At 39.3% G+C, this 72,089-nt stretch overlaps 3 pseudogenes; all 3 read left to right on the top strand.

Annotated features, from left to right (window-relative positions):
* Nucleotides 1-24,959: 24,959 nt before the first annotated feature.
* On the top strand, nucleotides 24,960-26,949 carry LOC103694098 (sorbitol dehydrogenase pseudogene; annotated as a pseudogene).
* Nucleotides 26,950-27,122: 173 nt separating this feature from the next.
* Nucleotides 27,123-52,181, top strand: Set-ps14 (Set nuclear proto-oncogene, pseudogene 14; annotated as a pseudogene).
* A 14,484-nt stretch (nucleotides 52,182-66,665) lies between these two features.
* Nucleotides 66,666-67,946, top strand: Zc3h15l1 (zinc finger CCCH-type containing 15 like 1; annotated as a pseudogene).
* Nucleotides 67,947-72,089: the final 4,143 nt, after the last annotated feature.

The following is a 72,089-nucleotide window of genomic DNA, read 5'->3' as shown; positions in this document are numbered from 1 at the left end:
GCATCATATACTAACAGTTCTCATCCTCCCATAATGATTACATTCTTTTGTCCCATTTTTTTAAATTTCTCAGATCATCTCATTTGAATCTGATATTAATGCATTCAACATTTTAATATTTGTGTACATTTATTTTAATTAATGAAAATACCTACTAATGCAAGAAGCATCTCTGATCTACCTCAAATGCATTTCAATATCATAAATTCTAAAGGTGTTTGTTAGCATAAAATATCATTTATACATACTTTCTCTAATATTCATGTTTGCATAAAGAAGTCATAGCATGCAGAATTATATTAAACTTACATCAAATCAGATGAATAAACTTCACCCACATAAAACACCTACCTTAAATCAATGTTGACTTCCTGTGGTGATATTCTACTTTCTTTTAAAATAGGTCTTTTTAATTGGAATTTAGTGTTTATAGCAAATAAGAATTGACTACTCCTCTATATTCAGTGACTTTATATACCATAAACCTTTAATATTTGATTTATTTTATTTATTTATATGTATTTTAAAGTGAGAAAATACATTTTTACTCTGAAATAAAAACTGAGGCAGGACCTGGTGATTTGCCTTATCTGTACAAGACTTTGAGTTTGAATTCTGGCACCACAGAAAACAAAGCAAAGGAGGAGCACTTTATAAAGCTATGGGACTTCAGGCTCCAAGTAGATAATAAATCTCACTGGAAATTTCTTGGCAAGAGGCACTATAAAAAAATCCCCTTGTGAGTACACTTCCTTATAATCTTCTTGTGAAGATAAAATCAAATAATAAACTTTAGCAAGTGTTGTGGAGAATGCATTGGGGCTAAAAGAGTTTAAAACAAACAAATAAACTAAAAACATTTCTTTAAAAAAACCTTAGAAAATTGTCATGGCTCATGAGGAAAACTTAACAATTATTATGTTACCAAGATCTGGCTATCTTTTACTTATACTTTTCTCCAAATATTATTCTTAAAATCCCTGCTGTGCTAATCATATAGCAATCTTACATCTTTGTAAGAATCAAAGACGCCAACCCATTCCTATATGATTTTTAAGAAACTAAAAAGCTGTTGTCTTTTAATATTTCTTTCATAATATCCTAGTATATTATAGACTTTTTACTTGATCTAACTTTGATGATATTAAAATTCTTCATTTCATAATGAAGTGCAATGGATAGTACATCCGACTTGTAAAAGTTAAAAACACTGTATCGTTTTTGTACATTAATGTTTCAATCATCCATTGAATTAGTCAATATTAAGTGCCCAGTATGTGTCAACTGTTCTTTTTAATATACTTCAAACTGAAAAGCAACATCCTCCAAATTCCTTTTATGAAACACATTCTAATACAGGGAATAGTTGTGTTTATTCTCACTGAATTGAAAGATCAAGTTCTAGAATATTTATTTTATTATATTTAAAATGATAAAACAAATCAAAACAATTTTGAGGAATAACTTCATATAACCCTTTCTGATCTAAAATTCTCAGTCCTCTTGCTTCTACCTCCCAATTTCTGAGATTACTTGGTTGTGTCACGCTTGTGTCAGAAGGCTTGTAACATGGATCCAAGATGTTTATGCATATAAATCCTAAAGCCTTTTGATAATGGACTCTGTGTGTGTGTGTGTGTGTGTGTGTGTGTGTCTCTGTGTGTGTGTGTGTGTGTTGTGTACTTGTACATGCATGCACATACCAATTGGTTATTCAATAGAAAATGGTCATCTCTGAAAACACACATATAAATAACATACAGATTGAGCAGACTGTATTTATATATTTAAGAATATATATATTTATATATATAACAAAAACTAATGTATTTATATATATAACAAAAACTAATGAGGTCATGAATTTGAAAGAGGGCAAGGAGGAGTTTATGGGAGGTCTCAGAGGGAGAAAAGTGAAGGGAGAAATTATGTAGCTATATTATAATCTCAAAAGTAAAAGAAATAATAATATTTTTAAGCTTTCTCTTTAAGGTTAGAATGTATCATCTGCCAGCTGGATGGCTAAGGGATGGATACACATGGCCTAGCCAAAAGTGTTACTACTTGCAATATGGTAACTAGCCAGTGTTGAATTAATTATTGCTGAATTAATGGATAACATGTAATCAATCTTCCTGCTTCATCAGAATCACAAAGCACAAAAGGACTAGCTTTTCATTCTAAGTGGCCCCAGAGATTAGTGCAGGGCCACAGTCCAGCTTCAGTGGGCCCTAGGTCCACCAAAAGCCTTGAGACTGTGTCTTCAATATCTCACAGGTCATAATGTGTCAGGTTAGAAATTTTGATTTCTAAGGTCCAGTGGTCATTGCATGACCAGATATCTGTATTCTTGCAGTCTCAGAAGTTGGTTTGTGTCTACTGTTGCAACCACAGCTCCCGGTGAGTACACAGATGTCAGGAAGTCTCACATTTGTTATTCTGTCCCTAGCGTGCTCACAAAATCCAAGGGATTGCAAAGGTTTTTACCTCTAAAACTCCATTTGACAACCATACCAAGCACCAGTCCCCATAGCTGGACTTCGTGCAGTGTCACCCTGGAAAGAGTGACAGAAAATAAAACAACCAAATAGACAGAAAGAAGGTCAAATCTGAAAGACAAATTTACTCCAATCAATGTAAAAAACTTAAACAAACAAACAAAACGAAAACTCAAGAAATATGGCACAACTATGTCCATGACCAATCCCCTAATAACCAACTCCTATATAATAGAATCCTAAACTACAGAGATAGATGAAATGTCCACAAAAAAAAATTCAGGCTTACATCTTAAAAGAATTAATGACCATATAGAAGGTTCAAACAAGCAGATGAACAAATTAATAAAATCTATTCAAGACTTCCATAATACAGTCTCCAACGTGAATGTAATAGTAAATTGGAGATAAAAGTCTAAAATATGAGAATGGAGGAGAGGGAGAGAGAGAAGTCGAAGCAGGATAATATGGCGGGTGATGTTAAGATTCCATGCTGTAGGGGTTGGGGATTTGGCTCAGTGGTAGAGCACTTGCCTAGCAAGCGCAAGGCCCTGGGTTCAGTCCACAGCTCCGAAAAAAAAAAAAAAAAAAAAAACTGAACAAGATTCCATGCTGTACCTTTACAGGTTGTTACAAATGTTCTTAAGGAATGGATGGTACTGGGCTTTCTATGTTTAGGTGGGCAACTATATCTTACCAATTGGGTCAAAGATTATTGTGTTGTGCATTCTTTTATGTGACGATTTGAATGTAGCAAAGTGTGTGGCGGCAGGAGAAACTGGACTGCCGAGGAGTTGGGAATGTGTTTCCGCCAAGATATCTAGCAGATATCTTGGGGCACTGTTGTGCTGGACCTAGGGGGATAAAAGACAAAAATACTTTTTTTACTTTTTATATTTTTACGACAACAGATGGCAAGCTAGTGTGATGGGCAAGAATCCACTAGTAATCCTAAGAGTTGAGAGAAAGTTTTTATTTTCTAAGTAAGAGAAGGCCAGCACCATGTTAAGTCATGTGATATCTCAAGCAGGGGAATTTAACAAAGAAACAGGGAAGTAGCCTGGGCTGGCAGGCTGTAGGTCCCAGGCTGTGTGGTAAGTAATGGCAGCTCAAAGAGTTAGAGATTAAAAGCTGCTTTTTAAAGAAAGTTGTTTAGAAGTCTTTCAGGATACTCATATTCTTTTTAATGTGGGCTCCACGGGAATTTTGGGTTGAAATCCTAGTTAGACAAGATACTTCTTAATTACAGGTATTATTAAAAGGTGATTAGGTTTGTTTTTAGAAAGAAGAGAATAAAGAGATTACCTGAATCAGGTGGGGATTTTCATCCACGGTTCGGAACTTAGATAGGGAAAAATTAGTCACTACCTCCAAGTAAAGAGTTGTGATGAGGTCCCCCACCCGCGGATCCCGGCCCGCAGCAGCTCTCTGCTCCCAGACCCGGTGAGAGAGAGACCCAACCGCCTGGTCAGGTGGGCACTCCTGAGGCTGCAGAGCAGAAGAGACCACCAACACTGCTCACCCCTGCCCACATCCCTGGCCCAAGAGGAAACTGTATAAGGCCTCTGGGCTCCCGTGGGGGAGGGCCCAGGAGCGGCAGGACCCCTGCCAGAGATACCGCCGGAACCTGAAAGAAACAGACCGGATAAACAGTTCTCTGCACCCAAATCACGTGGGAGGGAGAGCTAAACCTTCAGAGAGGCGGACAAGCCTGGGAAACCAGAAGAGACTGCTCCCTGCACACACATCTCGGACGCCAGAGGAAAAAGCCAAAGACCATCTGGAACCCTGGTGCACTGAAGCTCCCGGAAGGGGCGGCACAGGTCTTCCTGGTTGCTGCCGCTGCAGAGAGCCCGTGGGCAGCACCCCACAAGCGAACTTGAGCCTCGGGACCACAGGTAAGACCAACTTTTCTGCTGCAAGAAAGCTGAACTCAAGACACAGGCCCACAGGAACAGCTGAAGACCTGTAGAGAGGAAAAACCACACGCCCGAAAGCAGAACACTCTGTCCCCATAACTGACTGAAAGAGAGGAAAACAGGTCTACAGCACTCCTGACACACAGGCTTATAGGACAGTCTAGCCACTGTCAGAAACAGCAGAACAAAGTAACACTAGAGATAATCTGATGGCGAGAGGCAAGCGCAGGAACCCAAGCAACAGAAACCAAGACTACATGCCATCATCGGAGCCCAATTCTCCCACCAAAACAAACATGGAATATCCAAACACACCAGAAAAGCAAGATCTAGTTTCAAAATCATATTTGATCATGATGCTGGAGGACTTCAAGAAAGACATGAACACACTTAGGGAAGCACAGGAAAACATTAATAAACAAGTAAAAGCCTACACAGAGGAATCGCAAAAATCCCTGAAAGAATTCCAGGAAAACACAATCAAACAGTTGAAGGAATTAAAAATGGAAATAGAAGCAATCAAGAAAGAACACATGGAAACAACCCTGGATATAGAAAAACAAAAGAAGAGACAAGGAGCTGTAGATACAAGCTTCACCAACAGAATACAAGAGATGGAAGAGAGAATCTCAGGAGCAGAAGATTCCATAGAAATCATTGACTCAACTGTCAAAGATAATGTAAAGCAGAAAAAGCTACTGGTCCAAAACATACAGGAAATCCAGGACTCAATGAGAAGATCAAACCTAAGGATAATAGGTATAGAAGAGAGTGAAGACTCCCAGCTCAAAGGACCAGTAAATATCTTCAACAAAATCATAGAAGAAAACTTCCCTAACCTAAAAAAAGAGATACCCATAGACATACAAGAAGCCTACAGAACTCCAAATAGATTGGACCAGAAAAGAAACACCTCCCGTCACATAATTGTCAAAACACCAAACGCACAAAATAAAGAAAGAATATTAAAAGCAGTAAGGGAAAAAGGTCAAGTAACATATAAAGGGAGACCTATCAGAATCACACCAGACTTCTCGCCAGAAACTATGAAGGCCAGAAGATCCTGGACTGATGTCATACAGACCCTAAGAGAACACAAATGCCAGCCCAGGTTACTGTATCCAGCAAAACTCTCAATTAACATTGATGGAGAAACCAAGATATTCCATGACAAAACCAAATTTACACAATATCTTTCTACAAATCCAGCACTACAAAGGATAATAAATGGTAAAGCCCAACATAAGGAGGCAAGCTATACCCTAGAAGAAGCAAGAAACTAATCGTCTTGGCAACAAAACAAAGAGAATGAAAGCACACAAACATAACCTCACATCCAAATATGAATATAACGGGAAGCAATAATCACTATTCCTTAATATCTCTCAATATCAATGGCCTCAACTCCCCAATAAAAAGACATAGATTAACAAACTGGATACACAACGAGGACCCTGCATTCTGCTGCCTACAGGAAACACACCTCAGAGACAAAGACAGACACTACCTCAGAGTGAAAGGCTGGAAAACAACTTTCCAAGCAAATGGTCAGAAGAAGCAAGCTGGAGTAGCCATTCTAATATCAAATAAAATCAATTTCCAACTAAAAGTCATCAAAAAAGATAAGGAAGGACACTTCATATTCATCAAAGGAAAAATCAACCAAGATGAACTCTCAATCCTAAATATCTATGCCCCAAATACAAGGGCACCTACATACATAAAAGAAACCTTACTAAAGCTCAAAACACACATTGCACCTCACACAATAATAGTGGGAGATTTCAACACCCCACTCTCATCAATGGACAGATCATGGAAACAGAAATTAAACAGTGATGTAGACAGACTAAGAGAAGTCATGAGCCAAATGGACTTAACGGATATTTATAGAACATTCTATCCTAAAGCAAAAGGATATACCTTCTTCTCAGCTCCTCATGGTACTTTCTCCAAAATTGACCATATAATTGGTCAAAAAACGGGCCTCAACAGGTACAGAAAGATAGAAATAATCCCATGCGTGCTATCGGAACACCACGGCCTAAAACTGGTCTTCAATAACAATAAGGGAAGAATGCCCACATATACGTGGAAATTGAACAATGCTCTACTCAATGATAACCTGGTCAAGGAAGAAATAAAGAAAGAAATTAAAAACTTTTTAGAATTTAATGAAAATGAAGATACAACATACTCAAACTTATGGGACACAATGAAAGCTGTGCTAAGAGGAAAACTCATAGCGCTGAGTGCCTGCAGAAAGAAACAGGAAAGAGCATATGTCAGCAGCTTGACAGCACACCTAAAAGCTCTAGAACAAAAAGAAGCAAATACACCCAGGAGGAGTAGAAGGCAGGAAATAATCAAACTCAGAGCTGAAATCAACCAAGTAGAAACAAAAAGGACCATAGAAAGAATCAACAGAACCAAAAGTTGGTTCTTTGAGAAAATCAACAAGATAGATAAACCCTTAGCCAGACTAACGAGAGGACACAGAGAGTGTGTCCAAATTAACAAAATCAGAAATGAAAAGGGAGACATAACTACAGATTCGGAGGAAATTCAAAAAATCATCAGATCTTACTATAAAAACCTATATTCAACAAAATTTGAAAATCTTCAGGAAATGGACAATTTCCTAGACAGATACCAGGTATCGAAGTTAAATCAGGAACAGATAAACCAGTTAAACAACGCCATAACTCCTAAGGAAATAGAAGCAGTCATTAAAGGTCTCCCAACCAAAAAGAGCCCAGGTCCAGATGGGTTTAGTGCAGAATTCTATCAAACCTTCATAGAAGACCTCATACCAATATTATCCAAACTATTCCACAAAATTGAAACAGATGGAGCACTACCGAATTCCTTCTACGAAGCCACAATTACTCTTATACCTAAACCACACAAAGACACAACAAAGAAAGAGAACTTCAGACCAATTTCCCTTATGAATATCGACGCAAAAATACTCAATAAAATTCTGGCAAAACGAATTCAAGAGCACATCAAAACAATCATCCATCATGATCAAGTAGGCTTCATCCCAGGCATGCAGGGATGGTTTAATATACGGAAAACCATCAACGTGATCCATTATATAAACAAACTGAAAGAACAGAACCACATGATCATTTCATTAGATGCTGAGAAAGCATTTGACAAAATTCAACACCCCTTCATGATAAAAGTCCTGGAAAGAATAGGAATTCAAGGCCCATACCTAAACATAGTAAAAGCCATATACAGCAAACCAGTTGCTAACATTAAACTAAATGGAGAGAAACTTGAAGCAATCCCACTAAAATCAGGGACTAGACAAGGCTGCCCACTCTCTCCCTACTTATTCAATATAGTTCTTGAAGTTCTAGCCAGAGCAATCAGACAACAAAAGGAGATCAAGGGGATACAGATCGGAAAAGAAGAGGTCAAAATATCACTATTTGCAGATGATATGATAGTATATTTAAGTGATCCCAAAAGATCCACCAGAGAACTACTAAAGCTGATAGACAACTTCAGCAAAGTGGCTGGGTATAAAATTAACTCAAATAAATCAGTTGCCTTCCTCTATACAAAAGAGAAACAAGCCGAGAAAGAAATTAGGGAAACGACACCCTTCATAATAGACCCAAATAATATAAAGTACCTCGGTGTGACTTTAACAAAGCAAGTAAAAGATCTGTACAATAAGAACTTCAAGACACTGAGGAAAGAAATTGAAGAAGACCTCAGAGGATGGAAAGATCTCCCATGCTCATGGATTGGCAGGATTAATATAGTAAAAATGGCCATTTTACCGAAAGCAATCTACAGATTCACTGCACTCCCCATCAAAATACCAATCCAATTCTTCAAAGAGTTAGACAGAACAATTTGCAAATTCATCTGGAATAACAAAAAGCTAAAGCTATCCTCACCAATAAAAGGACTTCAGGGGGAATCACTATCCCTGAACTCAAGCAGTATTACGGAGGAATAGTGATAAAAACTGCATGGTATTGGTACACAGACAGACAGATAGACCAACGGAATAGAATTGAAGGCCCAGAAATGAACCCACACACCTATGGTCACTTGATTTTTGACAAAGGAGCCAAAACTATCCAATGGAAAAAAGATAGCATTTTCAGCAAATGGTGCTGGTTCAACTGGAGGGCAACATGTAGAAGAATGCAGATCGATCCATGCTTATCACCCTGTACAAAGCTTAAGTCCAAGTGGATCAAGGACCTCCACATCAAACCAGACACACTCAAACTAATAGAAGAAAAACTAGGGAAGCATCTGGAACACATGGGCACTGGAAAAAATTTCCTGAACAAAACACCAATGGCTTATGCTCTAAGATCAAGAATCGACAAATGGGATCTCATAAAACTGCAAAGCTTCTGTAAGGCAAAGGACACTGTGGTTAGGACAAAACGGCAACCAACAGATTGGGAAAAGATCTTTACCAATCCTACAACAGATAGAGGCCTTATATCCAAAATATACAAAGAACTCAAGAAGTTAGACCGCAGGGAAACAAATAACCCTATTAAAAAATGGGGTTCAGAGCTAAACAAAGAATTCACAGCTGAGGAATGCCGAATGGCTGAGAAACACCTAAAGAAATGTTCAACATCTTTAGTCATAAGGGAAATGCAAATCAAAACAACCCTGAGATTTCACCTCACACCAGTGCGATTGGCTAAGATCAAAAACTCAGGTGACAGCAGATGCTGGCGAGGATGTGGAGAAAGAGGAACACTCCTCCATTGTTGGTGGGATTGCAGACTGGTAAAACCATTCTGGAAATCAGTCTGGAGGTTCCTCAGAAAATTGGACATTGAACTGCCTGAGGATCCAGCTATACCTCTCTTGGGCATATACCCAAAAGATGCCTCAACATATAAAAGAGACACGTGCTCCACTATGTTCATCGCAGCCTTATTTATAATAGCCAGAAAATGGAAAGAACCCAGATGCCCTTCAACAGAGGAATGGATACAGAAAATGTGGTACATCTACACAATGGAATATTACTCAGCTCTCAAAAACAACGAGTTTATGAAATTCGTAGGCAAATGGTTGGAACTGGAAAATATCATCCTGAGTGAGCTAACCCAATCACAGAAAGACATACATGGTATGCACTCATTGATAAGTGGCTATTAGCCCAAATGCTTGAATTACCCTAGATCCCTAGAACAAACGAAACTCAAGACGGATGATCAAAATGTGAATGCTTCACTCCTTCTTTAAATGAGGAAAAAGAATACCCTTGGCAGGGAAGGGAGAGGCAAAGATTAAAACAGAGACTGAACGAACACCCATTCAGAGCCTGCCCCACATGTGGCCCATACATATACAGCCACCCAATTAGACAAGATGGATGAAGCAAAGAAGTGCAGACCGACAGGAGCCGGATGTAGATCGCTCCTGAGAGACACAGCCAAAATACAGCAAATACAGAGGCGAATGCCAGCAGCAAACCACTGAACTGAGAATAGGTCCCCTATTGAAGGAATCAGAGAAAGAACTGGAAGAGCTTGAAGGGACTCGAGACCCCAAAAGTACAACAATGCCAAGCAACCAGAGCTTCCAGGGACTAAGCCACTACCTAAAGACTATACATGGACTGACCCTGGACTCTGACCCCATAGGTAGCAATGAATATCCTAGTAAGAGCACCAGTGGAAGGGGAAGCCCTGGGTCCTGCTAAGACTGAACCCCCAGTGAACTAGTCTATGGGGGGAGGGCGGCAATGGGGGGAGGGTTGGGAGGGGAACACCCATAAGGAAGGGGAGGGGGGAGGGGGATGTTTGCCCGGAAACCGGGAAAGGGAATAACACTCGAAATGTATATAAGAAATACTCAAGTTAATAAAAAAAAATAAATAAAAAAAAAAAAAAGAATTGAAAAAAAAAAAAAAAAGAGTTGTGATGAATGTCTGTAACACCAGGTAGAGTGAATGCAGACATATATTATAGAAGTTATTAAGGTTAAAGAAAAATCTGTGACTCCGGATAGAGGGCTTAACAGATGGATATATTTTGGATTAAAATCCTGGTTTGATATGTTGTTTATTGATATTAGAATTGATAGAAGGTATTTGGTTTGTTTTATGAATTACCCTGCTAAAGGCCATATGGCTCGTTGATGCTGGCTAGCAAGTGGTTATTTTTTATATCTACCACAACAGGAAGCCCAGATTCTCTTAACATGGGATCCACAGAAATTTTTGGTTAATTTCCTGATATCGCAGAGTACAAAAGCCTATCAGGCTCATTGTTTAGCTTACTTCCTTTTTAAAAAATTGTTTAATCGCTTCTTCCTGGTTGCTGCCACCGCGCAGAGCTAGTAGGCAGCAACCCACGAGCAAACTTGAGCCTCGGGACCACAGGTAAGACCAACTTTTCTGCTGCAAGAGAACTGCCTGGTGAACTCAGGACACACAGAGGCAAAATTCCTCTAGGACCGGGCACTTCCTGTGTTTACCGGGAGTCCCAAACTCTCGGATCCCGGCCCGCAGCAGCTCTCTGCTCCCAAACCCCGTGGGAGAGAGACCTCACCTCCTGGTCAGGTGGGCACTCGTGAGGCTGCAGAGCGGAAGAGACCACCAACACTGCCCACCCCTGCCCACATCCCTGGCCCAAGAGGAAACTGTATACGGCCTCTGGGTTCCCGTGGGGGAGGGCCCAGGAGCGGCAGGACCCCTGCGCCTGAGACACCGCCGGAACCTGAAGGGACGGACCGGATAAACAGTTCTCTGCACCCAAATCCCGTGGGAGAGAGAGCTAAATCTACAGAGAGGCAGACAAGCCTGGGAAACCAGAAGAGACTGCACTATGCACACATCTCTGACGCCAGAGGAAAACACCAAACGCCATCTGGAACCCTGGTACACAGAGGCTCCCGGAAACGGCAGCGCAGATCTTCCTGGTTGCTGCCGCGGCGGAGAGCTCGTAGGCAGCACCCCACGAGCAAACGTGAGCCTCGGGACAACAGGTGAGGCCAAATTTTCTGCTGCAAGTGACCTGCCTGGTGAACACCAGACACAGGCCCACAAAACAGCTGAAGGACTGTAGATAGGAAAAACTACACGCCTGAAAGCAGAACACTCTGTTCCCATAACTGGCTGAAAGAAAACAGGAAAACAGGTCTACAGCACTCCTGACACACAGGCTTATAGGACAGTCTAGCCACTGTCAGAAATAGCAGAACAAAGTAACACTAGAGATAATCTGATGGCGAGAGGCAAGCACAGGAACCCAAGCAACAGAAACCAAGACTACATGGCATCATCGGAGCCCAATTCTCCCATCAAAACAAACACGGAATATCCAAACACACCAGAAAAGCAAGATCTAGTTTCAAAATCATTTTTGATCATGATGCTGGAGGACTTCAAGAAAGACGTGAAGAACTCCCTTAGAGAACAAGTAGAAGCCTATAGAGAGGAATTGCAAAAATGCCTGAAAGAATTCCAGGAAAACATAAATAAACAAGTAGAAGCCCATAGAGAGGAGACACAAAAATCCCTGAAAGAATTCTAGGAAAACATAAATAAACAAGTAGAAGCCCATAGAAAGGAGACACAAAAATCCCTGAAAGAATTCCAGGAAAACACAATCAAACAGTTGAAGGAATTAAAAATGGAAATAGAAGCAATCAAGAAAGAACACATGGAAACAACCCTGGATATAGAAAAACAAAAGAAGAGACAAGGAGCTGTAGATACAAGCTTCACCAACAGAATACAAGAGATGGAAGAGAGAATCTCAGGAGCAGAAGATTCCATAGAAAGCATTGACTCAACTGTCAAAGATAATGTAAAGCGGAAAAAGCTACTGGTCTAAAACATACAAGAAATCCAGGACTCAATGAGAAGATCAAACCTAAGGATAATAGGTATAGAAGAGAGTAAAGACTCCCAGCTCAAAGGACCAGTAAATATCTTCAACAAAATCATAGAAGAAAACTTCCCTAACCTAAAAAAAGAGATACCCATAGGCATACAAGAAGCCTACAGAACTCCAAATAGATTGGACCAGAAAAGAAACACCTCCCGTCACATAATTGTCAAAACACCAAACGCACAAAATAAAGAAAGAATATTAAAAGCAGTAAGGGAAAAAGGTCAAGTAACATATAAAGGCAGACCTATCAGAATCACACCAGACTTCTCGCCAGAAACTATGAAGGCCAGAAGATCCTGGACTGATGTCATACAGACCCTAAGAGAACACAAATGCCAGCCCAGGTTACTGTATCCAGCAAAACTCTCAATTAACATTGATGGAGAAACCAAGATATTCCATGACAAAACCAAATTTACACAATATCTTTCTACAAATCCAGCACTACAAAGGATAATAAATGGTAAAGCCCAACATAAGGAGGCAAGCTATACCCTAGAAGAAGCAAGAAACTAATCGTCTTGGCAACACAAGCACACAAACATAAACTCACATCCAAATATGAATATAACGGGAAGCAATAATCACTATTCCTTAATATCTCTCAATATCAATGGCCTCAACTCCCCAATAAAAAGACATAGATTAACAAACTGGATACACAACGAGGACCCTGCATTCTGCTGCCTACAGGAAACACACCTCAGAGACAAAGACAGACACTACCTCAGAGTGAAAGGCTGGAAAACAACTTTCCAAGCACATGGTCAGAAGAAGCAAGCTGGAGTAGCCATTCTAATATCAAATAAAATCAATTTCCAACTAAAAGTCATCAAAAAAGATAAGGAAGGACACTTCATATTCATCAAAGGAAAAATCTACCAAGATGAACTCTCAATCCTAAATATCTATGCCCCAAATACAAGGGCACCTACATATGTAAAAGAAACCTTACTAAAGTTCAAAGCACACATTGCACCTCACACAATAATAGTGGGAGATTTCAACACACCACTTTCATCAATGGACAGATCATGGAAACAGAAATTAAACAGTGACGTCGACAGACTAAGAGAAGTCATGAGCCAAATGGACTTAACGGATATTTATAGAACATTCTATCTTAAAGCAAAAGGATATACCTTCTTCTCAGCTCCTCATGGTACTTTCTCCAAAATTGACCATATTATTGGTCAAAAAACGGGCCTCAACAGGTACAGAAAGATAGAAATAATCCCATGCGTACTATCGGACCACCACGGCCTAAAACTGGTCTTCAATAACAATAAAGGAAGAATGCCACGTGGAAATTGGACAATGCTCTACTCAATGATAACCTGGTCAAGGAAGAAATAAAGAAAGAAATTAAAAACTTTTTAGAATTTAATGAAAATGAAGATACAACATACTCAAACTTATGGGACACAATGAAAGCTGTGCTAAGAGGAATACTCATAGCGCTGAGTGCCTGCAGAAAGAAACAGGAAAGAGCATATGTCAGCAGCTTGACACCACACCTAAAAGCTCTAGAACAAAAAGAAGCAAATACACCCAGGAGGAGTAGAAGGCAGGAAATAATCAAACTCAGAGCTGAAATCAACCAAGTAGAAACAAAAAGGACAATAGAAAGAATCAATACAACCAAAAGTTGGTTCTTTGAGAAAATCAACAAGATAGATAAACCCTTAGCCAGACTAACGAGAGGACACAGAGAGTGCGTCCAAATTAACAAAATCAAAAATGAAAAGGGAGACATAACTACAGATTCAGAGGAAATTCAAAAAATCATCAGATCTTACTATAAAAAACCTATATTAAACAAAACTTGAAAATCTTCAGGAAATGGACAATTTCCTAGACAGATACCAGGTATCGAAGTTAAATCAGGAACAGATAAACCAGTTAAACAACCCCATAACTCCTAAGGAAATAGAAGCAGTCATTAAAGGTCCCCCAACCAAAAAGAGCCCAGGTCCAGACGGGTTTAGTGCAGAATTCTATCAAACCTTCATAGAAGACCTCATACCAATATTATCCAAACTATTCCACAAAATTGAAACAGATGGAGCACTACCGAATTCCTTCTATGAAGCCACAATTACTTTTATACCTAAACCACACAAAGACACAACAAAGAAAGAGAACTTCAGACCAATTTCCCTTATGAATATCGACGCAAAAATACTCAATAAAATTCTGGCAAACCGAATTCAAGAGCACATCAAAACAATCATCCACCATGATCAAGTAGGCTTCATCCCAGGCATGCAGGGATGGTTTAATATACGGAAAACCATCAACGCGATCCATTATATAAACAAACTGAAAGAACAGAACCACATGATCATTTCATTAGATGCTGAGAAAGCATTTGACAAAATTCAACACCCCTTCATGATAAAAGTCCTGGAAAGAATAGGAATTCAAGGCCCATACCTAAACATAGTAAAAGCCATATACAGCAAACCAGTTGCTAACATTAAACTAAAGGGAGAGAAACTTGAAGCAATCCCACTAAAATCAGGGACTAGACAAGGCTGCCCACTCTCTCCCTACTTATTCAATATAGTTCTTGAAGTTCTAGCCAGAGCAATCAGACAACAAAAGGAGATCAAGGGGATACAGATCGGAAAAGAAGAGGTCAAAATATCACTATTTGCAGATGATATGATAGTATATTTAAGTGATCCCAAAAGATCCACCAGAGAACTACTAAAGCTGATAGACAACTTCAGCAAAGTGGCTGGGTATAAAATTAACTCAAATAAATCAGTTGCCTTCCTCTATACAAAAGAGAAACAAGCCGAGAAAGAAATTAGGGAAACGACACCCTTCATAATAGACCCAAATAATATAAAGTACCTCGGTGTGACTTTAACAAAGCAAGTAAAAGATCTGTACAATAAGAACTTCAAGACACTGAGGAAAGAAATTGAAGAAGACCTCAGAGGATGGAAAGATCTCCCATGCTCATGGATTGGCAGGATTAATATAGTAAAAATGGCCATTTTACCGAAAGCAATCTACAGATTCACTGCACTCCCCATCAAAATACCAATCCAATTCTTCAAAGAGTTAGACAGAACAATTTGCAAATTCATCTGGAATAACAAAAAGCTAAAGCTATCCTCACCAATAAAAGGACTTCAGGGGGAATCACTATCCCTGAACTCAAGCAGTATTACGGAGGAATAGTGATAAAAACTGCATGGTATTGGTACACAGACAGACAGATAGACCAATGGAATAGAATTGAAGGCCCAGAAATGAACCCACACACCTATGGTCACTTGATTTTTGACAAAGGAGCCAAAACTATCCAATGGAAAAAAGATAGCATTTTCAGCAAATGGTGCTGGTTCAACTGGAGGGCAACATGTAGAAGAATGCAGATCGATCCATGCTTATCACCCTGTACAAAGCTTAAGTCCAAGTGGATCAAGGACCTCCACATCAAACCAGACACACTCAAACTAATAGAAGAAAAACTAGGGAAGCATCTGGAACACATGGGCACTGGAAAAAATTTCCTGAACAAAACACCAATGGCTTATGCTCTAAGATCAAGAATCGACAAATGGGATCTCATAAAACTGCAAAGCTTCTGTAAGGCAAAGGACACTGTGGTTAGGACAAAACGACAACCAACAGATTGGGAAAAGATCTTTACCAATCCTACAACAGATAGAGGCCTTATATCCAAAATATACAAAGAACTCAAGAAGTTAGACCGCAGGGAAACAAATAACCCTATTAAAAAATGGGGTTCAGAGCTAAACAAAGAATTCACAGCTGAGGAATGCCGAATGGCTGAGAAACACCTAAAGAAATGTTCAACATCTTTAGTCATAAGGGAAATGCAAATCAAAACAACCCTGAGATTTCACCTCACACCAGTGCGATTGGCTAAGATCAAAAACTCAGGTGACAGCAGATGCTGGCGAGGATGTGGAGAAAGAGGAACACTCCTCCATTGTTGGTGGGATTGCAGACTGGTAAAACCATTCTGGAAATCAGTCTGGAGGTTCCTCAGAAAATTGGACATTGAACTGCCTGAGGATCCAGCTATACCTCTCTTGGGCATATACCCAAAAGATGCCTCAACATATAAAAGAGACACATGCTCCACTATGTTCATCGCAGCCTTATTTATAACAGCCAGAAACTGGAAGGTACCAGATGCCCTTCAACAGAGGAATGGATACAGAAAATGTGGTACATCTACACAATGGAATATTACTCAGCTCTCAAAAACAACGAGTTTATGAAATTCGTAGGCAAATGGTTGGAACTGGAAAATATCATCCTGAGTGAGCTAACCCAATCACAGAAAGACATACATGGTATGCACTCATTGATAAGTGGCTATTAGCACAAATGCTTGAGTTACCCTAGATCCCTAGAACAAATGAAACTCAAGACGGATGATCAAAATGTGAATGCTTCACTCCTTCTTTAAATGAGGAAAAAGAATACCCTTGGCAGGGAAGGGAGAGGCAAAGATTAAAACAGAGACTGAAGGAACACCCATTCAGAGCCTGCCCCACAGGTGGCCCATACATATACAGCCACCCAATTAGACAAGATGGATGAAGCAAAGAAGTGCAGACTGACAGGAGCCGGATGTAGATCGCTCCTGAGAGACCCAGCCAGAATACAGCAAATACAGAGGCGAATGCCAGCAGCAAACCACTGAACTGAGAATAGGTCCCCCGTTGAAAGAATCAGAGAAAGAACTGGAAAAGCTTGAAGGGGCTCGAGACCCCATATGTACAACAATGTCAAGCAACCAGAGCTTCCAGGGACTAAGCCACTACCTAAAGACTATACATGGACTGACCCTGGACTCTGACACCATAGGTAGCAATGAATATCCTAGTAAGAGCACCAGTGGAAGGGGAAGCCCTGGGTCCTGCTAAGACTGAACCCCCAGTGAACTAGACTATGGGGGGAGGGCGGCAATGGGGGAGGGTTGGGAGGGGAACACCCATAAGGAAGGAGAGGGGGGAGGGGGATGTTTGCCCGGAAACCGGGAAAGGGAATAATACTTGAAATGTATATAAGAAATACTCAAGTTAATTTAAAAAAAGTTTAAAAAAAAATAAATAAACAAGAAGAAGCCCATAGAGAGGAATCACAAAAATCCCTGAAAGAATTCCAGGAAATCATAAATAAACAAGAAGAAGCCCATAGAGAGGAGTCACAAAAATCCCTGAAAGAATTCGAGGAAAACACAATCAAACAGTTGAAGGAATTAAAAATGGAAATAGAAGCAATCAAGAAAGAACACATGGAAACAACCCTGGATATAGAAAAACAAAAGAAGAGACAAGGAGCTGTAGATACAAGTTTCACCAACAGAATACAAGAGATGGAAGAGAGAATCTCAGAAGCAGAAGATTCCATAGAAATCATTAACTCAACTGTCAAAGATAATGTAAAGCGGAAAAAGCTACTGGTCCAAAACATGCAGGAAATCCAGGACTCAATGAGAAGATCAAACCTAAGGATAATAGGTATAGAAGAGAGTGAAGACTCCCAGCTCAAAGGACCAGTAAATATCTTCAACAAAATCATAGAAGAAAACTTCCCTAACCTAAAGAAAGAGATACCTATAGGCATACAAGAAGCCTACAGAACTCCAAATAGATTGGACCAGAAAGGAAACACCTCCTGTCACATAATAGTCAAAACACCAAACACACAAAATAAAGAAAGAATATTAAAAGCAGTAAGGGAAAAGGGTCAAGTAACATATAAAGGCAGACCTATCAGAATTACACGAGACTTTTTGCCAGAAACTATGAAAGCCAGAAGATCCTGGACAGATGTCATACAGACCCTAAGAGAACACAAATGCCAGCCCAGGTTACTGTATCCTGCAAAACTCTCAATTAACATAGATGGAGAAACCAAGATATTCGATGACAAAACGAAATTTACACAATATCTTTCCACAAATCCAGCACTACAAAGGATAATAAATGGTAAAGCCCAACATAAGGAGGCAAACTATACCCTAGAAGAAGCAAGAAACTAATCGTCGCGGCAACAAAACAAAGAGAAGAAAAGCACACAAACATAACCTCACATCCAAATATGAATATAACAGGAAGCAATAATCACGATTCCTTAATATCTCTCAACATCAATGGCCTCAACTCCCCAATAAAAAGACATAGATTAACAAACTGGATACGCAATGAGGACCCTGCATTCTGCTGCTTAGAGGAAACACTACCTCAGAGTGAAAGGCTGGAAAACAACTTTCCAAGCACATGGTCAGAAGAAGCAAGCTGGAGTAGCCATTCTAATATCAAATAAAATCAATTTCCAACTAAAAGTCATCAAAAAAGATAAGGAAGGACACTTCATATTCATCAAAGGAAAAATCCACCAAGATGAACTCTCAATCCTAAATATCTATGCCCCAAATACAAGGGCACCTACATACATAAAAGAAACCTTACTAAAGCTCAACACACACATTGCACCTCACACAATAATAGTAGGAGATTTCAACACCCCACTCTCATCAGTGGACAGATCATGGAAACAGAAATTAAACAGAGACGTAGACAGACTAAGAGAAGTCATGAGCCAAATGGACTTAACAGATATTTATAGAACATTCTATCCTAAAGCAAAAGGATATACCTTCTTCTCACCACCTCATGGTACTTTCTCCAAAATTGACCATATAATTGGTGAAAAAACGGGCCTCAACAGGTACAGAAAGATAGAAATAATCCCATACGTGCTATCAGAACACCAGGGCCTAAAACTGGTCTTCAATAACAATAAGGGAAGAATGCCCACATATACGTGGAAATTGAACAATGCTCTACTCAATGATAACTTGGTCAAGGAAGAAATAAAGAAAGAAATTAAAGACTTTTTAGAATTTAATGAAAATGAAGGTACAACATACCCAAACTTATGGGAGACAATGAAAGCTGTGCTAAGAGGAAAACTCACAGCGCTGAGTGCCTGCAGAAACAGGAAAGAGCATATGTCAGCAGCTTGACAGCACACCTAAAATCTATAGAACAAAAAGAAGCAAATACACACAGGAGGAGTAGAAGGCAGGAAATAATCAAACTCAGAGCTGAAATCAACCAAGTAGAAACAAAAAGGACCATAGAAAGAATCAACAGAACCAAAAGTTGGTTCTTTGAGAAAGTCAACAAGATAGATAAACCCTTAGCCAGGCTAATGAGAGGACACAGAGAGTGTATCCAAATTAACAAAATCAGAAATGAAAAGGGAGACATAACTACAGAATCAGAGGAAATTCAAAAAATCATCAGATCTTACTACAAAAGCCTATATTCAACAAAACTTGAAAATCTGCAGGAAATGGACAATTTCCTAGACAGATACCAGGTACCAAAGTTAAATCAGGAACAGAAGTAAACTAGTTAAACAACCCCATAACTCCTAAGGAAATAGAAGCAGACATTAAAGGTCTCCCAACCAAAAAGAGCCCAGGTCCAGACGGGCTTAAGGCAGAATTCTATCAGACCTTCATAGAAGACCTCGTACCAATATTATACAAACTATTCCACAAAATTGAAACAGATGGAGCACTACCGAATTCCTTCTATGAAGCCACAATTACTCGTATACCTAAACCACACAAAGACCCAACAAAGAAAGAGAACTTCAGAACAATTTCCCTTATGAATATCAAAGCAAAAATACTCAATCAAATTCTGGCAAACTGAATCCAAGAGCACATCAAAACAATCATCCACCATGACCAAGTAGGCTTCATCCCAGGCATGCAGGGATGGTTTGATATACGGAAAACCATCGACGTGATCCATTATATAAACAAACTGAAAGAACAAAACCACATGATCATTTCATTAGACGCTGAGAAAGCATTTGACAAAATTCAACACCCCTTCATGATAAAAGTCCTGGAAAGAATAGGAATTCAAGGCCCATACCTGAACATAGTAAAAGCCATATACTGCAAACCACCTGCTAACATTAAACTAAATGGAGAGAAACTTGAAGCAATCCCACTAAAATCAGGGACTAGACAAGGCTGCCCACTCTCTCCCTACTTATTCAATATAGTTCTTGAAGTTCTAACCAGAGCAATCAGACAACAAAAGGAGATCAAGGGGATACAGATTGGAAAAGAAGAAGTCAAAATATCACTTTGCAGATGATATGAAAGTATATTTAAGTGATCCCAAAAGTTCTACCAGAGAACTACTAAAGTTGATAAACAACTTTGGCAAAGTGGCTGGGTATAAAATTAACTCAAATAAATCAGTATCCTTCCTCTACACAAAAGAGAAACAAGCCAAGAAAGAAATTAGGGAAACGACACCCTTCATAATAGACCCAAATAACATAAAGTACTTCGGTGTGACTTTAACCAAACAAGTAAAAGATCTGTACAATAAGAACTTCAAGCCTCTGAAGAAAGAAATTGAAGAAGACCTCAGAAGATGGAAAGATCTCCCATGCTCATGGATTGGCAGGATTAATATAGTAAAAATGGCCATTTTACCAAAAGCAATCTACAGATTCAATGCAATCCCCATCAAAATACCAATCCAATTCTTCAAAGAGTTAGACAGAACAATTTGCAAATTCATCTGGAATAGCAAAAAACCCAGGATAGCTAAAACTATCCTCAACAATAAAAGGACTTCAGGGGGAATCACTATCCCTGAACTCAAGCAGTATTACAAGGCAATAGTGATAAAAACTGCAGGGTATTGGTACAAAGACAGACAGATAGACCAATGGAACAGAATTGAAGACCCAGAAATGAACCCACACACCTATGGGCACTTGTTTTTTGACAAAGGAGCCAAAACCATCCAATGGAAAAAATAGCATTTTCAGCAAATGGTGCTGGTTCAACTGGAGGTCAACATGTAGAAGAATGAAGATCGATCCATGCTTATCACCCTGTACAAAGCTTGAGTCCAAGTGGATCAAGGACCTCCACTTCAAACCAGATACACCCAAACTAATAGAAGAAAACCTTGGGCAGCATCTCGGACACATGGGCACTGGAGAAAATTTCCTGAACAAAACACCAATGGCTTATGCTCTAAGATCAAGAATCGACAAATGGGATCTCATAAAACTGCAAAGCTTCTGTAAGGCAAAGGACACTGTGGTTAGGACAAAAACAGCAACCAACAGATTGGGAAAAGATCTTTACCAATCCTACAACAGGTAGAGGCCTTATATTCAAAATGTACAAAGAACTCAAGAAGTTAGACCACAGGGAGACAAATAATCCTATTAAAAAATGGGGTTCAGAGCTAAACAAAGAATTCACAGCTGAGGAATGCAGAATGGCTGAGAAACACCTAAAGACATGTTCAAGATCTTTAGTCATAAGGGAAATGCAAATCAAAACAACCCTGAGATTTCACCTCACAACAGTCAGAATGGCTAAGACCAAAACTTCAGGTGACAACAAATGCTTGTGAGGATGTGGAGAAAGAGGAACACTCCTCCATTGTTGGTGGGATTGCAGACTGGCACAATCAGTCTGGAGGTTCCTCAGAAAATTGGACATTGAGGATCCAGCTATACCTCTCTTGGGCATATACCCAAAAGATGCCCCAACATATAAAAAAGACACGTGCTCCACTATGTTCATAGCAGCCTTATTTATAATAGCCAGAAGCTGGAAAGAACCCAGATGCCCTTCAACAGAGGAATGGATACAGAAAATGTGGTACATCTACACAATGGAATATTACTCAGCTATCAAAAACAATGCTTTTTGGAAATTCATAGGCAAATGGATGGAACTGGAAAATATCATACTGAGTGAGCTAACTCAATCACAGAAAAACACACACAGTATGCACTCATTGATAAGTGGATATTAGCCCAAATGCTTGAATTACCCTAGATGCATAGAACACATGAAACTCAAGACGGATGATCAAAATGTGAGTGCTTCACTCCTTCTTTAAAAGGGCAACAAGAATACCCTTGGCAGGGAATAGATAGGCAAAGATTAAAACAGACACAGAAGGAACACCCATTCAGAGCCTGCCCCACATGTGGCCCATGCATATACAGCCATCCAATTAGACAAGATGGATGAAGCAAAGAAGTACAGGCTGACCGGAGCCGGATGTAGATCTCTCCTGAGAGACACAGCCAGAATACAGCAAATACAGAGGCGAATGCCAGCAGCAAACCACTGAACTAAGAATGAGACCCCCGATGAAGGAATCAGAGAAAGAACTGGAAGAGCTTGAAGGGGCTCAAGACCCCATATAAACAACAATGCCAAGCAACCAGAGCTTCCAGGGACTAAGCCACTACCTAAAGTTTATACATGGACTGACCCTGGACTCTGACCTCATAGGTAGCAATGAATATTCTAGTAAGATCACCAGTGGAAGGGGAAGCCCTTGGTCCTGCTAAGACTGAGCCCCCAGTGAACGTGATTGTTGGGGGGAGGGCAGCAATGGGGGGAGGATGGGAAGGGGAACACCCATAAAGAGGGGTTAGGGGGATGTTGGCCCGGAAACCGGGAAAGGGAATAACACTCGAAATGTAAATAAGAAATACTCAAGTTAATTAAAAAAAGAAAAAAGAAAAAAAGAACACACAACACAATAGTCTTTGACCCAATTGGTAAGATATAATTGCCCACTTAAACATACAAAGCCCAGTACCATCCATCCCTTAAGAACATTGATAACAACCCTAAAATACACAGAGCAGAATCTTAACATCACCTGCCATGGCTTCTCCCCTCTCTCCTGTCTTCCCTTCTCTTCTCTTCCTCCTCCTTCAAACTTCTCTACTGCCCATCCTTCCTTCTCCTCCAATGACAGGCTTCCTTCTATCCTGTACCTGCCCCTCACCTGTACTTTACATAATCAATGGAGAGGTGGTTCTGCTGAAGTCACCTGAGTTCTGAGTCCTTGACTAGGCAGCTGTCCTTGGGGCAGTGGAATTAGCATCAAAATACAGTAACTTTAGGGCAAACTGCAACAAGCGGCTTTGAGGGAAATTTATTGCTCTAAGTACCTACATTAAAATTACAGCACAAACAAACAAAATAATGATACAATTCAAGAATTTGAAAAAAAAAAAAAAAACAACAAACCAAACCCAAATCCAGTAGATAACAAGAAACACTAAAAATCAGAGCAGAAATTACTGAAATGGTGGTTCTAAGAGGCAAATTCAATAAACTAAAAGTCTACATAAAAACAAGTGGAAATATCTCATGTTTGAACTGAAGAACATATTGAAAAGAGAATTATACGAATTCTAGGTTTAGAAATATAAAATTAAAAGAGTAAGCCCCAAAAGCCACAAACTCAGGGCTAAACCCTGCTGCCAGGAATAACAGGCCATAAAGATAAAGAAAAGGAATACAAAAACCAGCTCAGGCTATCGAGGACTGACCCAAAAACCATCCAAAGACATCCCCCCAGCTTACTCAGAGTCATACTTTAACCAGATGTCCTCCAGACCCTGATAAGCCCCTACTTGTGCTTTTCAGCCATTGTGTCCTGCAGAGAGCATTCCAGGAAACCGGGCAGCCCAAGCCTAACCAGAGGTGTTTCAAATACAAATGCTCCATCAATTTTGACAAACTTTTAAAAATAATGAGGACCTGAAGACCCTACCCTTCTCCTGATTTAGTAGCTCTGTTCCAGGAACCAGGGGGTCATAAAACCTTCTCGCATTCCCCTTATCTCCTGGAGCCATAAAACAATCTTGTAACTTGTGGTGCATTCCCCTTTGACATCCCCCATCCCCTGGTGCTCACAGCCTCTACCTTTAAATGCTCTTTTTCCCAGCCTCTCGGGGCCTCTGTCTCCTGAGTGGGATACGTGTCGGCCCAGAGATCTCTGTAATAGGTCTCCGTAATAAACCTCGCCTTTGCTTATTACATCCAAAATGGTCTCTCTGTGTCTGGGGTCCGCGATTTCCCAAGACTTGAGTAAGGGTCTCTCTGCGTGAGATCTTTCAATATCTGAGAAGAAAAACACCTTTTTCTTTGTTTGTTTATATACAACAAATGAAACCTAAAGAAAACAGGAAACAATATTTTAGGTGGAGAGAAGAATGAGCGTACAGAAACTGGAAATAAATAGTAAGCCATAATCACTAAAACATAACAAAAAATGACACCAAAAGTCAGCAATATAGTGACCACCATTAACATATGCATTCCAACAATAAACTTAAATAGCAATGCCTTAAATTATCCAATCAAATGGCAAAGGGTGACTTGAATGGATCAAGAAACAAAATTCATAGCTAGGTAGTAACACCTGTCTTTAATACTAACACTCAGGAGACAGAGGCAGGTGGATCTCTGAGTTCAAGACCACCCAGATGCAGAGAGTTCTAAGACATCCAGAATTACACAGAGATACCTTGTTTCAAAAACAAAACAAAACAAAACAACAAAAAATAGCAATAAACAAAAAGAAAGAAGGAGGAGGAGCAAACAAATAACAAAGTAAAAGAAACAAACTTCATCTGTTATCTATAAGAAACACATCTTGGTTAGGGGATATTGGAACATGTGTTTAATCCCAGCACTCAGAAAGCAGAGTCAGGAGGATTTCAATGAGTCTGAGGCTAGCAAGGTCTACATAGTAAGCTCCAAGATGCCAGAAGTATAGAGAGAAAACAACAAGTGAGGGGAGGGAGGGAGGGAGGAAAGAGGAAAGAAAGAAGGGAGGGAGGGTGGGCAAGCTAAGAGACACATCTTAGCTCTAAAAATGACTTTGCCTTAGAGCAAAAAATTGCAAATGTTCTGCAATCAAATGGAACCAGGAAATATGAAAGTGTCACTACCCTGCTGTCTATATTATAGAATAAAATAAAACCAAGTGGGAGAGGCAAGGTAACAGTTAACCAAAAAGACATTACTATCCTAAATATACATGCACCAAACTTTGGGGTACCCAATTGCATTTTTTTAAATCTATTACTGAATTTATAAACACAGATTAACATCACCCCATTAATACTAGATGATTCCATACTCCACTTCTTCAATAGACATGTTAACTAGAAAAAAATAGAAACCTCAGAATTAATTGACATCATACATCAAATAAACTTAACCAATGCCTTCAGAATATTCCACCACAAAACAAGGAATACACATTTTGTACAATAGCACACAGATTTTCTAAAATAGATCACACCCTGGGACACAAAACAAATGTTTACAAATTAAAAAATGTTGAAATAATTCTATATATTTTAGCTGATGAAACTGCAATGAAACTTAAATATCCACAACAAACAACGCTCTAGTTAAGTTTATAAACTCATGAAAATCAAGCAACTCCTTACTAAGAAAGAATTGATTGAAGAAAAAGTCAAGAAAGAATTTTTTTTAATTCTGGAAATAAAAATATAACACAACCTAATCTCTAAAACATATTAAATTCAGCCCTATGGGGGAAACTTATTGCTCTAAGTAACCACCTTAAAATTAGAAAGAGCACGAGAACCATCGGCTCTCCGCTGGGTCCAGCCCATATCTCAAAGCAAGAGCTCCAGCTAAGGGCGAGAACCTGTCCGCGGTGGTGCACGGACCTGGAGACATTTGCCTGAAGAACTACTCAATCCCTGAGCTGGGCCCAAATGACGTGTTACTAAAAATGCATTCGGTGGGGATATGCAGCTCAGATGTTCACTACTGGGAGTATGGCTGAATTGAGGATTTTGTTGTGAAAAAGTCAATAGTGCTTGGGCATTAAGCTGCTCGAACAGTCACAAAAGTAGGAGCGTCGATAAAACATCTAAAACCAGGAGATCGGATTGCCATCGAGCCTGGCATTTCCCGAGAAATGATGAATACTGCAAGATTGGTTGATACAAGCTGACGCCATCCTTCTTCTGTGCCACACCCCTGATGATGGGAACCTCTGTCACTTCAACAAGCACAGTGCTGACTTCTGCTACAAGCTTCCTGATTGTGTCACCTTTGAAGAAGGGTCCCTGATCGAGCCTTTATCTGTGGGGATCTATGCCTGCCAGTGAGGTTCAGTTTCCCTGGGGAACAAGGTCCTTGTGTGCAGAGTTGGGCCAGTTGGGGTAGTCATTTTGCTTGTGGCCAAAGCAATGGATGCTGCTCCAGTGGTGATGACTGACCTATGTCTCTCGGTTGACCAAAGCCAAGGAAGTTGGAGCCGACTTTACCATCCAGATTTTCAAAGAGACCTCTCAGGAAATTGCCAGTAGGGTGGAAAGTCTGCTGGAGAGCAATCCAGAGGTGACCAATGAATGCAGAGGAGTGGAGTCCTCCATCCAGACCGGCATCCAAGACTCCACTCCGTTCAGCTGGGCATCTATGCCATTCATTCTGATGGGACTTTGTTGATTCTGGGAATGGACTCTGAGATGATAAATTTATCCCTAGTGCATGCAGCCCTGCAGGAGGCAGATATCAAAAGTATGTTTCAATACTGCAACACGTGGCTGACCGTAATATTCCTGTTTGCATCAAAGACTTTGAATGTAAAGCTCTTAGTTATATATAGATTCCCTCTAGAGATGGCTATAGAAGCTTTTGAAGTAGACAAAAAGGGTGTGGGGCTGAAAGTTCTGATCAAGTGTGACCCCAATAACTAAAACCCCTAAATGTGAATTGATCTATGCCCTCACCCCACTCTCTCGCCATCTAAGTAGGCTAAATGGCTAGAAAGGGAGGGCATTAATGCAGAACTTTCTTTTGAATAGTAAAAATAGTTAACTAATCCTTCCAGTCTGAATCTGTGCCCTGAGAGCTGGCTCTGCACCCACTCCTACAACACATGGAGGGAGCTCGACTCCCAGGTGCTCTGAAATGCCCAGCATCACAGGAGAGGCCACAACATCTGCCACAAAACCCCAAGTAACTGGGTCCCCCAAGACCCAGAGATGCAGGAACCCCTGCCTGGCCTGTGGCACAGGTTTCTTCTGGTCTGAACCAGTGCCCTGAACAGACCTTGGGCTCTGGCTCCACATACATTCCCACAACACACAGAAGCTGGACTCCCAGGTGCTCTAACATGCCCAGGGTCACAGGTGAGGAGACCACAACATCTGCCCTAGAACCCTAAGTACTGGGAGCCCCAGGATCCAGGGATGCAGGAACCCCACCCAGTCAGTGGTACTGGGTCTTTCCTGTCTGAAATTGTGCCCTGAAAAGACCTCGGACGCTGATCCTGCACCCATTCCCTAATGGGGCACCCAGAGGGAGCCCCAGGTGCTCTGAAATGCTCAGAGGATCACAGGATCACAGGTTCACAGGATCACAGAGGAAGCTCGACTCCCAGGAGATCGAACACACCCAGGAGCACTGGAGCTCTCACACACTCAAAATTACACAACATCTTTCCCAACACCCAGCATAACTGGGACCACCACAGGAACCAGGGAAACACAAAACTAGACAGCCAAAGGCACCGGTTCATTCCAGCTTGTACCTGTTCGCAGAGCACCCAGGGCTCTGGCTCTGCACCCGCTCTTGCAACAACCAGAGAAAGCTTGACTCCCAGGAGCTCTGATGCAATAGGATCTTAGGAGCTTGGTCACACCAGGATTAAAAGATCCCAGAGGCAGTTTGACCCATCCAGGAAATCAGGATCACAGGATACCAGAATCACAGGATCACAGAGACAGCAGGACTCTAAGGAGTTCTGACACAACCAGGATCACAAGAGTGCAGGCTCCAGTCAGAGACAGCAAGGGCAGGTAGCACTAGAGAAAACCAGATGGCAAAAGGAAAGTACAAGAACCTAAGGAAAAGAAAACAAGGCCACTAGACATCATCGGAACCCACTTCTCCCACCACAGCAAGTCTTGGATATTCAAACACACCGGAAAAGCAAGTTTCTGATTTAAAAATCACATCCTGTGATGATGGTAGACAACTTTAAGAAGGTCATAAATAACTCCCTTAAAGAAATACAGAACAACACAGGTAAATATGTAGAAGCACTTAGAGGAAACACAAAAGTCCCTTAAAGAATTACAGGAAAACACAACCAAACAGGCAACGAAATTGAGCAAAACCATCCAGGTTCTAAAAAGGGAAATAGAAAAAATTAAGGTATCACAAAGGGAGACACCCTAGAGATAGAAAACCTAGGAAAGAGATCAAAAGTCATAGACACAAGAACTCCCTTACAGAATTGCAAGAAAACACAAATAAACAAGCAGAAGGCTATAGAGGGGATATGCAAAAATCCCTGAAAGAATTATAGGAAAACACAATCAAACAGGTGAAGAAATTAAAAATGGAAATAGAAGAAATAAAGAAAGCACAAAGGGAGACAACCCTGAATATAGAAAACCAAAGGAAGAGACAAGGAGCCATAGATACAAGCATCACCAACAGAATACAAGAGATAGAAGAAAGAATCCTGAGAGCAGAAGATTCCATAGAAATCATTGACACAACTGTCAAAGATAATGGAAAATGGAAAAAGCTACTGGCCCAAAACATACAGGAAATCCAGAAAACAATGAGAAGATCAAACCTAAGGATAATAGGTAGAGAAGAGAGTGAAGACTCCCAGCTCAAAGGACTAGTAAATATCTTCACCAAAATCATAGAAGAAAACTTCCCTAACCTAATGAAAGAGATGCACATAAACATACAACAAGCCTACAGAACTCCAAATAAATTGGACCAGAAAAGAAACTCATCACATAATAGTCAAAAGACCAAAAGCACAAAACAAAGAAAGAATGTTAAAAGCAGTAAGGGAAAATGGTCAAGTAACATATAAAGGCAGACCTATCAGAATTACACCAGACTTATCACCAGACACTGTAAACACCAGAAAATCCTGGACAGATGTCATACAAACCCTAAGAGAACACAAATGCCAGCCCAGGTTACTGTATCCAGCAAAACTCTCAATTAACATAGATAGAGAAACCAAGATATTCCATGACAAAACCAAATTTACACAATATCTTTCTAGAAATCCAGCCCTACATAGGATAATAAATGGTAAAGCCCAACACAATGAGGCAAGCTACACCCTAGACAAAGCAAGAAACTAATCGGTTTGCAACAAAACTAAGAGAAGACAAGCACAAACATAATCTCACACACAAACACGAATATAACAGGAAGCAACAATCACTATTCCTTAATATCTTTCAACATCAATGGATTCAATTCTCCAATAAAAAGACAAAGATTAACAAACTGGATATGCAATGAGGACTCAACATTTTGCTGCCTACACGAAACACACCTCAGAGACAAAGACAGACACTATCTCAGAGTAAAAGGCTGGAAAACAACTTTCCGAGCAAATGGTCTGAAGAAGCAAGCTGGAGTAGCCATTCTAATATCGAATAAAATCAATTTTCAACTAAAAGTTATCAAAAGAGATAAGGAAGGACACTTCGTATTCATCAAAGGAAAAATGCACCAAGATGAACTCTCAATCCTAAATATCTATGCCCCAAATACAAGGGCACCTACATACATAAAAGAAACCTTAATAGACCTCAAAGCACACATTGCACCTCACACAATAATAATAGATTTCAACACTCCACTTTCATCAATGGACAGATCATGGAAACAGAAATTAAACAGAGACATAGACAGACTAAGAGAAGACATGAACCAAATGGATTTAACAGATATTTATAGAACATTCTATTCTAAAACAAAAGGATATACCTTCTTCTTACCACCTCATGGTACTTTCTCCAAAATTGACCATATAATCGGTAATAAAAACAGGCCTCAACAGATACAGAAAGATAGAAATAATCCCATGCATGCTATCAGACCACCACGGGCTAAAGCTGGTCTTAACAACAATAAAGAAAGAATGCCCACATATACATGGAAGTTGAGTAATGCTTCACTCAATGAGAACCTGGTCAAGGAAGAAATAAAGAAAGAAATTAAAGACTTCTTAGAATTTTATGAAAATGAAGGTACAACATACCCAAACTTATGGGACACAATGAAAGCTGTGCTAAGAGAAAAACTCATAGCTCTGAGTGCCTGCAGAAAGAAACAGGAGAGAGCATATACCAGCAACTTGACAGCACACCTAAAGGCTCTGGAACAAAAAGAAGCAAATACACCCTGGAGGAGTACAAGGTAGGAAATAATCAAACTCAGAGCTGAAATCAACCAAGTAGAAACAAAAAGGACCATAGAAAGAATCAACAGAACCAAAAGTTGGTTCTTTGAGAAAGTCAACAAGATAGATAAACCCTTAGCCAGACTAATGAGAGGACACAGAGAGTGTGTCCAAATTAACAAAATCAGAAAGGAAAAGGGAGACATAACTACAGAATCAGAGGAAATTCAAAAAATCATGAGATCCTACTATGAAAGCCTATATTCAATAAAACTTGAAAATCTGCAGGAAATGGACAATTTCCTAGACAGATACCAGGTACCCAAGTTAAATCAGGAACAAGTAAATAATTTAAACAACCCCATAACTCCTAAAGAAATAGAAGCAGTCATTAAAAGTCTCCCAACCAAAAAGAGCCCAGGTCCAAATGGGTTCAGTGCAGAATTCTATCAGACCTTCATAGAAGACCTCATACCAATACTATCCAAACTATTCCACGACATTGAAACAGACGGAGCACTACCGTGCCACACCCACTCCAGTAGAGTCTGTGTAACATGAAGCTCTTGTGCTTCATTTCTATCCAGAACAGAGGCCTGTGCCTAGAATGGCTTGGCCTCCTGCAGGTCCCTGGCAGTCTCCCTGATGATGACTAGGATCTATGCTTGCAGTGGAGGTACCATCTGTGTTTTAGCATTGGTGATCTTAGCAACTTTAAGCCTGTCAACAATATGTGATTTTAAGAATACAACAGTGTGGGAAGATGGTCATGTGCCTTTAAATGTCTCAGGAACTGAAAGTTCAGAGACAGAAACATCACACCATCATGATCCTGATAAACTCAACAGCTGTGATGAATTCAACTGCTTTATCCATTAGCTCCCAGTAAATAGGATAGAAATTAATTGCAGTTACTAACAACATGACTATGCCAGAATAGCCTTTCCCCCCTTTTTAGAAAAAAGTTTTGTGTAGCATGATTCCAAACAGTAACGATTCTTTTAGAAAGATCATAGACAAGTTCCAACAAGTTGAATAAACTTATCAAGAGTTAACTATGGTTACAAAAGTTTCCTTACTAATCTGAGGGGCCATAAATATAGAGTTTAAACTTTATTATGACAAAGATAAATGATGAATACTACCTGGAGCCCACAAATCTGGCAGTATAACTGCAGGCTTTTTTTTAAACTATTGTTTGCAGTTGAGAACTGTTTCTTAGACTGTATGTTTAGCTTTCCTCTCTACAAAGGACTCTACAAGGGACATCTGGTGGGGTAATGAATAAGAGCTGGATGACTGCCAATTATGATGTACCTGTTTTAAATGCTTAAATATGTGCCAAAAAGTAAAGCTTTTTGCAGCAGCAGACACCTCAAGTTTGTGTCTGTCTGTCACGCCAAATCTGTTCTGTACCTGAAATCCAAGCATTGGTCCCCCTCCTGACACACTCCCCTGGGTGGTCTGCGGCACTTCTATGAAGCCATAATTACTCTTATACCTAAACCACACAAAGACCCAACAAAGAAAGAGAACTTCAGACCAATTTCCTTTATGAATATCGACGCAAAAATACTCAATAAAATTCTGGCAAACCTAATCCAAGAGCACATCAAAACAATCATCCATCATGATCAAGTAGGCTTCATTCCAGGGATACAGGGATGGCTTAATATATGGAAAACCATCAACGTAATCCACTATATAAACAAACTGAAAGTTAAAAACCACATGATCATTTCATTATATGCTGAGAAAGCATTTGAGAAAACTCAACACCCTTCATGATAAAAGTTCTAGAAAGAATAGGAATTCAAGGCCCGTACCTGAACATAGTAAAAGCCATATACAGCAAGCCAATAGCTAATATTAAACTAAATGGAGACAAACTTGAAGCAATCCCACTAAAATCAGGTAAAAGGCTGCCCACTATCTCCCTACTTATTCAATATGGTTCGCAAAGTCCTAGCCAGAGCAATCAGACGACAAAAGGAGATCAAGGGGATACAGATTGGAAAGGAAGAAGTCAAAATATCACTATTTGCAGATGATATGATTGTATACTTAAGTGATCCCAAAAGTTCCACCAGAGAACTACTAAAGTTGATAAACACCTTCAGCAAAGTATAAAATTAACTCAAATGAATCAGTAGCCTTCCTCTACACAAAAGAGAAACAAGCCAAAAAAGAAATTAGGAAATGACACCCTTCATAATAGTTCCAAATAATATAAAATACCTCGGTGTGACTTTAACCAAGCAAGTGAAAGATCTGTATGATAAGAACTTCAAGCACCTGAAGAAAGAAATTGAAGAAGACCTCAGAAGATGGAAAGATCTCCCATGCTCATGGATTGGCAGGATTAATATAGTAAAAATGGCCATTTTACCAAAAGCAATCTACAGATTCAATGCAATCCCCATCAAAATTCCAACCCAATTCTTCAGAGAGTTAGAAAGAACAATTTGCAAATTCATCTGGAATAACAAAAAGCCCAGGATAGCTAAAACTATCCTCAACAATAAAAAAAATTCGCAGGGATTCACTTTCCCTGAACTCAAGCAGTATTACAGAGTAATAGTGATAAAAACTGCATGGTATTGGTACAGAGACAGACAGATAGACTAGTGGAATAGAATTGAAGAACAGAAATGAGCCCACACACCTATGGTCACTTGATTTTTGAGCCAAAACCATCCAATGGAAAAAAGATAGCATTTTCAGCAAATGGTGCTGATTCAACCGGAGTTCAGTATGTAGAAGAATGCAGATCAATCCATTCTTATCACCCTGTACAAAGCTTAAGTCCAAGTGGATCAAGGACCTCCACATCAAACCAGATACACTCAAACTTATAGAAGAAAAAGTGGGGAAGAATCTCGAACACATGGGCACTGGAGAAAATTTCCTGAACAAAACACCAATGGCTTATGTTCTAAGATCAAGAATCGACAAATGGGATCTCATAAAACTGCAAAGCTTCTGTAAGGCAAAGGACACTGTTGTTAGGACAAAACGGCAACCAACAGATTGGGAAAAGATCTTTACCAATCCTACAACTGACAGAGGGCTTACATCCAAAATATGCAAAGAACTCAAGAAGTTGAACTGCAGGGAGACAAATAACCTTATTAAAAATGGGGTTCAGAGCTAAACAAAGAATTCACAGCTGAGGAATGCCGAATGGCTGAGAAGCACCTAAAGAAATGTTCAAGATCTTTAGTCATAAGGGAAATGCTAATCAAAACAATCCTGAGATTCCACCTCACAACAGTCAGAATGGCTAAGATCAAAAACTCAGGTGACAGCAAATGCTGGCGAGGATGCGGAGAAAGAGGAACACTCCTCCGTTGTTGGTGGGATTGCAGACTGGTACAACCATTCTGGAAATCAGTGTGGAGGTTCCTCAGAAAATTGGACATTGAACTGCCTGAGGACCCAGCTATACCACTCTTGGGCATATACCCACAAGATGCCCCAACATATAACAAAGACATGTGCTCCACTATGTTCATAACAGCCTTATTTACAATAGTCAGAAGCTGGGAAGAACCCAGATGCCCTTCAACAGAGGAATGGATACAGAAAATGTGGTACATCTACACAATGGATTACTACTCAGCCTTCAAAAACAATGACTTTATGAAATTCATAGGCAAATGGATGGAACTGGAAAATATCATCTTGAGTGAGGTAACCCAATCACAGAAAAACACACATGATATGCACTCGTTGATAAGTGGCTATTAACCCAAATGCTCAAATAACCCTAGATGCATAGAACACATGAAACTCAAGAAGGATGACCAAAATGCGAATGCTTCACTCCTTCTTTAAAAAGGGAACAAGACTACCGTTGGGAGGGAATAGGGAGGCAAAGTGTAGAACAGAGGCAGAAGGAACACCCATTCAGAGCCTGCTCCACATGTGGCCCATACATATACAGCCAACAAACTAGATAAGATGGATGAAGCAAAGAAATGCAGGCTTACAGGAACCGGATGTAGATCTCTCCTGAGAGACACAGCCAGAATACAGCAAATTCATAGGCAATATCAGCAGCAAACCACTGAACTGAGAACAGGACCCCTGTTGAAGGAATCAGAGAAAGGACTGAAAGAACTTGAAGGGGCTCGAGACCCCATATGAACAACAATGCCAACCAACCTGAGCTTCCAGGAACTAAGCCACAACCCAAAGACTATACATGGACAGACCCTGGGCTCCAACCTCATAGGTAGCAATGAATAGCCTAGTAAGAGCACCAGTGGAAGGGGAAGCCCTTGGTCCTGCCAAGACTGAACCCCCAGTGAATGGGATTGTTGGGGGGAGGTCGGTAATGGGGGTAGGATGGAGAGGGGAACACCTATATTGAAGGGGAGGGGCAGGGGCTAGGGGGATGTTGGCCTGGAAACAGGGAAAGTGAATAACAATTGAAATGTAAATAAAAAATAGCTATTTTAATAAAGATGGAGAAAATAAAAGTCATAGACACAAGCATCACCAACAGAATACAAGAGATAAAACAGAGAATTTCAGGTGCAGAATATAACATAGAAAACATTGACACAACTGTCAGAGAAAAAAAAAACAAACTGCAAAAGTTTCCTAAAACAAAATATCCAGGAAATCCAGGACACAATGAGAAGTCTAAACCTAAGGATAATAGGTACAGAAGAGAGCATATTGCCAACTTAAAGTGCCAGTAAATATCTTCAACAAAATTATAGAAGAAAATTTCCCTAATTTAAAAAAAGAGATGCCTATGAGCACACAAGAAGCCTGTAGAACTCCAAATCGACTGGACCAGAAAAGAAATTCCTCCCCTCACATAATAGTCAAAACACCAAATGCATAAAACAAAGAAAGAATATTAAAAGCAGTAAGGGAAAAAGGTCAAGTAACATATGAAGGCAGACCTATCTCTCAGAATTACACCAGACTTCTCACCAGACACTATGAAAGCAGATGTCATACAGACCCTAAGAGGATACAAATGCCAGCCCAGGATACTATACCCAGCAAAGTTCTCAGTTAACACAGATGGAGAAACCAAGATATTCCATGACAAAACCAAATTCACACTATCTTTCCACAAATCCATCCCTACAAAGGATAATAGATGGAAAGCAGCAACAACCACTTTTGATTAATATCTCTTAATGTCAGTGAAATCAATTGCCCAATAAAAAGAAATAGATTAACAGATTGGATACTTAAAGAGAACAAAGCAATTTGCTGCATATAGGAAACGTACCACAGTGACAAAGACAAACACTACCTCAGAGTAAAAGACTGGAAAAAAAGTTTTCCAAGTAAATGGTTCTAAGAAACAAGCTGGAGTAGCCATCCTAATATCAAATAAAATCAACTTTCAACAAACCCCTTCAGCTCCTTCAGTCCTTACTCTAACTCCTCCATTGGGGATCCTATCCCTAGTCCAATGGTTGCCTGCAAGCATCTGCCTCTGCATCTGTCAGGCTCTGGCAGGGCCTCTCAGGAGACAGTTATATCAAGCTCCTGCCACCATGCACTTCTTAGCTTCCACAATACTGTCTGGGTTTGATGACTGTATATGGGATGGATCCCAAGGTAGGTCAGTGTCTGGATGGCCTTTCCTTCACTCTACTCCACACTTCCTCCATATTTCCTCCCGTGAGTATTTTGTTCCCCCTTCTAAGAAGCACTAAAGCACCCACACTTTGGACTTCCTTCGTTTTGACCTTCATGTGGTTTGTGATTGTACAATGGGAATTTTGGGCTAATATCCACTTAGCAGTGAGTGTATACTATGTGTGTTCTTTTGTGATTGGATTACCGCACTCACTATGATATTTTCTAGTTCCATCCATTTGCCTAAGAATTTCATGAGGTCATTGTTTTTAATAGCTGAGTAGCACTTCATTGTGTAAATGTACCATATTTTCTATATCCATTCCTCTGTTGAAGGACATCTGGGTTATTTCCAGCTTCCAGCTATTGTAAATAAGTCTGCTATGAGCATAGTGGAGCATGTGTCCTTGTTATATGTTGGAGCATCTTTTGGGTATATGGCCAGGAGTAGTATAGCTGGGTCTGTAGGTAGTACTATGTCCAGTTTTCTGAGGAAAGACCATACTGATTTCCAGAGTGGTTGCACCAGCTTGCAATTCCACCAACAATGGAGGAGTGGTCTTCTTTCTCCACATCCTTGCTAGTATCTACTATTACCTGAGTTTTTGATATTAGCCATTCTGACTGGTGCGAGGTAGAAACTCAGGGTGTTTTTGATTTGCAATTCCCTGATGACTAGAGGATGTTGAACATTTCTTTAGGTGATTCATGCCCATTCAGTGTTCTTCAGTTGAGAATTCTTTGTTTAACACTGTACCCCATTTTAATAGGGTTATTTGATTCTCTGGAATCTAACTTCTTGAGTTCTTTGAATACATTGGATATTAGCCCTCTATCAGATGTAGGATTGGTAAAGATCTTGTCCCAATCTGTTGGTTGCTGTTTTGTCCTATTGAAAAAGTGTCCTTTGCCTTACAGAAGCTTTGCAATTTTATGAGGTCCCATTTGTCAATTCTTGATCTTAGAGCATAAGCCATTGGTGTTCTGTTTAGGAAAATTTCCCCTGTGCTTATGTATTTGAGGCTCTTCCCCACTTTCTCTGCTATTAGTTTCAGTGTATCTGGTTTTAGGTAGAGGTCCTTGATACACTTGGACTTGTACATTCTACAGGGTTATAGGAATGGGTCGATTTGCTTTCTTCTACTTGCTGATTTCCAGTTGAACGAGCACCATTTGTTGAAAATGCTGTCTTTTATCCACTGGATAGTTTTAGCTCCTTTGTCAAAGATCAAGTGACCAGAGTTGTGTGGGTTCATTTCTGGTTCTTCAATTCTATTCCCTTGATCTACCTGCCTGTACCAATACCATGCAGTTGTTATCACTATTGCTCTATAATACAGCTTGAGGTTAGGGATGGTGATTCCCATAGAAGTTCTTTTATTGTTGAGGATAGTTTTCCCAATTCTGGGTTTTTGTTATTCCAAATGAATTTGCAAACTCCTTGTTCTAACTCTATGAAGAATTGAGTTGGAATTTTGATTAGGTTTGCATTGAATCTGTAGATTGCTTTTGACAAGATGGCCATTTTTGCTATATTTATCCTGCCAATCCATGAGCATGGGAGGTCTTTCTATCTTCTCAGATCTTCTTTTACTTTTTTCTTCAAAGATTTGAAGTTCTTGTCACACAGATCTTTCATTTGCTTGGTTACAGTCACACCAAAGTACTTTATATTATTTGTGACTATTGTGAAAGGTGTTGTTTCCCTATTTTCTTTCTCAGCCTGTTTATCCTTTGAGTGGAGGATGACTATTGATTTCTCTGAGTTAACTTTATATCCAGCTACTTTGCTGAGGTTGTTTATCAAGTTTAGTAGCTCTCTGGTAGAATCTTGGGGTCTCTTAAATATACTATTAAATTATCTGCAAATAGAGATATTTTGACTTCTTCCTTTCCAATTTGTATCCCTTTAGCCTCCTTTTGTTGTCTAATTCCTCTGGCTAGAACTTCAAGTTCTATATTAAATAGGTAGGAAAGGATTTGGCAACCTTGTTTATTCCCTGATTTTAGTGGGATTGCTTCAAGTTTCTCTCCATTTAGTTTGATTTTCACTACTACTTTGCTATATAGTGCTTTTACTGTGTTTAGGTATGGGCTGTGACTTCCTGATCTTTTTGACTTTTATCATGAAAAGTTTTGCCAAATGCTTTCTCAGTATCTAATGAGATGATCATGTGGTTTTGTTCTTGGAGTTTTTTCAATAGTGAATTACGTTGATGGAAGTCTGTATATTGAAACATCCCTGCATCCCTGAGATGAAGCCTACTTGATCATAGTGCACGATTGTTTTGATATGTTCTTGTATTAGGTTTGTGAGAATTTTATTAAGTATTTTGGCATCATTCATTAGGAAAATTGGCCTGGAGTTCTCTTTCTTTGTTGGGTCTTTGTGTGGTTTAGGTAAAAGTGTATTTGTGGCTTCACAGAATGAATTGGGCAGTGCTCCGACTGTTTGTATTTTGAGGAATACTTTGGAGAGGATTGGTATTAGGTCTTCTATGAAGGTCTGATAGAATTCACCACTAAACTGTTCTGGTCCTCGGCCTCTTTGATTGGGAGACTTTTAATGACTGTTCCTATACCTTTAGGAGTTATGGGGTTGTTTAGATGGTTTATCTGATCCTGATTTAACTTTGATACCTCGTATCTGTTTAGAAATTTGTCTTTAATGTTTATTTAGCAGAGTTCTTAAATGATTGAGAGCTAGAGTCTATTAAGCCTATCTGAGTTACACAATCTTTAACTTAATGCATGTTAATGGTCTATAACTTTTCTTATTGTAAATCTTTTAACTAATATTAAAATAATGATTTATTAAAAAAAAGAAATTTGTCCATTTCATTCAGATTTTCCAGTTTTCTTGAATATAGGCATTTGTAGTAGGATCTGATGATTCTTTGAATTTCCTCAGTTTCTGTTATTATGCCTCCCTTTTCATTAATGATTTTGTTAATTTGGACACACTCTCTGTGCCCTCTGGTTAGTCTGGCTAAGGGTTTATCTATTGTGTTGGTTTTGTCAAAGAACCAGCTCCTGGTTTTGTTGATTCTTCGTACAGTTCTCCTTGTTTCTACTTGGTGGATTTCAGCTCTGAGTTTGATTATTTCCTGCCTTCTATTTCTCTTGGGTGTATTTGCTTCTTTTTGTTCTAGAGCTTTTAGGTGTGCTGTCAAGCTGCTGATGTATGCTCTCTCCTGTTTCTTTTTGCAGGCACTCAGAGCTGTGAGTTTTCCTCTTAGAACAGCATTCATTGTGTAACATAAGTTTGGGTATGTTGTACCTTTATTGTCATTAAATTCTAAAAAGTCTTTAATTTCTTTCTTTATTTCTTCCTTGACCAAGTTATCATTGAATATAACACTGTTCAACTTCCATGTTTATGTAGGTTTCTATTATTTTGTTGTTATTGAAGACCAGCTTTATTCCATGATGATCTAATAGGATATATGGGATTATTTCCATTTTCTTGTATCTGTTCAGGCCTATTTTGTGACCAACTATATAGTCAATTTTTAAAAAGGTACCATGAGATATTGAGAAGAAGATATATTCTTTTGTTTTTGGTAGTTTCTGTCTTTGTCTCTGAGGTGTGTTTCCTTTATGCAGCAAAATGCTGTGTCCTGTTTACATATAAAATCTGTTAGTCTATGTATTTTTACTGGGGAATTGAGTCCATTGAGGTTGAGAGATATTAGGGATCAATGACCGTTGTTTCCTGTTATTTTTGTTGTTAGAGGTGGAATTATATTTGTGTGGCTATCTTCTTTTGAGTTAGTTGAAAGAAGATTATTTACTTGCTTTTTCCAGGATGTAGTTTCCCTCCCTGTGTTGGAGTTTACCATCTATTATCCTTTGTAGGGCTGGATTTGTAAAAGATATTGTGTAAATTTGGTTTTGTCATGGAATATCTTGGTTTCTCATCTATGTTAATTGACAGTTTTGCTTGATATAGTAGCCTGGGCTGGCATTTGTGTTCTTTTAGGGTCTGCATGACATCTACCCAGGATCTTCTGGCTTTCATAATCTCTGGTGAGAAGCCTGGTGTAATTTTGATAGATCTACCTTTATGTTACTTGACATTTTTCCTTTACTGCTTTTAATATTCTTTATTTTGTACATTTGGTCTTTTGACTCTTATGTGATGGGAGGAATTTCTTTTCACATCCAATCTATTTGGAGTTCTGTAGGTTTCTTGTATGCTCATGGACATCTCTTTCTTTCTCTTAGCGAAGTTTTCTTGTATAATTTTGTTGAAGATATTTACTAGTTCCTTAAGTTGGGAATCTTCATTCTCTTCTATACCTATTATTTTTAGGTTTGAGCTTCTCATTGTGTCCTGGGTTTTCTGGATGTTTTGGTTTAGAATCTTTTTGCATTTTCATTTTCTTTGACAGTTGTGTCAGTGTTTTCTATGGTACCTTCTGCCCCGAGATTCTCTCTTCTATCTCTTGTATTCTGTTGGTGGTGCTTTCATCTATGACTCATGATCCCTTTCCTAGGATTTCTATCTCCAGGGATGTCTCCTTATGTGAGTTATTAATTGTTTCTATTTCTATATCTAGATCCTGGATAGTTTTGTTCAATTCCTTTTGTTTTCCTGTAATTCTTTAAGGGATATTTGTGTTTCCTTTTTAAGGGCTTCTACCTGTTTACCTGTACTGTCCTGTATTTCTTTAAAGGGAGTTATTTACATCTTTCTTTAAGTCCTCTAACATCATCATCATCATGAAATGTGATTTTAAATCAGATTTTTGCTTTTCCCATGTGTTGGGGCATCCTGGACTTGCTCTGGTGGGAGAACTGGGTTCTGAAGAGGCTAAGTGATTTCTGTTTGTAGTTTCTTACACTTGCCTCTTGCCATCTGGTTATCTCTGGTGTTAGCTGGTCTTGCTGACTCTGACAGTGGTTTGACCCTCCTATAAATCTGTGTGTCAGCACTCCTAGGAAACCAGCTTTCCCCAACTCGGAGTGGCACAGGGTCAGCTCTGGGCACAGATCCAGCAAGACCTCTTGACCATCAAAGCAGTGTTGGTTTTGGTGTCTACAGACATGATGGAATCCCCAGGTGGGGCAGTTCCTAGTTGGCCCTTCAGTCTCTGTTTCATGGTTTTTGTCCCTGTTCTTCCTTTGGACAGGATCATTTCAGTGTTAAAAACTTTGAAATGGGTGGGTGGCCCCATCCCTCCACCAGGGACCATGCCTATCTACTTGTGGTGGTCACAACATTTTTTCTCCCCCTTCTCTGCCCATTTCAATTAAAGTTAATCCCACTGAGTCACAGGAACCTCATGCTTCCCTGGTGTCTGGGATGCTCTAGGGCTATCCACAGGTCCTCACCCCCCCGACACACACACATATTTTTGTTCAATTTCCAGATCCTCGGTAACTCTCTCACATCTCCAGTTCCTGGTACAGCCATCCTTATTTCCTCCCACTCCTTTCTCCCTCCCTGGTCCTCTCTCCCTCCATTTCCTACAATCCTATTGCTCCCCCTCAATGTGGGACTAAAGCATTCACTCACTTGTCTTCCTTTCTTCTAAGATCCATGTGGTCTGTGAGTTGTATCATGAGCATTGTGAGCTTCTGGGCTAAAATCCACTTATTAGTGTGTACATACTTTTGTGTTCTTTTGTGTCTGGGTTACCTCATTCAGGATGATATTTTCTAGTTCCATCCATTTGCCCAAGAATTTCATGAAGTCATTGTTTTTTAATAGCTGAATAGTACTCTATCATGTAAATATGCATTTTCTGTATCCATTCATCTATTTAGGAACATCTGGGTTGTACCAGCTTCTGGCTATTATAAATAAGACCACTGTGAACATAGTGAAGCATGTGTTCTAGTGCTTTGTTGGAGCATCTTTTGGGTATATGCCCAGGAGAGGTAAAACTGGGTTCTCAGGTAGAACAATTTCCAATTTTCTCAGGAACTGCCAGACTGATTTCCAAAGTGGTTGTACCAACTTGCAATCCCACCAGCAATGGAGGAAAGTTTCTCTTTCTCCACATCTTCAACAGCATCTGCAGTCACCTGAGTTTTTATCTTAGCCATAATGAGTGTGTGAATTGAAATCTCAGAGTCATTTTGATTTGCATTTCCCTTATGACTAACATTGTTGAACATGTCTTTAAGTGCTTCTCAGTCATTCGAGAGTCCTTGGATGAAAATTCTCTATTTAGTTCTGTACTCTACTTTTTCATAGGGTTATTTGGTTTTCTGGAGTTTAACTTCTTGAGTTCTTTGTATATATTGGAAATTAGCCCTCTATCTGATGTAAGATTGGTAAAGATTTATTCTCAATCTGTTGGTTGCCATTTTGTCCTATTGACAGTGTCCTTTGCCTTACAGAAGCTTTGCAATTTTATGAAGACCCATTTGACAGTTCTTGATCTTAGAGCATAAGGCATTGATGTTCTGTTCCCCTGTGCCCATGTGTTAAGCTCTTCTCCAGGTTCTCTTCTATTAGTTTGAGTGTATCTGGCTTTATGTTGAGGTGCATGATCAACTTGGACTTGAACTTTGTACAGTGTGATAAGAATGGATCTATTTGCATTCTTCTACATGCTTACTGCCAAGTGAACCAGCAACATTTGTTGAAAATACTATCTTTTCCCCACTGTATGGTTTTAGCTCCTTTGTCAAAGTGACCATAGTTGTGTGGGTTCATTTCTGGGTCTTCAATTCTATTCCACTGATCTACCTGCCTGTTTCTATACCAATACCATGTAGTTTTTATCACTATTGTTCTACAGTATTGTTGGAGGTCAGGAATGGTGATTCCTATAGAAGTTCTTTTTTTGTTAAGAATAGTTTTTGCTATACTATGTTTTTTGTTACTGAAAATGAATTTGAGAATTTCTCTTTCTAACTCTATGAAGAATTGAGTTGAAATTTTGATGGGAATTTCATTAAATCTCTATATTGCTCTTGGTAACATGGCCATTTTTACTATATTAATCCTGCCAATTGATGTGCATGGAAGATCTTTCCATCTTCTGGGGTCTTCTTCAATTTCTTTCTTCAGAGACTTGAAGTTCTTATCATACAGATATTTCACTTGCTTTGTTAGAGTGACACCGAGGAATTTTATATTGTTTGGGACTATTGTGAATGGCGTCATTTCCCTATTTTCTTTCTCAGCCTGTTTATCCTTTGAGTAGAGAGAGACTACTGATTTGTTAGAGTTAATTTTATATCCACCCACTTTGCTGAAGTTGTTTATCAGCTGTAGAACCTCTCTGGTGGAATTTTTGGGGTTGCTCATGTATACTTTCATATCATCCACAGTGATATTTTTACTTCCTCACTCCCTATTTGTATCCCTTTGAACTCTTTTTCTTGTCTAATTGCTCTGGCCAGGACTCTGAGTACTATATTGAGTAGATAGGGAAAGAGTGGGAAATCTTGTCTTGTCCCTGTTTTTAATGGCATTGCTTTGGGTTTCTCTCCATTTAGTTTGATATTGGCTATTTGTTTGCTGTATATTTCTTTTATTATATTTAAGTATCCACCTTGAAATCCTGACCTCTATAATACTTTTAACATGAATGGGTGTTGTATATTGTCAAAGTTTTTTTCAGCATCTCACGAGATGACCATGTGGTTTTATTCTTTCAATTTGTTTATATAGTGGATTACATTAATAAATATCTATATATTAAACCATTCCTGCATTCCTAAGATGAAACCTACTTGATCATAGTGGATGATCACTTTGATGAGTTCTTGGATTCAGTTTATGAGAATTTTACTGAGTATTTTGGCATCAGTATTCATTAGGGAAATTGATCTGAAGTTCTCTTTGTTGGGTCATTTTGTGGTTTAGGCATCAGTGTAATTGTGACTTCATAGAAAGAACTGGGTAGTGTTCCTTCTGTTTCTATTTTATGTAATAGTTTGAGGAGTATTGGTATTAGATCTTCTTATAAAATCTGACAGATTTCTGCACTGAAACCATCTGGCTCTGGGCTGTTTTTGGTTGTGAGACTTCTAATGAAGGCTTCAATTCCTTTTGGTTTATAGGGCTGTCTAAACAGTTTATCTGATCCTCATTTAACTTTGGTACCAGTTATCTGTCTAGAAAACTGTCAGTTTCATCCAGATTTTTCAGTTTTGTTGAGTATAGGCTTCTGTAGTAGAATCTGATGTTTTGTTTTGTTTTTTTAATTTCCTCAGTTTCTGTTGTTATTCCTCCCTTTTCATTTCTGATTTTGTTAATTTGGATACTGTTTCTGTGCCCTTTGATTGGTCTGGCTAAAGATTTATCTATCTTGTTTATTTTCTTAAAGAACCAGATTCTAGTTTTGTTGATTCTTTATATAGTTCTTTTGGTTTCTACTTGGTTGCTTTCAACCCTGAGTTTGCTTATTTCCTACCATCTACTCCTCTTGAGTGTATTTGCTTCTTTTTGTTCTAAAGCACTCAGATGAGCTGTTAAGCTGCTAATGTGTGATCTCTCCAATTTCTTTATGAAGGCACTCAGAGCTATGTGTTTTCCTCTTAGCACTGCTTTCACTGTGTCCCATAAGTTTGTATATGTTGTGCCTTCATATCATTGAATAATAAAAAGTCTTTTTTTTATTATTATTTTTTTTATTAACTTGAGTATTTCTTATATACATTTCAAGTGTTATTCCCTTTCCCGGTTTCCGGGCAAACATCCCCCTCCCCCCTCCCCTTCCTTATGAGTGTTCCCCTCCCAACCCTCCCCCCATTGCCGCCCTCCCCCCATAGTCTAGTTCACTGGGGGTTCAGTCTTAGCAGGACCCAGGGCTTCCCCTTCCACGGGTGCTCTTACTAGGATATTCATTGCTACCTATGGGGTCAGAGTCCAGGGTCAGTCCATGTATAGTATTTAGGTAGTGGCTTAGTCCCTGGAAGCTCTGGTTGCTTGACATTGTTGTACTTTTGGGGTCTCGAGCCCCTTCAAGCTCTTCCAGTTCTTTCTCTGATTCCTTCAACGGGGGACCTATTCTCAGTTCAGTGGTTTGCGGCTGGCATTCGCCTCTGTATTTGCTGTATTCTGGCTGTGTCTCTCAGGAGCGATCTACATCCGGCTCCTGTCGGTCTGCACTTCTTTGCTTCATCCATCTTGTCCAATTGGGTGGCTGTATATGTATGGGCCACCTGTGGGGCAGGCTCTGAATGGGTGTTCCTTCAGTCTCTGTTTTAATCTTTGCCTCTCCCTTCCCAGCCAAGGGTATTCTTTTTCCTCATTTAAAGAAGGAGTGAAGCATTCACATTTTGATCATCCGTCTTGAGTTTCATTTGTTCTAGGCATCTAGGGTAATTCAAGCATTTGGGCTAATAGCCACTTATCAATGAGTGCATACCATGTATGTCTTTCTGTGATTGGGTTAGCTCACTCAGGATGATATTTTCCAGTTCCAACCATTTGCCTACGAATTTCATAAACTCGTTGTTTTCGATAGCTGAGTAATATTCGATTGTGTAGATGTACCACATTTTCTGTATTCATTCTTCTGTTGAAGGGCATCTGGGTACTTTCCATTTTCTGGCTATTATAAATAAGGCTGCGATGAACATAGTGGAGCACGTGTCTTTTTTCTATGTTGGGGCATCTTTTGGGTATATGCCCAAGAGAGGTATAGCTGGATCCTCAGGCAGTTCAATGTCCAATTTTCTGAGGAACCTCCAGACTGATTTCCAGAATGGTTGTACCAGTCTGCAATCCCACCAACAATGGAGGAGTGTTCCTCTTTCTCCACATCCTCGCCAGCATCTGCTGTCACCTGAGTTTTTGATCTTAGCCATTCTCACTGGTGTGAGGTGAAATCTCAGGGTTGTTTTGATTTGCATTTCCCTTATGACTAAAGATGTTGAACATTTCTTTAGGTGTTTCTCAGCCATTTGGCATTCCTCAGCTGTGAATTCTTTGTTTAGCTCTGAACCCCATTTTTTAATAGGGTTATTTGTTTCCCTGCGGTCTAACTTCTTGAGTTCTTTGTATATTTTGGATATAAGGCCTCTATCTGTTGTAGGATTGGTAAAGATCTTTTCCCAATCTGTTGGTTGCCGTTTTGTCCTAACCACAGTGTCCTTTGCCTTACAGAAGCTTTGCAGTTTTATGAGATCCCATTTGTCGATTCTTGATCTTAGAGCATAAGCCATTGGTGTTTTGTTCAGGAAATTTTTTCCAGTGCCCATGTGTTCCAGATGCTTCCCTAGTTTTTCTTCTATTAGTTTGAGTGTGTCTGGTTTGATGTGGAGGTCCTTGATCCACTTGGACTTAAGCTTTGTACAGGGTGATAAGCGTGGATCGATCTGCATTCTTCTACATGTTGACCTCCAGTTGAACCAGCACCATTTGCTGAAAATGCTATCTTTTTTCCATTGGATGTTTTGGCTCCTTTGTCAAAAATCAAGTGACCATAGGTGTGTGGGTTCATTTCTGGGTCTTCAATTCTATTCCATTGGTCCATCTGTCTATCTCTGTACCAATACCATGCAGTTTTTATCACTATTGCTCTGTAATACTGCTTGAGTTCAGGGATAGTGATTCCCCCTGAAGTCCTTTTATTGTTGAGGATAGCTTTAGCTATCCTGGGTTTTTTGTTATTCCAGATGAATTTGCAAATTGTTCTGTCTAACTCTTTGAAGAATTGGATTGGTATTTTGATGGGGATTGCATTGAATCTGTAGATTGCTTTTGGTAAAATGGCCATTTTTACTATATTAATCCTGCCAATCCATGAGCATGGGAGATCTTTCCATCTTCTGAGGTCTTCTTCAATTTCTTTCCTCAATGTCTTGAAGTTCTTATTGTACGGATCTTTTACTTGCTTGGTTAAAGTCACACCGAGGTACTTTATATTATTTGGGTCTATTATGAAGGGTGTCGTTTCCCTAATTTCTTTCTCGGCTTGTTTCTCTTTTGTATAGAGGAAGGCAACTGATTTATTTGAGTTAATTTTATACCCAGCCACGTTGCTGAAGTTGTTTATCAGCTTTAGTAGTTCTCTGGTGGAACTTTTGGGATCACTTAAATATACTATCATGTCATCTGCAAATAGTGATATTTTGACCTCTTCTTTTCCGATCTGTATCCCTTTGATCTCCTTTTGTTGTCTGATTGCTCTGGCTAGAACTTCAAGAACTATATTGAATAAGTAGGGAGAGAGTGGGCAGCCTTGTCTAGTCCCTGATTTTAGTGGGACTGCTTCAAGTTTCTCTCCATTTAGTTTAATGTTAGCAACTGGTTTGCTGTATATGGCTTTTACTATGTTTAGGTATGGGCCTTGAATTCCTATTCTTTCCAGGACTTTTATCATGAAGGGGTGTTGAATTTTGTCAAATGCTTTCTCAGCATCTAATGAAATGATCATGTGGTTTTGTTCTTTCAGTTTGTTTATATAATGGATCACGTTGATGGTTTTCCGTATATTAAACCATCCCTGCATGCCTGGGATGAAGCCTACTTGATCATGGTGGATGATTGTTTTGATGTGCTCTTGAATTCGGTTTGCCAGAATTTTATTGAGTATTTTTGCGTTGATATTCATAAGGGAAATTGGTCTGAAGTTCTCTTTCTTTGTTGTGACTTTGTGTGGTTTAGGTATAAGAGTAATCATGGCTTCGTAGAAGGAATTCGGTAGGGCTCCATCTGTTTCAATTTTGTGGAATAGTTTGGATAATATTGGTATGAGGTCTTCTATGAAGGTTTGATAGAATTCTGCACTAAACCCGTCTGGACCTGGGCTCTTTTTGGTTGGGAGACCTTTAATGACTGCTTCTATTTCCTTAGGAGTTATGGGGTTGTTTAACTGGTTTATCTGTTCCTGATTTAACTTCGATACCTGGTATCTGTCTAGGAAATTGTCCATTTCCTGAAGATTTTCAAATTTTGTTGAATATAGGTTTTTATAGTAAGATCTGATGATTTTTTGAATTTCCTCCGAATCTGTAGTTATGTCTCCCTTTTCATTTCTGATTTTGTTAATTTGGACACACTCTCTGTGTCCTCTCGTTAGTCTGGCTAAGGGTTTATCTATCTTGTTGATTTTCTCAAAGAACCAACTTTTGGTTCTGTTGATTCTTTCTATGGTCCTTTTTGTTTCTACTTGGTTGATTTCAGCTCTGAGTTTGATTATTTCCTGCCTTCTACTCCTCCTGGGTGTATTTGCTTCTTTTTGTTCTAGAGTTTTTAGGTGTGCTGTCAAGCTGCTGACATATGCTCTTTCCTGTTTCTTTCTGCAGGCACTCAGCGCTATGAGTTTTCCTCTTAGCACAGCTTTCATTGTGTCCCATAAGTTTGGGTATGTTGTACCTTCATTTTCATTAAATTCTAAAAAGTTTTTAATTTCTTTCTTTATTTCTTCCTTGACCAGGTTATCATTGAGTAGAGCATTGTTCAATTTTCACGTATATGTGGGCATTCTTCCCTTATTGTTATTGAAGTCCAGTTTTACGCCCTGGTGGTCCGATAGCACGCATGGGATTATTTCTATCTTTCTGTACCTGTTGAGGCCCGTTTTTTGACCAATTATATGGTCAATTTTGGAGAAAGTACCATGAGGAGCTGAGAAGAAGGTATATCCTTTGGCTTTAGGATAGAATGTTCTATAAATATCCGTTAAGTCCATTTGGCTCATGACTTCTCTTAGTCTGTCTACATGTCTGTTTAATTTCTGTTTCCATGATCTGTCCATTGATGAGAGTGGGGTGTTGAAATCTCCCACTATTATTGTGTGAGGTGCAATGTGTGTTTTGAGCTTTAGTAAGGTTTCTTTTACGTATGTAGGTGCCCTTGTATTTGGGGCATAGATATTTAGGATTGAGAGTTCATCTTGGTGGATTTTTCCTTTGATGTATATGAAGTGTCCTTCCTTATCTTTTTTGATGAATTTTAGTTGAAAATTGATTTTATTTGATATTAGAATGGCTACTCCAGCTTGCTTCTTCTGACCATTTGCTTGGAAAATTGTTTTCCAGCCTTTCACTCTGAGGTAGTGTCTGTCTTTGTCTCTGAGGTGTGTTTCCTGTAGGCAGCAGAATGCAGGGTCCTCGTTGCGTATCCAGTTTGTTAATCTATTTCTTTTTATTGGGGAGTTGAGGCCATTGATGTTGAAAGATATTAAGGAATAGTGATTATTGCTTCCCGTTATATTCATATTTGGATGTGAGGTTATGTTTGTGTGCTTTTCTTCTCTTTGTTTTGTTGCCAAGACGATTACTTTCTTGCTTCTTCTAGGGTATAGCTTGCCTCCTTATGTTGGGCTTTACCATTTATTATCCTTTGTAGTGCTGGATTTGTGGAAAGATATTGTGTAAATTTGGTTTAGTCATGGAATATCTTGGTTTCTCCATCTATGTTAATTGAGAGTTTTGCTGGATACAGTAACCTGGGCTGGCATTTGTGTTCTCTTAGGGTCTGTATAACATCAGTCCAGGATCTTCTGGCCTTCATAGTTTCTGGCTAGAAGTCTGGTGTGATTCTGATAGGTCTCCCTTTATATGTTACTTGACCTTTTTCCCTTACTGCTTTTAATATTCTTTCTTTATTTTGTGCGTTTGGTGTTTTGACAATTATGTGACAGGAGGTGTTTCTTTTCTGGTCCTATCTATTTGGAGTTCTGTAGGCTTCTTGTATGTCTATGGGTATCTCTTTTTTTAGGTTAGGGAAGTTTTCTTCTATGATTTTGTTGAAGATATTTACTGGTCCTTTGAGCTGGGAGTCTTCACTCTCTTCTATACCTATTATCCTTAGGTTTGATCTTCTCATTGAGTCCTGGATTTCCTGTATGTTTTGGACCAGTAGCTTTTTCCGCTTTACATTATCTTTGACAGTTGAGTCAATGATTTCTATGGAATCTTCTGCTCCTGAGATTCTCTCTTCCATCTCTTGTATTCTGTTGGTGAAGCTTGTATCTACAGCTCCTTGTCTCTTCTTTTGGTTTTCTATATCCAGGGTTGTTTCCATGTGTTCTTTCTTGATTGCTTCTATTTCCATTTTTAATTCCTTCAACTGTTTGATTGTGTTTTCCTGGAATTCTTTCAGGGATTTTTGTGTCTCCTCTCTATGGGCTTCTACTTGTTTATTTATGTTTTCCTGGAATTCTTTCAGGGATTTTTGTGTCTCCTCTCTATGGGCTTCTACTTGTTTATTTATGTTTTCCTGGAATTCTTTCAGGGATTTTTGCGATTCTTTCAGGCATTTTTGCGATTCCTCTCTGTAGGCTTCTACTTGTTCTCTTAGGGAGTTCTTCACGTCTTTCTTGAAGTCCTCCAGCATCATGATCAAAAATGATTTTGGAACTAGATCTTGCTTTTCTGGTGTGTTTGGATATTCCATGTTTGTTTTGATGGGAGAATTGGGCTCCGATGGTGCCATGTAGTCTTGGTTTCTGTTGCTTGGGTTCCTGCGCTTGCCTCTCGCCATCAGATTATCTCTAGTGTTACTTTGTTCTGCTATTTCTGACAGTGGCTAGACTGTCCTATAAGCCTGTGTGTCAGGAGTGCTGTAGACCTGTTTTCCTCTCTTTCAGTCAGTTATGGGGACAGAGTGTTCTGCTTTCCAGCGTGTGGTTTTTCCTCTCTACAGGTCTTCAGCTGTTCCTGTGGGCCTGTGTCTTGAGTTCACCAGGCAGCTTTCCTGCAGCAGAAAAGCTGGTCTTACCTGTGGTCCCGAGGCTCAAGTTCGCTCGTGGGGTGCTACCCACGGGCTCTCTGCAGCGGCAGCAACCAGGAAGACCCGCGCTGCCGTTTCCGGGAGCTTCAGTGCACCAGGGTTCCAGACGGTCTTTGGCTTTTTCCTCTGGCGTCCGAGATGTGTGTGCAGAGAGCAGTCTCTTCTGGTTTCTCAGGCTTGTCTGCCTCTCTGAAGGTTCAGCTCTCCCTCCCATGGGATTTGGGTGCAGAGAACTGTTTATCCGGTCTGTTTCCATCTGGTTCTGGTGGTGTCTCAGGCACAGGGGTCCTGCCGCTCCTGGGCCCTCCCCCACGGGAGCCCAGAGGCCTTATACAGTTTCCTCTTGGGCCAGGGATGTGGGCAGGGGTGAGCAGTGTTGGTGGTCTCTTCCGGTCTGCAGCCTCAGGAGTGCCCACCTGACCAGGCGGTTGGGTCTCTCTCTCTCACAGGGTCTGGGGGCAGAGATAAAAAGTCTTTAATTCCTTTTTTACTTCTTCCATGACCAATTCCATATTCAATAGAGGCCTAATATCCAAAATATACAAAACACTCAAGAAACTACATATCAAAAAATCTAGAGTTCCTGTGAGTTTCCTCCTGCTGTGAACATCAGGGCTCTGGCCTCTGTCTCCTGGCCACCTCCCTTGCGCCATGGCCCTGAAGGCAATCTACAATCCTGCCTTAGCCCAAGAAACCCAGACCCATTGCTGCCCCGAAGCTGGAGGACAAGTCGGCCTCTCCCGGCCTGCTGAAGGGAGAAAAAGAACAGCAAGAAACAGTTGAACATATTGATGAAGTACAAAATGAAATAGACAGACTTAATGAGCAAGCCAGTGAGGAAATTTTGAAAGTAGAACAAAAATATAACAAACTCCGCCAAACATTTTTTCAGAAGAGGTCAGAATTGATCGCCAAAATCCCACATTTTTGGGTAACAACATTTGTCAACCATCCACAAGTGTCTGCACTGCTTGGGAAGGAAGACGAGGAGGCCCTGAATTATTTGACCAGAGTTGAAGTCACAGAATTTGAAGACATTAAATCAGGTTACAGAATAGATTTTTATTTTGATGAAAATCCTTACTTTGAAAATAAAGTTCTTTCCAAAGAATTTCATCTGAAAGAACCCATCTTCAAAGTCCCGAAATCAAATGGAAATCTGGAAAGGAGTTGACAAAACGCTCAAGTCAAACACAGAATAAGGCCAGCAGGAAGAGGCAGCATGAAGAGCCAGAGAGCTTCACCTGGTTTACTGACTGTTCTGACGCAGGTGCTGATGAGTTAGGAGAGGTCATCAAAGATGATATTTGGCCGAATTCTTTACAGTACTATTTGGTTCCCGATATGGATAATGAAGAAGGAAAGGCAGAGGATGATGATATGATGATGAAGAGGAAGAAGGTTTGGAAGATATTGATGAAGAAGGAGATGAGGATGAAGGTGAAGAAGATGACGATGAGGATGAAGGGGAGGAAGGAGAGGAGGATGAAGGGGAGGATAACTAGCACAGAAGACCGATGGATCCAACCTTCTTTTTCATTTTCTTCTTATTTTTTAAATTTCTCCAGTCCCTGGAAGCAAGTTGCAGTCCTTTCCTCCCTGTCCCTTTGGGCTCAGTTGCCCTGTTTTTGAGGTCTCAACATCATAGTTCTCAACTAATTTGGGGAAAAATATCTTGAGCAAAATACAACAGGAAAAGCATCTTCACATTTCTGTTCTAAATTCATTTTTTATCCTTGTCTCAAACTGTGGATTCAACACCACCACCATGCTCTGTGAGAAGAAAGAAAAGCCCTCCAGTTCCCTTGGCTCTGCTGGAGGCTGGAGGGTGCTAGGCCCCTATGTAGTAGTGCATAGAGTTCTAGCTTTTTCTTTTCTCTGTATATTGGGCTCAGAGATTACACTGTGTCTCTATGTGAATACAGATGTTAGCATTTACCAACATGTATCTGTCTACTTTCTCTTGTTTAATAAAAAGGAAAAAAAAGAAAAATGGGGGTTATAGACAGTGAGCAAGGGTGGGATCCAGGTGTCAGGGGGTGGGGTAGGTGGGCATCTGACAACATGGCTTCTCCTTTGTCATGTTTCATTGTGACATTTAACAGACATCCTTGCTGTTTAAGGTGACACTTAAAATAAAACTCTCTCCTGATGAAGACTTGAGCCCTGCCACTCAATGGGAGAATCAGCAGAAGCTGTAGGGTTTTATTTGGAGTTAACATTCTCTGTTGTAACTTTTATCTTTAATTTTTTTCTTTTCCTTTTTTTTCTCTTTCAGTTTTCACTGGAAGGAAAATGATGCTCATTTTAAATGTTGCCATGTACAAGTTGCTTTGTTACAATAAAATCAATGCGTACACAAAGGACCTGATGCTTTTCTATCAGAACAGATGCTCCACAGACCTTCCAAGTTTGACCTGCATAATGACACCATACCAAACTTTGTCTCCCTAACTTCCTATTTTTTTTATACGCACTTGGCAGGATGACCTCAGGGCTGTGCAGATTGAGTTAAAGGGATTTGAATCATGTCTTAACATCTCCGTAACTGAGTGGGCACAGCTTGCTGCTGTGGACTTGTACTCTTGATTTTTATCTCACATTTGACATTTTTAAAAAAAAATAAATAAATAAGGGCCTTTCTTTAGTTACCCGGATCTCATGGCAGCACTTGCTCACACTGTCACTGACCTGATGCTCTAATGCCATCTACAAAGGACAGTTGCTGGTGTGAACTGGCAGTGTGAACTGACCAAGAAGGTGGGCTGTCTGTCAGGGTGAGCAGTCGGTGACATGGGCTGTCATGGGTATGTAGCAGAAACTCTCTCTGACCTGGGTGGATGGAGAGCTGTCTGCCCAGCGCCATTGTGCAAAGAACAATGTTTCAGGAAGTGACCTGATGCATAAGCTTTTTAATGCTGTAAAATAGAGCTAAAATGAAATGCCACTTTTTCAGAAATGATTAATGGACAGCCTGGTCAAATTCAAAGCTTTCTGATATATAAAACTTTATAAATGGAACTACTCCAGCAATAGGCAAAGTGTAACCAAAATCTGTCTAGATGGATAGGGGGTAATTTCTGCAAAGGACTCTGTTTAGTAAATACATCACTGTATACATCAGGAATCTTGCTCCAATAGAGGAACATAAAGATTTGTTTGGAAAAAAACCTAATAATCTAATTAAAAAATGAGTACAAATAGATCTAAACAGAATTATCAGTAAAGGAATCTCAAATGGCTGAGAAACAAAGAAATGTTCAACATCTCTAATTGGGAAATGCAAATCAAAACTACTTTGAAATTCCAACTTACACCTGGCTAAGATGAACAACACAAGTGACAGCTCGTGCTGGAGAAGATATGGAACAAGGGGCACTAACACTCCTCCATTGCTGGTGTGAGTGTTAACTTGTATAGTCACCATCGAAACCAGTGTAGCAATTCTTCAATAAGATGGGAGTCAATCCACCCCAAGACCCAGCTATGCCACTCCTGGGTACATGCCCAAAGGATGTTCCAGTATATCACAAGAACACTTGCTCAACTATATTCATACCAGCTTTATTTGTAATAGCCAGAAACTGGAAACAACATTTAAAGTGGAAACACTTTAAAAGAAGAATGGATAAAGAAAATGTGGTATATTTACACAATGGAGTATTACTCAGCTGGTTTTTTCTTTTAATGACATCATGAAATGGATGGAACTAGAAAAAAATCATCCCAAGTGAAGGAAGGCAGATCTGGGTTAAATGTGGTATGTGTTAACTTATATATGGATATTAGCCATTAAATAAATAATATTCAAGCTGCAATGCATAGACCCAGAGAGATTAGGAAGATGAAGAGACTAGGAGAGATACATAAATCTTCCTAGAAGAATGAAATACAATAAACCTGGGTTTGGAGAAAATGGAAGAGGAAGATTAAGTGGGTACAGAGAGAAAATGTGGGGAAAGATAGCTAAAATTGAAAGGCACTTGAAGAGTAGTAGGGAAACTTGGTGCAGTGGAAACTTTCTAAAGTATACAAGGGCTACCCTAATGAAGTTCTCAAATAATGGGGGAGACAGAATCCCAACTGGCCATCTCTTGTCACCAAAGCTTCCAGTACCTGGACTAGGTTACGTGCAATTGAGTTGTTGATTAAAGGGGCCCCATGGCAGAAATCCTCAAATAGCCCAACTGTTCCTGAGATGATGTTACTCTCCAAAAAATGATAGAAATGCCCCATTGCTGATGACAATACCTACACAACATGTTGAACATGGAGAGGTTGATCTGGTGCCTAAATAGAACCTTTACCCATAAGTTCTAGTGTCTTTGGTATAGGAATAGACTCTACAGACTATTAAAAGCAAAGTGAATAAATGAATCAGCTGCAAAACTTTTGATCTACAATCTGTTCTGCCTGAAAAAGATGCTAGGGCAAGAGTGGCACAAAATTTGTGGGAGTAGCCAATCGATATGTGATTTGACTTAAGGCCCACTCCACAAAATGGAAGCCATATAGAACACTGCTTGGGTGACCAAGAACCAGAGACCTAGGATAAAACCAAATATTACTGGTCAAAAAAAGGTGTGAAAAAATAACTACTAATTATATTCTGCTATATTCATAATCAGTGCCTTATTCAGCCATCATCAGAGCAGCTTTCTCTTGTAGTATACAAGGAAAAAATAATAAAACCCAAATATAGACATACAGAGAGTGATAAGCCTTGGAACACTCAGCTCTAAATGGATGTCTGCATCAAATCCTTCCCCTTAGAGCTCAGGTAACCCAATGGAAGAATGAGCATAGAAGTCAAAGTCATAGAGGGCACTGGAACAAGTCTCTCTAAATTAACAGATTAAAGCTCATACAAACTCACAGACCATGAAGTACCAAGCCTAGGGTCTACATGGGTCTGTACCAGGTCCTCTGAATATGTATTATGCTTTTCACTTTAGTGTTTTAATGGGACTACAGAATGTATGAATGAGCAGGTCTGATTCTTGTTCCTTCTCTTGGGCTCTTTTCCTTTGACTGGTTTACTTGTCCAACTTCGATGTGATGGTTTTTCTTTTATCTTATTATATTTTATTCTTTTATGTTTTGCTGTTATCTCTTAGAAGCCTCTTCTTTTCTAGTGAGAAACAGAAAGTAAATGGATCCTGGAAGTGGGGAAGGGACATGAGGAATAGGGGAAAGAGATCTATTTTCATTGGGGGAAGGGAATGCCACAGATCACATATGCACAAAGGATTTGTTTATTTAAAAAAAAAACTTCCCTAATTCTATTTTTAATGGATGACAGACCTAGGCTCCATTTCCATGTTGGTGAGACTTTATGAATATAGCTTCTGACATTACTAGTAATAAAATATGTGGCTTTCCTTTTCTCTACAATTTGTTATCTCCTTCTTGATAACATTCATTTTTAAAGATACTAATTGATTATTGTTTTCACTTCCATTTCCCTAGCTGTTAAGACATATATCATATGTCTGGTGACCATGTTTATGTCTTCATTCTCAGCGTTTCATCAGACCCTCAAACACTCTCCCATTCTGTGTATCTTCTCCTCGATTTTTCAATTGCCTTTTTAATTGTGCAAAGGCTTTTTTTCTGCTTAAAATAATCCCATTGCTGAGTCTTTTGTTTTCTTTTCTAGATGCTTGGAGTCAGATCCAAAGTTCCCTTATCCACACCAATGCCACGAGCTCTCCATGTGCTTCCCCCAGTACTTCCATGATCTTTCTTGGGTTTAAGCATACTTTGTTTTTATGTGGTGTGAGAGAAGTGTTTTACTCTCCTTGTGCTTGCATTTATTCTTGTGTCTGTTGGTTTGGTTACAGTTGACTTGAAGTGGATTCAGAAGACAAGTGGTGTGGAGTCTCTAAAATTGTATTAGTTCAAAGTAACCTTCACTTTTCAAGATCTATCATTATATAGTAAAAAAAAGCTTTAGGTTGTTTTTCTATATCTGAAAGAATGTCATCTACACTACAGCATGGAATACACTGAATCTGTGGATTATTTTAGATAGTATGGCCATTTTTTATTAGATATATTTCTTTACTTACATTTCAAATGTTATTCCCTTTCCTGGTTTCCTGCCCATAAGCTCCCCATACCTTCCCCCTCTACCATATAGGTATTCCCCCATCCATACCCTTTAGTGCTCCCTCTATATTCCCCTGCACTGGGGGTCCAACCTTGGCAGGACCAAGGGCTTCCCCTTCCACTGATGCCCCAACAAGGCTATTCTCTGCTACATATGCAGTTGGAGCCCTGGGTCAGTCCATGTATAGTCTTTCAGTAGTAGCTTAGTCCATGGAAGCTCTGTTTGGTTGGCATTGTTGTTCTTATGGGGTTGCAAGCTCCTTCAACTCTTTCAATCCTCCTCTAATTCCTCTCAAGGGGGTCCTGTTCTCAGTTCAGTGGTTTGCTGCTAGCATTGACTTCTGTATTGGGTAGTGTGGCCATTTTAACATCACAGAACCTTCTACTTATAAACATGATTGTCTTTCCACTTTTCTCTATATGATGTCTTTCTAATATCTTGCACTTCTAATACCTCTAAATTTAGTTATATTGTCTCACTTTGTTTAAAATTGGTATTTTGTAATTTTTATAGTTATGTTCAATGAGATCTTTTTGTTATATCAAATGACTCTTTCAGAGTAGCAAAATGCATTGATTTTCAAAAGTAATTTCAATCTCAAAATTACTATATGATTTGTGTCATTTTCTCCTTCCTTTTCTCCATCCAAACATCCCATACACCTCTCCTTGCTCCCTTTGAAACTCATGGACACTTTTTCATTAATTATTGTTACATAAACTTACGTAAAGGTAGCATTACATAAATTGAGCAGGTTGTATTCATGTATTTACAAATGCTTGGTTCACCTACTTTTTATACCATGCAACTTTTTTTCTGTTTATTTTTAGTTGTGTCAAATTTAAAACTCTAAACAATGAAACAAATATACATATATACAGATAATATTTTAGGATATTGGAAAGTGCAGTTTTTTTTAACAGCACCACAAATGTATAGATAGATAAATGAGTTATATCACACTAAAAATATCTAAAAAGCAAAAAAAATTATCTCAGTGAAGAGAGAACAGACAGGATGGAAGAAAGTGGTAAAACCATGCATTCGACAAGAAAATACCCAAAAAATTTAGTAAGTCCAACAATCCAATAACAAAACAAAAAATAATAACCAATCAATATAAAAATATTCAAATGTATATTAAAATGTGCAATATTGCTAATTATCAAAAATAAGATGTAATGCTATATCACTCAACCTATGTTGGCAAATATCAAAACCAAAAAATGACCACTACTTATGAATATGATTGCCCTTTCATTTTTTTTCCTATGTGTCTTTTATAATTTCTTCACAATTCACTATTCATAGTGAGACACTGTCTCAATATGTAGCCTTATCTGAAAGTAAGCTGTACTCAAGCTCCTGGCAATTTTCTGCCTTTGCTTCCTGAATGCTAGCTAAGACTGTAGAAATCAGTCAGCACTCCTGGCAGAAACATAATTTAATTAATACAGTTTTATGGAAAGCAGTATGGAGGTTGTACACAAAAATCTCAAATGTAATTACTATGTGAAAATGCTCTCTGTTTCATTCACGGTGTAAAAACTTTATATTTTCTAATACCTGTTTTAAATAAGCAAAAATGGAAACTTCATATTTCCTAATACCTGTTTTAAACAAGCAAAAATGGAAACTTCATTGTCATTTAATAGAAGTTACCAATTTTCTAAAAAAATGAATGTTATCATTTTGTTATCATTGCTCAGCTCATGTTTAGGCAGTCATGTTGGTGAGACTGTATGGGTGTATCTCCTGACATTATTAGGACACACAATCTCATAGCAAACTCCCTGATCCTCTGGCCTTTACAGTCTTTGCTCATCCTCTTCTGTAATCCTAAACACACAAATTACAGGCAACTAAAGAATGCAGAGAATGAGAGAAATAGTCTTGCTCAGGGAAGAGCACAATGAATTATCCAATCCTCAATGGTTAGCCATGACACATACAAATAGCATTTTACAGACTGAACAGATTGTATTTATGTGTAAGTATTATGTATTTGTGTGTGTGTGTGTGTGTGTGTGTGTGTGTGTGAAATAACAAGCAAAAAGAGACAATGGATTTGAAAGAGAGCAAGAATGGGTATATGGAAGGGCTTGAAAGGAGAAAAAGAAAGGAAGAAACTATGTAATTATATTATAATATCAAAAATGAAATAATAAAAATCATAATAATATACATTCCATACATTCCAAAGTATCTAGATGAGATATATTATTAAGAAAATAATTGGCAATGACACAGTCACTCATTTTTAAGTGTCAGTCCTAACAGAGCTACTGATGAATGTGTGCATGCAGCTAAAACTACAAGGCAGGCCCTGGTGATATGAACTATACCTGCCTTTTCTCCCAGGGATCACTTAGTAAACTCAAGGTCACTCATTAATTTGCAGTCTTCTTCAGAGAATTTCAAGGGGAAAATAACTGGAGAATTGTTTCCATTATGAATTTGCAAGAAATAATTACTCCACTAAGAGTAGAGATGAGGTCCCTGTGGAGATTAATGCTTTTTGCTCAATAGGAAGCTACTAACACTAGGGCAAAGAGACTTTTAGAAGCAAATTTTTGTACTAAATATCTCAGTATCTTAATTTTCTTTGGCTCTAAGTCATTCTTCACTATGTCCCTATTTATATGGATAAACCTTAAACCTAAAACTTAAAAGTATCTTCACAGTTCCTTTATTTCCCAGTGAAATCCTTTCCAAGGAGGCTCGTTTATAAACTGTTAGCTTAGAATAATCTAGAGACAGTACTACCCAACCTTATACCTTTGTCATAGATTGATTCCTGTTAAAAATATATATTGACTAATAAATCAAATCACTGTATTCATAAATCATTTATCCTAAAATACATTATGTTAATTTATTGTGTTTCTTAAATTTCTCCAAATATGCTACCATCCTTCTGTACTTTTCTTTCTCCCTTTCTCCCCCATTCTTCTCTACTTAACATTTTAAAATCAACTCACTTTGACAAAACACTATTCTTTTTACAATTGCAGCCTGTTTATCCATTAGTTAGTAATACCTTTCTGACAATTTGTATTTAACTTTCTTAGAAGTTGATAGCTACAGTTGTACACATGTATGGTGTTCAATATTATGTTTTGAAGAAAATATATTTTTCAGTGGTTAAATATAGTGAATTAACAAATGTATCATCTTGCAGTTAGCATTTTATGATAAGAATATTTAACATTGTGCTATTCAAGACTATAGTTTACTGTAATTGGTTGTAGTTAGCCTGTTGTACAATAGCTCTCTTGAATTTATTCCTCCCAGGTATAATTATGTATCCTTCGACTAACAATTCCCTATCACCCCTGCTTTTTAACTCTGGCAAACATGGTCTACTTTCTGTTTCTATTTGTGCAACTTATTCTTTTCTCTGTTTCTACACAACAGTCTTCTCATTTACAGTTTGGACATATGCCTGACTATTGTCACTCCAAAAGTGTGGAAAAATCAAGTTGAACTGACCATAAATTTTCCTATCAATTTCTATGACTGTTTCCATCTACTTTGGGGTAAATCAGTCAACTAGGTCTGGTTCACGTTAAAAACAAGTTGTTAAAAGTCAAGCTATACTCCTTTGAAAACCAAAAGCAAGTATTCAAGATTTGAAATGTAGATGTTATAGACATAGCTCCTACTAGAGGTTCTGCTGTAGGCTACTTTCATCTGAACTAGATAAAAGGTAATTCTGAGAACAATTTGGAACCATTCATGGGCAGTCATGAGCAGCCTTTGTGGCATCAGAACAAAGTGGATATCCATACATTCACTTCAAATCTAAAAGTTCTATGTAAACAGATTGGTATCTAACTTCTGTCCTCAACACTTAGCATACACAGAGCCAGACACAAGCATATCATTATTGAAAGAATGGACATCTTTCAAATGTGCAATTTCAAAGCTCTCTAGAATTTGCCAATGAAGCTTCTTTCAATATCTGACTTATCCTTCATCCTTGCATGACTCTTGTTTTGTCAGACAAAACATTTAAACAGGTATATAAATTATTTATTTGGGTCTTTCTGTGGTTTGGTATCAGGTTAACTGTGGCCCCATAAAATGAATTAGGCAATGTCTCTTCTGTTTCTGTGGAATAATTTGAGGAATATTGTCATTAACGCCTCCTTAAAAGTCTGGTAGAATTATGAAGTAAAACCATCAGGACCTGGGCTTTTGGAAGTGGGGAGGAGGGGCTTTTAATAATTGTCTATTTAAATTGTTTATCTGATCTTGACCAGTGGCACCCATGGAGAAAATTACCCAATTGTAAGTTTTCCAAGGTGGTGGAGTAAAAATTTTTAAAGTATGTCCCTATGATTCTCTGGATTTCCTCTGTGTCTGTTGTTATATCCCTTTTTTCACTTCTGATATAGTTCACCTGAATAGTCTCTCTGTCTTTTACATAGTTTGGATAAGGGTTTATCTATTTTGTTGATTTTCTCAAAGAGCCAACTCTTTGTTTCATTGATTCTTTGTATTGTTTTTTTTATTCTAATTTATTGATTCCAGCCCTGAGTTTGATTATTTTCTGGCATCTCTTGGTTATGATTAGTTCTTTTTATTCTAGAGTTTCCTGGTGTGCTGTTAGGTTGTTAGTAGGAGCTATCTCTAATGTTTTATGTTGGCCTTCATTGCCATAAACTTTCCTCTAAGCACTGCTTTCAATGCGTTGCTTAAGTTTTGGCATGATGTGTATTCAGTCATATTCATTGAATTCCAGAAAGTCTTTCATTCCTTTCTTTATTTCTGTTTTTGAAGGGCTTTCTAACAGCCCTGAGCATTGAAAACATGGTACCAACTGATTTTGCCCCTTTCCCTCCCTCTCCCTTGCTAAACCTTTAGATTGCATTCTTAAAGCTAGCCCCCAAGGTCTATTGCCCTATTTGGCCACTGACTCATTCCTGAGACTGTTCATCAAGGACCAACTATCAAAACATCAAAGTCCAGCAATCAAAATTCATTATTTGGCTTCACTGGCTAACCTATCTAATAAAGATTTACCAACTCATCCTAATGACTTTTCTTTTCTTATCCTTAAAAACACACTTCTGCAAAAACACTTACTATCTGTTCTTGTGTGATACAGTGGCAGCCCCCACTTTGCCTGTCCCTCCAAAGTAATAAATCTCTTTTGTGCTGAGAACTTAGTGTATAGATGTGTTCTGTACCTACTCCAAGCTCGTTCTCTCTCTCTCCTCTCCCTCTCTCTCTCTCTCTCACCCCCCTCGCTCTGACATTTTTCATTCATTAGAGAGTTGTTCACTTTCCATGATTTTATAAGCTTTCTGCTGTTTCTATTGTTGTTAATGTCGAGCTTGAATTCATGTGGTACTTTTATAGGATGCAGGAAGTTATTTCATTTTTCTTATATCTATTGAGACTTGTTGAGAATGTGGTCAATTTTAGAAAAGTACTTTGAGGTGGTAAGAAGGTTTATTTTGTGTGTGTGTGTGTATGTGTTTCAGAGGAATCCTCTGTATTTATCTAACTTCAAAATTAAGAAATCAGTGTTTTTTCTGAAAGGTTTTCCTATATATGTGACTTGTTCACTCTCTTGAAGTTCTTAATGGTCTCTTTGTGCTATGTATTTCTTGTATTAACTATACTAAGTCATGGGGAGTTTTTGTCTGATATTGTCTACTTAGTGTGCTATGCTCATATGTGTGTGGGTAAGTCTCCTTGGGTTTTTTTTTTGTTTTCCTTTTGGGGGGGTCTTTTTTTTTCATCTTTATTAACTTGAGTATTTCTTATTTACATTTCGATTGTTATTCCCCTTCCCAGTTTCCGGGCTAACATCCCCCAGCCCCTCCCCCTCCCCTTCTATATGGGTGTTCCCCTCCCTATCCTTCTCCCATTACCTCCCTCCCCCCAACAATCCTGTTCACTGGGGGTTCAGTCTTGGCAGGACCAAGGGCTTCCACTGGTGCTCTTACTAGGCTATTCATTGCTACCTATGAGGTTGGAGCCCAGGGTCAGTCCATGTATAGTCTTTGGGTAGTGGCTTAGTCCCTGGAAGCTCTGGTTGGTTGGCATTGTTGTTCATATGGGGTCTCAAGCCCCTTCAAGCTCTTCCAGTCCTTTCTCTGATTCCTTCAATGGGGGTCTCATTCTTAGTTCAGTGGTTTGCTACTGGCATTCGCCTCTGTATTTGCTGTATTCTGGCTGTGTCTCTCAAGAGAGATCTACATCTGGTTCCTGTCAGCCTGCACTTCTTTGCTTCATCCATCTTATCTAGTGTGGTGGCTGTATATGTATGGGCCACATGTGGGGCAGGCTTTTAATGGGTGTTCCTTCTGCCTCTGTTCTAAACTTTGCCTCCCTTTTCCCTCCCAAGGGTATTCTTGTTCCCCTTTTAAAGAAGAAGTGAAGCATTCGCGTTTTGGTCATCCGTCTTGAGTTTCATGTGTTCTGTGCATCTAGGGCAATTCAAGCATTTGGGCTAATATCCACTTATCAATGAGTGCATACCATGTGTGTTTTTCTGTGATTGGGTTACCTCACTCAGGATGATATTTTCCAGTTCCATCCATTTGCCTATGAACTGAGTAAGACTCCATTGTATAAATGTACCACATTTGCTTTATCCGTTCTTCAGTTGAGGGTCATCTAGTTTCCAGTTCCTGACTATTACAAATAAAACTGCTATGAGCATAGTTGAGCAAGTGTCCTTGTATTACAATAGAATATATGCCCAAGAGTGGTAAAGTTGGGTATTCTTTGGAAGATTTTAACAAGGTGGGGGAAACCCTCCTTCAGAGAGGACAGCACCTTCCAGCACTGGCCTAGATATAAGGAGGTCTATGAGAAAAAGTGTTGCTTTTTCCTACCTGCCTTCATTGCTTCATGGTAAGCACATCTAATCTACTGTTATCATTGTTGCTATTATTCTTCAGTGCCATCAGAACCAGCTTTTTCAGTTTTAAATATTGACTACAGACCAAAAACCCTACAGGCCTTTGATACTAAGTCAATACTACCAATGTATCTGCCCTTATTAACTGAGCAGATACTGTGTTCTCAGCCATTTTTAGAGTATCCAACCCATATTGCAAGGCATACATAAGCCATTATAATTTATACCATTTGTAATACATTTAATTATGTCATCTAAAGAGCCCTAATTTAAAAAGGAAGCAGCATTACTAAACTTCTACAAATTCTGAATTATTCTGTGTATTAGTAACATTTTTCTGATGCAATAATAAGATTCTATCACTGAGACAACTTGTAGAAGAGTTTATGTACTCTTAAAGTTTCAGAGGGAGAGTCCATAATGGTGAGGGAAAAAATGGCAGCAGATGCAGAGAAGGAAGCTGAGAAATATCTTCAACCACAAATCCAAGGCAAAGAAAGAAAACTGGAATGAGAAAAAGCTATGAAAAATAAAAGTCCACAACTAGTGATATATTTCCTCCAGTGAGCCTCCACCTCATAAAGGTTTTTTAATGTCCCCAAATAGCACCACTAAATAGGGATCAAGTGTTCAATTCACCATCCTGATAACAAAAATAATACATAACAAAGAAAGAAACTATAAACAAATTTTCTTAAGTAAAATAAACTAAAAAATAAATTAATAAGAATGTTACAGAAGAGGCTGCATCGGGATCCTGCTCTCACAGGCATTGCAGTACATTGAGCTCCATAGAGACAGCGCAGGGGCAAGTTAGAGCCACACAGGTACTGGGCAACTCTGTGCCTTGCCGAGGAAAATCAACTAAACATGGGCTAAGGAGATCCTAAGAAGCCAAGTGGCAAAATGTCCTCATATCCCCGGAGGAGCACAAGAAAAAGCACTCAGATGCTTCTGTCAACTTCTCAAAGTTCTCCAAGAAATGATCAGAGATGTGAAAGACCATATCTGCTAAAGAAAAGGGAAAGTTTGAAGATATGGCAAAAACTGACAAGGCTCGTTATGAAAGAGAAATGAAAATCTACATTCCCCCAAAAGGGGAGACCAAAAAGAGGTTCAAGGACCCTAATGCACCCAAGAGATCTACTTCTTTTTGTTCTGTTCTTAGTACCACCCAAAAATCAAAGGCGAGCATCCTGGCTTATCCATTGGTAATGTTGCAAAGAAACTAGGAGATGTGTGGAACAACACTGCCATGGACAGCAAGTAGCCCTATTCTCAAGCTGGAGGAGAAGTATGAGAAAGCTATTGCTGCCTACAGAGCTAACAGGAAACCTGATGCAGTGAAAAAGGGGAGGTCAGGGCTGAAAAGAGCAAAAAAAAGAAGAAAGAGGAAGATGAGGAGGAAGAAAAGGAGGAAAAGGAGGAAGAATAGGAAGACAGAGATGAAGTTGATGATGAATAAGTTGGTTCTAGCGCAGTTTGTTTTTCTTGTCTATAAAACATTTAAACCCCCCTGTACACAACTCACTCCTTTTAAAGGAAAAAAATTGAAATGTAGTCATTCCAGTCTGAACCTGTGGCGTGAGCAGACCTTGGTCACTGGCTCAGCCACCAGTCCCACAACACCCAGATGGAGTCCAACCCCCAGGTGCTCTGAAATGCCTAGGGGAACACAGGATCACAGGTTCATAGAATCACAGAGGAAGCTTGACTCCCAGGAGGTCGGACACACCCAGGAGCACTGGAACTCTGACACACTCAAGATCACAGTTAAGGCCACAACATCTTTCCCAACACCCAGTGTAACTGGGACCCCCACAAGAACCAGGGAAAGAAAAACACCACCAGAGACACCGGATTCTTCCAGCTTGCACCAGTGCCCAGAGAAAACACAGGGCTCTGGCTCCCCACCCACCCCTACAACACCCAGAGAAAGCTTGACTCCCAGGAGCTCTGACACAACAGGATTTCAGGATCGTAGAGACAACTTGACTACCAGGAACTCTGACACATCTAGGATCTCAGGATCACAAGATTACAGAGACAGCTGGACTCTGAGGAGTTCTGACACAACCAAGTTCACAGGAAGGATAAGACTCCACTCAAAGACAGCAAAGGCAGATAGCACTAGGGATAACCAGATGGCAAAAGGCAAGTACAAGAACATAAACAACAGAAACCAAGACTACTACTTAGCATCATCAGAAACCAGTTCTTCTACCTCAGCAAGTCCTGGATACCAAATCACACCAGAAAAACAAGATTCAGATTTAAAATCACATCTCATGATGATGATAGAGGACTTTAAGAAGGATGTAAATAACTCCCTTAAAGAAAAACAGGAGAACACAAGTAAACAGGTAGAATCCCTTAAAGAGGAAACATAAAAGTCCCTTAAACAATACAGGGAAAGCAACCAAATAGGAGAAGGAATTGACAAAAAACATCCAGGATCTAAAAATGGAAATAAAAACAATAAAGAAATCACAAAGGGAGACAGCCCTGGAGATGGAAAGGCTAGGAAAGAGATCAGGAGTCATAGACACAAATATCACCAAGAGAATACAAGAAATAGAAGAGAGAATCTCAGGGGCAGAAGATACCATAGAAAACATTGACACAATAATCAAAGAAAATGCAAAATGCAAAAAGCTCCTAAGCAACAATATCTAGGAAATCCAGGACACAATGAGAAGATCAAACCTAAGGATAATAGGTAGAGAAGAGAGTGAATATTCCCAACTTAAAGGGCCAGAAACTGTCTTCAACAAAATTAAAGAAGAAAACTTCCCTAACCTAAAAGAAAGAGATGCCCATGAACATATAAGAAGCCTACAGAATTCCAAATAGACTGAACAAGAAAAGAAACTCCTCCTGTCACATGATAATCAAAACACCAAATGCACAAAACAAAGAAAGAATACTAAGAGCAGTAAGGGGTCCCCGACGGTAGGCCATCTGTGTCGCAGATGGCTCGGTGCCCCCACCTCCGTGATGCCCCCCAAGAAACAGGCTCAGGCCAGGGGCAGCAAGAAGGCAGAGCAGAAAAAGAAGGAGAAGATCATTAAGGAAAAAAATTTTGAACTAAAGAATAAGAAGGTAGCGAAGCAACAGAAATTTATTAAGGCTGTCATTCATCAAGTGACATTTGGACAACAGAATCCACGTCAGGTAGCACAAAATGAAGCTGAAAAGAAATTGAAGAAAGATGACAAGAAGAAAGAACTACAAGAACTAAATGAGTTGTTCAAACAGGTAGTTACTGCACAAAAAATAAGTAAAGGTGCAAACCCCAAGTCTGTGGTATGCGCATTCTTCAAACAGGGACAGTGTACTAAAGGAGATAAATGTAAGTTCTTTCATGACCTCACTTTGGAGAGAAAATGTGAAAAACAAAGTGTTTACATTGATGCAAGAGATGAAGAACTTGAAAAGGATACTGCGGATAATTGGAATGAGAAAAGGCTGGAAGAAGTAGTAAACAAGAGGCACGGTGAGGCAGAAAAGAAAAAATCAAAAACTCAAATAGTGTGTAGACATTTTCTTGAAGCTATTGAAAATAACAAGTATAGATGGTTTTGGGTGTGTCTTGGAGGTGAGGACAATTCCATGTATCGCCATGCACTTCCTCCTGGGTTTGTGCTAAAGAAAGACAAAAAGAAAGAAGAAAAAGAAAACGAAATCTCATTAGACGATCTAATTGAAAGAGAGCGGTCTGCCCCAGTTCCAAATGTTACCAAAATCACTCTAGAATCTTTTCTTGCATGGAAGAAACGGAAAAGACAAGAAAAGATTGATAAACTTGAACAAGATATGGAGAGGCAGAAAGATTACTTCAAAGCAGGGAAAGCACTGGTAACCAGTGGTCGAGAGGTATTTGAGTTTCATCCTGAGCTGGTCAATGATGACGACGTGGAAGCAGACGATACCCGTTATATTCAGAGAACAGAAGGTGATGAGGTTGATGACTCTATGGGTGTAAATGACATAGATCTAAGCCTGTACATCCCAAGAGATGTAGAAGAGACAGGGATCACTATGGCCAGTCTTGAAAGATTCAGCACATATGCATCCGACAAAGACGAGAACAAATTAAGTGAAGCTTCTGGAGGTCTGGCTGAAAATGGTGAAAGAAGTGATTTGGACAAGGACAGCGGAGGGGAAGAACAGGAAAATGGGTCCATCGATGCTGTTCCTGTTGATGAAAACCTGTTCACTGGTGAAGATCTGGATGAACTAGAAGAAGAATTAAACACACTTGATTTAGAAGAATGATGACAAGGAAGAAAATTAGGTCAGCTCAATACGATCAACCTGAACTGAGATTAATTGTTTTGCCACCCAGAATCAACAGGATGTTTATTTCCTCATGATGATTCTGGAGGGACTCTGTCCTCCAAAAGAAATACTATCCCTGCATCTTCTCTTCTGACTTTGACTACATCTTATAGTAAGTTCAGAGTAGTTGATGATAAATTAAAAATGGTCATTACAGAAGATGATTGTTGTTGTAACTGTCCACTCATATAGGAAGTGTCACTGCTTTTCCAGCTTTTGTTTTCATTGGACATGTAATTTCCAGGAACAACAAATTCACACTTAAAATACTTGTGTTTGATGCAGTTTTTAATGAGTGGCTTCCTTTCCTTTGTCTTTATGTTTTAGAGACTGCCTGAAGGGTGAGTACTGTACTTGATAAATGAAACTGCATATGCAGATTCAGTATTGTACATGGACATGAGAATGGAATGGGACTTGTTCAATCCAACAGGTTCAGCTACAGTGCCCTGTTTGAAGTTCTCCCCTTTTTGCCAATAAAGTTGTAAATAAAAACCATCATACATCCAAAAAAAATCAATAAGGGAAAAAAGTCATGTAATGTATAAAGGCAGACCTATCAGAAATACACCAGACTTCTCAACAGAGACTATGAAAGAAGATCCCAAGGCTCAAACAGACCCTAAGAGAACACAAATGCCAGCCCAGGCTACTATATCCAGCAAAATTCTCAATTAACATAGATGGGAAACCAAGATATTCCATGACAAAAAACAAATTTAACAATGTGTTTCCACAAATCCAGCCCTACAAAGGGTAATGGAAAACTCCAAAACAAGAAGGGTAACTATGCCATAGAAAAAGCAAGAAAGTAATCCTTATAGATATATAAACAGGACTCAGTGTTTTGCTGCATACAGGAAACATACCTCAGTAACAAAGATATACACATACTCACAGGAAAAGACTGGGAAAAAATTTTTCAAGCAAATGGTAGCAAAAAACAAACTGGAGTAACCATTCTAATATTGAATAAAACTGACTTACAACCAAAAGTTATCAAAAAAGATAAAGCAGGACACTTCATACTTGTCAAAGAAAAATCCACCAAGATGAACTCTCAATTCTGAATATCTATGCCCCAAATGTAAGGGCACTCGCATTCATAAAAGAAGTTTTACTAAATATCAAAGTACACATTGCACCTCACATGATAATAGTGAGAGACTTCAACACCCCACTCATAACTGGACAGATGATAGAAATGCAGTAAACACAGCAGAAACAGTAAAAGTAACAGAAGTTATGAACTAAATGGAATTATCTATAGAACATTTTATCATAAAACAAAAGAATACCCCTTCTTCTCAGTCCCTCATGGTACCTTCTCCAAAATTGACCATATAATCTGTCACAGAACAGGCCTCAACAGATACAAGAAAATTGAATTAATTCCATTCATTCTATCAGATCACTCCGAAATAAGGCTGGTCTTCAACAACAACAAAAATGACAGAAAACCCACATACACATGGAAGATGGACAAGGCTCTACTCAGTGATAAAGAAATTAAAGACTTTTTAGAACTTAATGAAAATGAAGGCACAACATACCCAAATTTATGTTACACAATGAAAGCAGAGCTAAGAAGGAAATTCATAGCTCTGAGTGCCTGTAAAAAGAAAGTGGAGAGAGCATACACTAGCAGTTTGACAGCACACCTGAAAGCTGAACACAAAAAAGCAAACAAATATACCCAAGAGGAGTAGAGAGCAGGAAATAATCAAATTCAGGGCTGAAAACAACCAAGTAGAAACAAAAAGAACTATACAAAGGATCAAGAAAATCAGGAGATGGTTCTTTGAAAACTCTACAAAATAGATAAACCCTTAGCCAGACTAACCACAGGGAACAAAGAGATTATCCAAATTAACAAAATGAAAGAAATGAAAAGGGAGACATAATGACAGACTCTGAGGAAATTCAAAAAAATCAAAAGATCCTACTAAAAAGCCTATACTAAACAAAACTGGAAAATCTGGATGAAATTGACAATTTACTAGACAGATATCAGGTACCAAAGTTAAATCAAGATCATATATCCCCTAAAGAAATAGAAGCAGTCATTAAAAGTCTGACAAAAAAAAAAAAAGGCCAGAACCGGATGGGTTTAGTGCTGAATTCTATCAGAATCCATAGAAGATCTAATACCAATATTCTCAAAACTATTCCACAAAATAGAAACAAAAAAAGCACTACCCAATTTGTTCTATGAAGCTATGATTACACTTATATCCAAACTACACAAAGACCCAGCAAAGAAAGAGAACTTCAGACCAATTTCTGTTATGAATATCAATGCAAAAATGCTGAATAAGATTCTTGCAAAATGAATGCTTCACTCCTTCTTTAAAAGGGGAACAAGACTACCCTTGGAAGGGAATAGGGAGGCAAAGTTTAGAACAGAGACTGAAGGAACACCCATTCAGAGCCTGCCCCACATGTGGCCCACACATATACAGCCACCCAATTAGATAAGATGGATGAAGCAAAGAAGTACAGGCCGACAGGAGCGGGATGTTGATCTCTCCTGAGAGACACAGCCAGAATACAGCAAATACATAGGCAAATGCCAGCAGCAAACCACTGAACTGAGAATGGGACCCCCATTGAAGGAATCAGAGAAAGGACTGGAGGAGCTTGAAGGGGTTCAAGACCCCATATGAACAACAATGCCAACCAACCAGAGCTTCCAGGGACTAAACCACTACCCAAAGATTATACATGAACTAACCCTGGGCTCCAACCTCATAGGTAGCAATGAATATCCTAGTAAGAGCACCAGTGGAAGGGGAAGCCCTTCGTCCTGCCAAGACTGAACCCCCAGTGAATGTGATTGTTGTGGGGATGGCGGTAATTGAGGGAGGATGGGGAGGGGAACACCCATATAGAAGGGGAGGGGGAGGGGTTAGGGGGATGTTGGCCCAGAAGGGGAATAACAATCGAAATGTAAATAAGAAATACTCAAGTTAATAAAGATGAAAAAAAAAAGGATTCTTGCATAATGAATCCAAGAACACATCAAAACAATCAATCATCATGATCAAGTAGACTTCATCCCAGGGATTCAGAGATGGTTCAATATATGGAAGTCCTCCAATGTAATCCACTATATAAACAAATTCAAAGAACAAAAACACATGATCATTTCATTAGATGCTGAGAAAGCATTTGACAGAATGCCACACCCCTTTATGATAAAAGTCTTGGAAAGATCAGGAATTCAAGGCCCATACCTAAACATAGTAAAAGCAGTATACAGCAAACCAGTAGACAACATCAAAATAGGATGATCAAAATGTGAATGCTTCACTCCTTCTTTAAATGAGGAAAAAGAATACCCTTGGCAGGGAAGGGAGAGGCAAAGATTAAAACAGAGACTGAAGGAACACCCATTCAGAGCCTGCCCCACATGTGGCCCATACATATACAGCCACCCAATTAGACAAGATGGATGAAGCAAAGGAGTGCAGACCGACAGGAGCCGGATGTAGATCGCTCCTGAGAGACACAGCCAGAATACAGCAAATACAGAGGCGAATGCCAGCAGCAAACCACTGAACTGAGAATAGGTCCCCTATTGAAGGAATCAGAGAAAGAACTGGAAGAGCTTGAAGGGGCTCGAGACCCCAAAAGTACAACAATGCCAAGCAACCAGAGCTTCCAGGGACTAAGCCACTACCTAAAGACTATACATGGACTGACCCTGGACTCTGACCCCATAGGTAGCAATGAATATCCTAGTAAGAGCACCAGTGGAAGGGGAAGCCCTGGGTCCTGCTAAGACTGAACCCCCAGTGAACTAGTCTATGGGGGGAGGGCGGCAATGGGGGGAGGGTTGGGAGGGGAACACCCATAAGGAAGGGGAGGGGGGAGGGGGATGTTTGCCCGGAAACCGGGAAAGGGAATAACACTCGAAATGTATATAAGAAATACTCAAGTTAATAAAAAAAAAATTCAAAATAAAGTTGCCAAATTAAAAAAAAAAGAAAAAAAATAAATGGAGAGAAACTTGAAGCAATTCCACTAAAATCATGGACTAGACAAGGGGGCCCACTACTCCCTACCTAGTCAATATAG

Source organism: Rattus norvegicus, chromosome 17, assembly GCF_021556685.1.
Source record: "Rattus norvegicus strain SHRSP/BbbUtx chromosome 17, alternate assembly SHRSP_T2T, whole genome shotgun sequence".
NCBI classification, from domain to species: Eukaryota; Metazoa; Chordata; class Mammalia; order Rodentia; family Muridae; genus Rattus; species Rattus norvegicus.
The sequence above is the reverse complement of the archived record's forward strand: the minus strand, read 5'-3'. Positions and strand labels throughout refer to the sequence as shown.